Source organism: Mastacembelus armatus, chromosome 21, assembly GCF_900324485.2.
Source record: "Mastacembelus armatus chromosome 21, fMasArm1.2, whole genome shotgun sequence".
NCBI classification, from domain to species: Eukaryota; Metazoa; Chordata; class Actinopteri; order Synbranchiformes; family Mastacembelidae; genus Mastacembelus; species Mastacembelus armatus.
The window spans coordinates 26,727,597-26,799,685 of NC_046653.1; the positions used below are offsets into that span (position 1 = coordinate 26,727,597).

At 39.4% G+C, this 72,089-nt stretch overlaps 8 protein-coding genes across 8 annotated transcripts; all 8 read right to left on the reverse strand.

Annotated features, from left to right (window-relative positions):
* Window positions 1–9,727: 9,727 nt before the first annotated feature.
* On the reverse strand, window positions 9,728–10,627 carry LOC113123712 (olfactory receptor 6N2-like; the record flags this gene model as incomplete). Its single annotated transcript, XM_026295953.1, has 1 exon — window positions 9,728–10,627. A coding segment is annotated over exon 1 (900 nt), but the record flags the coding sequence as incomplete, so codon positions are not given.
* A 4,990-nt stretch (window positions 10,628–15,617) lies between these two features.
* On the reverse strand, window positions 15,618–16,544 carry LOC113123190 (olfactory receptor 6N2-like). Its single transcript, XM_026295010.1, has one exon. The coding sequence runs from the start codon at window positions 16,542–16,544 to the stop codon at window positions 15,618–15,620; it is 927 nt and encodes a 308-aa protein (XP_026150795.1).
* Window positions 16,545–22,023: 5,479 nt separating this feature from the next.
* LOC113123691 (olfactory receptor 11A1-like) lies at window positions 22,024–22,950 on the reverse strand. The gene has a single exon (XM_026295925.1). It carries the CDS (start codon window positions 22,948–22,950, stop codon window positions 22,024–22,026), a length of 927 nt encoding a protein of 308 aa, XP_026151710.1.
* Window positions 22,951–34,581: 11,631 nt separating this feature from the next.
* LOC113123191 (olfactory receptor 11A1-like) lies at window positions 34,582–35,508 on the reverse strand. Its single transcript, XM_026295011.1, has one exon. It carries the CDS (start codon window positions 35,506–35,508, stop codon window positions 34,582–34,584), a length of 927 nt encoding a protein of 308 aa, XP_026150796.1.
* A 5,190-nt stretch (window positions 35,509–40,698) lies between these two features.
* LOC113123192 (olfactory receptor 6N2-like) lies at window positions 40,699–41,625 on the reverse strand. Its single transcript, XM_026295012.1, has one exon. The coding sequence runs from the start codon at window positions 41,623–41,625 to the stop codon at window positions 40,699–40,701; it is 927 nt and encodes a 308-aa protein (XP_026150797.1).
* Window positions 41,626–50,044: 8,419 nt separating this feature from the next.
* Window positions 50,045–50,971, reverse strand: LOC113123193 (olfactory receptor 6N2-like). Its single transcript, XM_026295013.1, has one exon. It carries the CDS (start codon window positions 50,969–50,971, stop codon window positions 50,045–50,047), a length of 927 nt encoding a protein of 308 aa, XP_026150798.1.
* An 11,765-nt stretch (window positions 50,972–62,736) lies between these two features.
* Window positions 62,737–63,663, reverse strand: LOC113123194 (olfactory receptor 10J4-like). The gene has a single exon (XM_026295014.1). The coding sequence runs from the start codon at window positions 63,661–63,663 to the stop codon at window positions 62,737–62,739; it is 927 nt and encodes a 308-aa protein (XP_026150799.1).
* A 4,360-nt stretch (window positions 63,664–68,023) lies between these two features.
* Window positions 68,024–68,950, reverse strand: LOC113123195 (olfactory receptor 11A1-like). The gene has a single exon (XM_026295016.1). The coding sequence runs from the start codon at window positions 68,948–68,950 to the stop codon at window positions 68,024–68,026; it is 927 nt and encodes a 308-aa protein (XP_026150801.1).
* Window positions 68,951–72,089: the final 3,139 nt, after the last annotated feature.

The window sequence follows — 72,089 nt, forward strand, 5'->3', positions numbered from 1 at the left end:
TTCAAAATCCCTGGTAGCCCTTCGGGCAGACACTCTTCAGTTTTTGGTAGCCCAAAATAAATTTAAGTGGCCCGACTAAAAGAGAGATTATTTTTAATGTAATAATGTAATAATGTAAAGGAAACAAAACATCAATCAAAACTGTGTTAAAACACAAATTACAACAACTGTATAAATTAGTCAAATTACAATAATATACTTAAATATTTGTTTCTCAGTGAAAGTCCATGAAACCAAAAACCTGGCTTTCTTTTTGCCTCATAGTCTGATTTTTCAGAAGTTTTCCCACTTTGTGGTAGTCAGCTTTTCTTTGGCTGTCACTTCTTCACCCTGACCTGTCTTATTTGGCTCAGCAGAACTAAAATACTTGCGCAAATCCATGTGCAGCTTATTTTTACACAGGCACACACATAACGTTCATCGATTTTTGAAATTCTCTCCACTGCGCAATCAACCTCTATCACACGTTTAAGCTTGCGGCGGGAGTTTTCACTTGTCACTTGAGGATATTCTAATAACTGACAGGACGATGTCAGAGAAATTGGTGCGCAACTATTCCGTCACTGACCAATCAGTACTGCAGTTTGCGCGATCGCAAAGTGAAAGTAAAAGTTAAAAAAAACCAAAAAAAAACACAAGCGCGAATTCAAATGTAATTTCCATACTTCACATATTGACAGTGGCTCCCCGATACCCGAAAATTATATAATTACCCAACTATATTTAAGAAAGAATGCACAAGCATTGAAATATATTTTTCCTCCCCATGTGATAGCCCGACGGGCAGGGCTGAGAAAGATTTTGGTAGCCCGACTGGAAGACACAATAGCCTTGGGACGTCGGGCTAGCGATTTTGCGAGCCCTGTTATTACAAGTGTCATTGTTTTTCATAGAAAATCGACTATATGTTTTAATAAAATAGTCTCTTGCAACAAACCACAAAGTATTGCTATGTAAAATGACAATAAGTATTCTATAGTCTGGCCACACATGAAAGACTTTATGCCAATTTTTGGGCCTGATTTTCCCCCAAATAATCCTGCTGGTGTGGCTCGAATTGAGGCTTCTTGCAAATGATTATTTGTCTAAGTAGTGCTCAAGTGTGCAGTGTCAATATGATTACTACTGTAGAAACGTGGTGACTCAACATGGCTGCCTCCATGAAAGGAGACCCACTTCCTATGTAGAGTGAAACGGCTCATTCTAAGAATAAGAAAATGCAACGGTTCGTATTTTCTGGTGATTACACACTAATGACAACATCTTTATAAATACTAGGATACATAGGGTACAAGGGTTTTACAAATGAACAGAAACCAGTGTATCTGTCTGCGGGAGTGGAGTGAGAGCCAGTTCACCAGAGAATACAGGTTGCAGTGGTGAGTGTTAAATAGAGCTCCAGTCACAAAACAGATGGCAGAGTTGTAAACATTTTCTAGTTCGAGAAGGATGATTTTTGAAGCAGACCTATAGACTATGTCACCATAATCTAACATGGGAAGAACTGTTATTATGACCAGTAGATGGATACACACATACAGATGGATATGAGAACTTCTTACAGCATAACCAATATTATTAATATATATTTTAAACAGTGTAGGACCCAATATGGATTTCTGGGGAACACCCTTAAGTTTGTTTCGGCGTTATCAGGAGAATATGCCACAAAATGCGCCATCAACCCCTGAGGGTTAAACAGGGGTAGAGAATTTGACAAAAGACCATCTGCCCTCACTGACTGTGTACGACCAGTACAGTAACTTCTGAACCAAGCCAGACTACTCTCAGAAAGGCCTATGTCTCTTAACCTGTCCAGCAATATATGATTGTCGATGGCCTTTATGTCCTTTAGACATGCTTGAAGTCTGGCTAATTGGTTTGTGTTATCAGGTTTCATAGATACATACAGCTGAGTGTCATCTGCATAGCAGTGGTAATTAATAGAATGCTTCCTAATAACTTTGCCTAAGGGAAGCATTTATAAGGTGAAGAGAATCAGTCTTAGCACAGAACCTTGTGGTACTCCACAACTAACTTGTGTGCATGTAAGGTTCATCATGAACATGAACAAACTGGAATCATAAAGCCAGAAAGACACTCACTGTTCTTTTCCTCATGATAGTTGTATACTGCAGAGGTTTACATATAGATACATACCTGTCATAGGACATGGCTGCCAACAGTAAAAACTCTGAACCAGCTAAAGTATAAAACATATAAAACTGAACCAGACAGGCCTGATAAGATATGATCTGTTGTTCAGATAAAAAGTCAATCAGTAGCTATGGGTAGATATTAGTGCTGTAAAGAACAGAGTTCAGTAACAAAGCTGCAATGAAAATGTACATAGGCTCATGGAGGTCTCTGTTTCCAGATCAGGTACACAATAGTACCATTACTGCAGATTATTAGCATATAAACTATTAATGTCAGGATCCTGCCTTGGACTTCCTTTGTGGGACTTTTATTTTGAAGGACTGTGCAGGATCTAGTTTTTTTCTATTCGTTTTACCTTGTTTTGATTTTGATTTGCTTCACCTGTGTCTTGTTTTCCCTCTTAGTTTAAATACCCCTCCTTTTCCCTTTCTTCCTCGCCAGGTTGTTTGTCCTAGTCATTGTCTGTGTGGTTTTCTAGTCAGCATTTCCAGCCTTGTTCCAGCCCTGCCGTATTTTCCCCCCGTTTGGATTTTGTCTGTGGAGCCTTGTGTGTGAGTTTCCCTTCCATGTCTTGTGTGGTGCTCTGTCCGTATGTTTGGGTAGCCTGATGTGTCCCGTGAGTGAGTCTGTGTCCCCGTGAATGTGTGTGACCAGACCGTCTTCCAATTCTAACAGAAATATGTGAATTAAAACAAGGTTTCACCTTGAAGTTTGTAATAGACTCTTCTATCCTGCATTAGACTCTCTTACTCACTTCCAGTTACCTGAGCTTCAAACTCACTGAGTGCTCATGTCCAAAGCTCAGAGAGAGAATTGTTGGACCCTGTGACATATTTTTTTCAGACTGATTCATCCTCCATGGAGCTCATTAAACTTTCCACCCAGACTGACAAACATGTAAACTACTTTATCAAACTCTGGAGGCCTGAATTCAAGATTGTTGTTAGAGCTGTTTTAAAAACATAATGTTCATTTCCTAGAATATAACAAATGTTTTAATATATTTCCACTTGACTTCGTAATAAATCTGTTTTTTATCATTAAACCATTTTGTTTTTAAAAAAGTCACATCTTGTTTGTTGTGCCCAATATATCCTATGTCCTATTTTCCTAAAAGATTTCCCCCCTGTAAATAGTGAGTGGACTACTACTACTAGACTTCAATTTGGATTTGGGAACTAATCCCTTGGACTGTTTGTTTAGTTGTTAATGACATGTTTGTTTCCAACCTCTGCCTGAACATAGTCTTTGCCTCTTGTGTCTTCCTGACCTCTTACTTTACTGTTCAATTCAATTAAATTCAATTTTATTTGTATAACACCAAATCAGAATACAAATAATCTCAAGGCACTTTACAAAAACAAAATACCCAACCAAACTCTTATGAGCAAGCACATGGCGACAGTGGAGAGGAAAAACTCCCTTTAACGGGCTCAGTTTGGGCAGCCATCTGCCTCGACCAGTTGGGGTGAGTGGATAGAGCAGAGAGAAAAGAACAGCAACAATAAACAACAAATAGACACTGCAGGTTGGTGGGACCAGTAACTGCACATCAACAATATACAGCTCCAGGACCAGGGACACCTGCAGAAGGTACAGAGAGAACAGAGAGAGAGAGAGCACAAAGTTAGTGACATTCAATGGTGGAATATACATGTGATGGGGGAGGAGAGGAGGAGAGGGAAGGGAAGGGAGTGTTAGGGTTAGGGTAGGGGAGCTAAGTGCACTGATGGAGAGTCCTCGGGCAGTCTAGGCCTATAGCAGCATAACTAATGGAACAACAAATAGACACTGCTGTCATGGGTTGGTAACGGAGGAGACTTCAATCACCAAAAGACACAGAATTAGAAGTGAAGGGTTGTTTATTGACACAATTTGAAAAGATCTTTGATGACCAGCAGATGGGGCTGACGTTCCGAGTCAGTTGTCAATGCAGAGTGGTTACAGCCGGGCCTATACACGGTAAGGACAAAGGAGTACAAAAAACACATCAGACAACTCAAGAACTGTCAACAGGCACGGGAGAACCTCACTCCCCGGGAATGAGATCTCGAACAGTCTTGAACCAACCGCCTGGAACAAAGCTGAGTCCCGGCAGGACACTCCAAAGGAACTTCCACACAAGATTCCTCTTCAAAGAAAGTTCCTGACACACAAACTAATAGTTCAGAACAAAAAGTTCAGGCGACACTGAAAACCTATCTGTGACCTTGTTCCTGAAGTTCTAGGAGTCATAAAGTCCCACGTCAAGACGGCGGTGTAGCACAAAGTAGAGAACATGTTTGTATCCGCTGGTCTCAAGGTTGGCGGCACACAACCTGGCAAATGCCAATGGCACAACCAGGTGTATAAGAGGCCCCGTGGAGAAAACGAGGCGCAGGTGAAAGCAATCCTAAAATCAGGGGAACTGAAAACAACCCAACCGGTTCCTGTCATGATCCTCCAAAATAAAACAAACAGGAAGTCCAGACTGCGGATCATGACAACTGCAGGTTGGTGGGGCCAGTAACTGCACATCAGCGATATACAGCTCCAGGACCAGGGACACCTGCAGAAGGTACAGAGAGAGAGGGAGAGAGCGAGCACGCTTTGTCAAAATGAAGGTTTTATGTCTAACCTTAAAAGTCCAGAGAGTGTCTGCCTCCTGAACCCAGACTGGGAGCTGGTTCCACAGGAGAGGAGCTTGATAGCTAAAGGCTCTGCTTCCCATTCTGCTTTTGGAACCACAAGTAGACCTGCACTCTTTGAGCGAAGTGGTCTATTGGGATAATATGGTACTATGAGGTCCTTAAGGTATGAAGGAGCTTGATCATGAAGGGATTTATATGTGAGTAGAAGGATTTTAAATTCTATTCTGTATTTTACAGGGAGCCAATGAAGAGAAGCTAATATAGGAGCTAGCTCCGGATCTTGCTAGTTCCTGTCAGGACTCTGTCTGCAGCATTCTGGATTAACTGGAGGCTTTTTATGGAGATACTGGGACAGCCAGATAGTAATGAGTTACAGTAATCTAGCCTTGAGGTAACAAATGCATGGACTAGTTTTTCTGCATCATTTTGAGACAGGATGTTCCTAATTTTGGCAATGTTGCGCAGCTGAAAGAAGGCAGTTCTAGAGATTTGTTTTTTATATGAGTTAAAGGACATGTCCTGGTCAAAAATAACTCCAAGGTTTTTCACAGTAGTTCTGGAGGCCAGGGCTATGCCATCTAGAGTAGCTATAATTTTAGAAAAGTTATTTCTGAGGATGGATGATGGTGCGTTATGCAGGTGAAGAAGCGCTCCTTATATTCCACACAGAGACAAATAGTTTAGCTTGTCCTCAGAGTAAAAACACTGATTTTAACTCAAATGACAAACGTTTGGCTCCTCATTGTGTTGTATTGTGCTGCACTAATCCCCTCTCAGGCACATTGACTGAAAGGCTCATTATGCGTCTTTGTCTGGTCTTTGAGTGCGTCTTTTGTCTTCTCAGGTAAATCCCATGACTATTCATCCTGAGACACACCTTCTTGCATATGGCCTTTCTGGACAAAAAGTGTCTTAGAAAATTCAAATCAGTGTATTGTTTACTGTGAATGTGTGAACAAGATGACATTCACAGCACTCTGAAGTAAACACTTTAGCCTACAACATGCAGGTCTCCAAAGTCTTGTGAACCAATGTTCTGTTTGTGTTTTATGGTCTTATTTTAGTGACTTAAAAATTGTAGTTTTTCACTAACCATGCATAAACACTTTTTTCTCAAAAACACAATAATGTATAAACTTGCTGCTCACATATTATTGTAGCCAATTTTGTGCTGATTACAGTGTTATCAGACTTTAGACATTAATATGTTTAAAAGACACTGGAAAAAAGCACAAATGTCAGGACATGTCAAAATTTGTCCAGGGTCCCAAAACCCCGTCAGACCCCAGAGGATTAATGGACATGTCCTGGTCAAAAATAACTCCAGGGTTTTTCACAGTAGTGCTGGAGGAGCCGCTCTTCATGAGGAGGACGATGGTTTATGGATTTACTGTATAATAATATGTCTTTTTGACTAAAACATGGGTGCACTATGTTCTATGGATTCTAACGAACAAAATGGCATGCGACACTGCATGTGTATGTACATGTATGAAGTCAGATGGCAGAAAAGGTAAGAACCAGCTTACTTTACTGTATTTGTACTGTTAAATATTAAGAAACTGTAGTCGCTGTGATAATTCAATCCTAAATTGCTTTATACCATTCGAACCGTGAGACGTGAAGGTTTTATTCGGCATAACTTTTGTCAATCGTTATTCAAATTTATCCGACGATCTTTGGTGATATATCTGGACATAAAATTCTTCTCCTGCCCACTGTAGATGGAGGACTAACAGGTTAAAGGCCTGCGGTACATAGTAAATGTATCTCTAGTATCAGGCTAAGTCTAATAAAGATGAGTTCATTAATGGCAGGATGTCTTTAAGCAGTCTAGTCGGAATGGGGTCTAAGAGAGACGTTGATGATTTCGATTAAGCAACTACTGATGTAAATTCAGAGAGATCTATGGGAGAGAAGCAGTCTAAACATAACTGAGGTCTTACAGATGATTCAAGAGCTACTGTAGTAGAAGATTCATTTATTGCAGGTATAGGAAGCATCTGATGAATTTTATCTCTAATAGTTGTGATTTGTAAAGAAACTCATAAAGTCATCACTGCTGAGAGCTAAGGGAACACTGGGCTCAACAGAGCTGTGACTTTTTGTCAGCCTGGCTACAGTGCTGAAAAGAAACCTGGGATTGTTCTTATTTTCCTCTATTAGTGATGAATAGTGTGCAGTTCTGGCTTTACGGAGAGCTTTTTTATATGTTAGTAGACTGTTTTTCCATGCTAGATAAAATTCCTCTAAATATGTGGAACGTCACTTCCTTTCCAGCCTTCGTGATGCTGCTTTAAGGTACAAATATGTAAATTGTACCATGGGGCTAATCTCCTCTGATTCACTAACTTCTTTTTCAGAGGGGCCACAGTATCAAGCGTTTCACGCAGTGAGGCTACAGCACTGTCAACAATATGATCAATTTGGTAGGGAGTGGGATTGAAGCAGCTGCTCTCCACTGTGTTGGCACATGGCATAGATGTAAATAAAGATGGAATCATTTTCTTAAATTTATTAACAGCATAGCCAGATAAACATTTACTGTAGTGGAATTTTCTTCCAAACGCTGCATGATCCATCATCTTAAATTCAAAAGTTATTAAAGAATGATCTGACAAAACAGGATTTGGGGGAAAAACTATTAGATGTTCAATTTCGATGCCATAGGTCAGAACAAGATCAAGGGTGTGACTGAAACAGTGGGTGGGTTTATTAACATTTTGAATGAAACCAATTGAATCTAATATAGAATTAAATGCAATGCTGAGGCTGTTATTTTCAACAGCTACATGAATGTTAAAATCTCCCACTATAATGACTTTATCTGAACTGAGCACTAAATCTGACAGGAAGTCTAGAAATTCAGTTAAAAACTCTGAGTAAGGGACAGGTGGACGGTACACAATGACAAGTAGAACTGGTTTTTGTGTTTTCCAGTTTGGATGTGAGAGACTAAGAGTGAGGCTCTCAAATGAGTCATAACTGTTCTGAGGATGAAAGTTTAATAAGTTTGAGTGGAAGATTGTAGCTACTCCTCCACCTCGACCTGTGCTTCGAGGAACATGACAATTTTTATGACTGAGGGGGGTTGATTCATTCAGACTGACATATTCATCCTGCTGTAACCAGGTTTCAGTAAGTCAGAGTAAGTCAATTTGGTGATCAGTTATCAAGTCATTTACTAACAGAGATTTAGACCAAAGAGACCTAATATTTAATAATCTATATCTGACTGTTCTGTTTTTCTGTTCAATAAGAGGAGTTGTGTTAGATTTTCAGTTCCGGTTTATGGACTTTTATTTTGTCTGTTTCTGTTTTTCACCTATGTTGATCATAGGTAGTTTTGTGTCTCGTTTGTTCATCAGTTAAGATTAGCTTCACCTGTGTTAATTAGTTCTGTCCTGAGTCTATTTGTATCCCGTCTTCCTTTATTGAGTGTTGGACTATTAACATTTGTGTCTCTTATGTTCGAGGAGCGTTTCAGAGATTGTTACCTGCCTGCCCGCCGAGTTGCAGAGATATATGTGTTCTGCCTGAGCCTGGTCAGTCCGGGTCTAATAAAGAACTTGTCCAGCACTTGGGGTCCTCTCCTCTCCTCCTTCACCAACACACGGCGTAACAGAATGCTCCAACCAGCCAAGGACCCAGCGGACAATGACAGAAGAGAGCGAGAGGAGGAGTGTGTTCTGGGGTCCCTCCGCGCCTTTCGGCTCGTCCTCCGGATCTCCGAGGATTACCCGGTGGCTCTAGCTTCGTGCGCTCAGCAGGCGTGGGTGCTTCAGCACTCCGTCCGCAATGCACCGATGGAAGACGTGAGGGGACTGTTGAGCCTTTTTCCTTCCCTGCATGCCATGCTGGAGGTGTGTAGAGACCTGCTGGTCCCCTTCTCCAAGGCAAGACGGCTGTGTCTTGCCCAGCTCCAGTTGACAGAGCCCGAACCCACGGCGAGACTGCCAGAGCCCAAACCACGCAAATTTTGGATGTGGTCAATAAAATGCCTATAAATTCCTGTTTTTATTGATTAAACCCTAAATATTTGTGGTTTCCGTGAAATTGCAGGGGTTTCCACAAACAATTATTAGTTAGGTTCTCAGGAAAAATCTGCGAATAAGGGTCTTTGTTTACATATGTTAGAACACCTTCTGAATAGTCTTTTAACTGTACTTCAGCTGGTGGAGGAAGAACTGCAGTCAGAACACACTGTGTTGGAATAGATAGTGAACAGACCCTGGAGGCTGACTGTGTATCTGAAGGGCCTAGTTGCATTTACTACTTTTAATACTTATGTCTTTCCCTTGACTCATCCTATATTTGTTGGTGCATGACATGACAACATTGCCTGCATTTTTTATTCAACTGAATGCAAATGTTTTATTCATTTAGTTATTTATTTCACCATTTTGTTGTTTTGTATCACTGTGTAAATACAATTACAGTAATACACAGCCCTGATCTCAACATCAGTCTGGGATCACATGAAGAGACAGATGACACTAAGTCAGCCTGAACCCACAGAAGAACTGTGGCAGCTTCTCCAAGATCCTTAGAACAATCAACCTTATAATATTTTCTCTCCTCACTCTGCTGAGTGAAGCTCAGTGTTTCCTTGTGGGCAGCAACAGCATCAGAGTCTAGAAGCCAAACCTTAACACTGTACATATTCCACTTTAATGTGAAGGTCATGATAATGGGCTGCTGATTGACAGGTGAAAAAAGAAATATGGGACTCAGAACAGGAAAGATGGAATTTGGCAGAAACCGATCAGTCATCACATTATTGAAGCTGACAATGCTCTTTACTGTGTATAAGGAAACTAAACACATCCTGACATTAAATTATTTCCAGTGATCAGACAAATCACATCTCTGCAATATTCTTTCACAATAAGGTATTAGTGTTGATGAAATTAGTTTGTTTTACCCTGACAGAACAACTTCTTGACGTGTTTATAAATTTCTTTCATTTTTAGTCCATATATAATTGGATTAAATAGAGGATTATACAAAACTAACTGTAAAGTCATTACTAAACGTGCTGTTTTAGGGAAATCAGTTTCCAGTCGAACAGTAATAACATCATATGTTATCAAAAAGAAATAGTTGAATAAAACCATCAGGTGAGGTAAACAGGTCTGTGCAGCTTTTCTCCTGACTTCTCCAGAGCTGTGATAACATATTATAAGTATCCTGGTGTATGTGAAAAGTATGAAGAGCACAGGAAGAACCACAACATTTACGAAAACAAAGACACCATATACAGTTACAGCTCTGGAACTCACACAAAAAAGTTTGTATATTGAGTTATTGCAATAAATGACTTTCAGAGTAAAACTACAGAGTTTTTGATCAGCAGTCAGTGTTGCTAGACCCACAAACTCACATGCAGGCACAAGCCAAGATAAAGCCAGAAAGACACTGACTCTTCTTATTGTCATGATAGTTGGATACTGCAGAGGTTTACATATAGACACATACCTGTCATAGGACATGGCTGCCAACAGTAAAAACTCAGAACCACCTAAATTATAAAACATATAAAACTGAACCACACAGGCCTGATAAGATATGATCTGTTGTTCAGATAAAAAGTCAATCAGTAGCTTTGGGTAGATATTAGTGCTGAAAAGAACAGAGTTCAGTAACAAAGCTGCAATGAAAATGTACATAGGCTCATGGAGGTCTCTGTGTTTCCAGATCAGGTACACAATAGTAGAATTACTGCAGATTATTAGAATATAAACTATTAAAACAACCATAAAATAAAGGTATCTGTATTTGTGAACCTCCACATGCCCACCAAATGTTATATATGTTACATTTAAATCTTCCTCCATTGGGAAAGTCAATCACAAAATACTGATTTATGAGAATATGTAATTAAAAAGTGAGGTGTTAAACATCTGAAGATTGTACAAATGTGTCTCCTGCATTAGACTCTCTTAGTCACTCACAGTTACCTGATCTTCAAACTCACTGAGTGCTCATGTCCAAAGCTCAGAGAGAGGACTGCTAGACCCTGTGAAATATTTTTATTAGACTGATTTATTCTCAATGGATCTCATTAAACTTTCCGCCCAGACTGACTAACATGTAAACAACTTCATCAAACTCTGGTCCCTGAAACCAAGATTAGATTAGATCTGTTTTAGTGACGCTTGGGACCTGAAGCCGATTCACTTGTGGTCACTGCGCCACAGTGCAGTGGTATTACTCGCGCATTGCCCATGCATGAGGTGCACAGCCTCGGTTGCCTGCTCTGCCAGTGCTGGGGTCAGGGTATTTGGCTTGTGGACGGGCTGCTCCCTGGAGCCTACTTCTCCTCTCAACCCACAGCTCGCTTTAGATGGTACTGGGCTCCACTGGACCTATCTGTGTCTTCTGTAAGAATATTAATCTCAGTGCACAGTATCCTACTGCAGTGGTGGGTGAAACTCAATAGAAATGGATTGATATCGTTTGATTTTGTACAGACTGCTGGTATTTATTCTTTTATTTATTGGAAACATTGAACTGGGCCAGACTCAAACACTTTTATGTCACTTTTTGTAATTTTTTAAAGTTATTATAAGACTGTATTGATAAAATTGGTAGTGGTGTTGCTGTCTATGTTGATTATATATTCCAAACCTATATTCCAAACAGTAATACAAATACCTATCTCTCTCAACTCTAGTCTAATTAAAGCAGTCAGGACAAAAGAGCTAGTTGTCGTTGGTAATTTTAATTTGGACTTGAACGACAACTCATCCAAATCACTGAAAGCACTGGCAACAAAGCTCGGTCTTAGTTAATCAAAGATCCCACTGGAACTGTAAAAACAGACAGTTCAGTTATTGACCTAATTTTTATAAATCACTGTTCTAAATTTGCACTCTCTGGAGTAATAAATGCTGCAATCTCTGATCACTCTGTTATTTACACCATTAGAAAAAAATGCAAATTTGCTAGACACCATGCATGTCTTCAGACTATTACAAAAATATCAAATTCAAAGCTATTCCAGTTCAATGCTGAAATTAGTAACATTGACTGGAGTAATGAATTGTCCTTAGTGAATCCTGAACAACTTTTAGTACATTTTCGTACAAAAGTAGGTACAGTCTGTAAAAAATTCAGTTCCGTCCAAAAAACAAGAGGACGGCACAGCAAACTACCTTGGATCAAGAGAATACTGCCTCCCTTACATTGTACAGAATCTCAAAGATCCAGGAGAGAATATCACAGTTTATGCGGATTAGAATGTTCCTGTCACAGGAGCTGTATTCACTGACTTTCAGAAAACATTTGATACAGTGAACCATCAGATCTTGTTAAAGAAATGTATCATTTCATTTTTCCTCATCTGTCATACAACTGCTCTTGTCATATCTGTCTAATAGGTCACAGGTTGTTAAAGTTGGTCACACTAAATCTCAGCCCTTAGACTGCAAAATGGGTGTGCCACAAGGCAGTATTCTAGGCCCGCTACTTTTTCTCCTCAGTATTAACGATCCTCCTCTGGTGTATAATTATTCTGTTTACCATATGCACATGACACTATAACATATTATTCTGATTCAAATCCCAATATTATAAACCCCAAACTGTCATCTACAGAACTGGTTGAGGGATAATTATTTTACAATCAATGTAAAGAAGACAGAATGTATGTATTTTCACTCACCCAGGAAACTTTTATCTATGTCTAGCTCAGTAGTTTTTGCCACTCTCAACTATAACTTATAAATATCTTGGTTTGTTCCTGGACTCACATGTGTCCTACAGAGAGTACACTCAAAATTTAACTAAAAACTACAACAAAACTGTATGTCTGTAACTAAATTAGACCTTATCTGTCTCTCGCTTGACCTGTCCAGGATGTACCCCTGCCTTCCACCTGAGAGAGAGCTGGGATAGGCTCCAGCAGATCCCCGTGACTCTGATTCAGGAAAAAGCAGGTACAGAAAATGGATGGATGGATGTCTCTCTCTATTTGAAACATATTTACATGCAATAATTCTCTCGACCATGACTGACTGGTCCCTCATCACAAAATGACATCATAGAACCGGTTGCTAGACTCTACAACAGAGCCCATAAGATCCATTGTAGACTCCCTGCATGGGTCCACCATTGTACAGCACTGTCTCAGGCAAATGCTCTAACTTTTCAGAATTATGTTAAAAGTCATGCCACTAATATTTATTTTCAGATAAAAAGCAAACTTCTGTTACCAGCTGTAACTGCTCTTATTCTGACAGTAAATACAGGACATGACCGGGCCACAGGAACTACTTCCTGTCCCTGCTTTCAAAAACAGTTATTGCCAAAAGTCTGTTTTCTCACATACACTAAAGGCAAGGCAAGGCAAGTTTATTTATATAGCACAATTCATACACAGAGTAATTCAAAGTGCTTTACAGAAATAAAAGACAAGTTAAAAGTACATAGGCAAGAATCAAAATAAGATACACTGAAGTCTGGAATACTATTCCTCATCACATTAGGACAATGACTTCCTCTCCCACAGTTCAAAAAAGCACATAGGCAGTTTCTGCTTGAAAGCTCCAGCTGTGATCACTGACTGTCTTGGTCCTGAACAGTCCTGTTTGTATGCATGTGTTTTAAGAATGTGTTTTTGCTTGGGTTTCCTGTGTCTCTGTTTGTGTTTGTGATTTTTTCCTTTCTGTGCCGCAGAACAGGAACCTGCTGTAAACCAGTTTTTACCACAGTAAAGGACCAGAGACAGGCCCAATTAATTGTAACACTGCTGCTTTTATTTTTTCCTGTTTCATAAATGAAATGACTACTTGTTAGTGACACTAATAGAATATCAGGCTTCAGGTTGCCAGGGAAAATAAAGATTAGGTTTGGAGAAAGAAAAGTCATGTTGTGATCGTCTGGCCTTTTTCAGTTCAGGGGTTGCCAGCCAGGCCTCTATCCTGGCATATACGATATTTGGGCGTTTCTGAACCAGTACAAAAGATGCACACTATGTACACCCCCATTTAATCCTTAAACCAACCCAACACGAAATCACCACCAACCTGTGTTCTCTTTTTATATATCTATTTATACACCCACAATGACCAAAAGAAAAATTCATCAAACAAATACTCCACGCAAAACCCAATACAAATGTATATAATATATACACAGGTTTTACCTCTGCAGCATCCCACATGGCAGGGGTGTCCAAACTTTTTTCAAAGAGGGCCAGATTTGATAATGTGAAAATCTGGAAGGGCTGGCAGTCCTTTCTGGTATTTTCAGAACCATAAGTTACACATAAATACACTGTTCTGTAAGAATTTTATTTTCGATGACAATGTAACTAAACGGAAACCACTCAGGTGTAAACATGACAATGAGACATGAGCATATGAACAGAGAATAGTAATGGACTGAGAATAGACCCTTGGGGTACACCCTACATTATATTAGAGAAGGAAGACAAAAAATCATTTAAGGAAACAAAATTTCTGTTTGATAGGTATGAAGAAAGTCATTTTAGAGCCACTCCTGATATGTCGGCCCAATGTGTCAGTCGATCTACAAGAATTCCAAAATCTATTGTGTCAAAGGCTGTACTCAAATCCAGCAGCATCAGAATTGAACAAAGGCCAGAGTCTGCTGTCAATAAGACGTCATTGCAGACACTCAGGAGGACTGTCTCTGTGCTGTGAGAAGGACAAAACCAAGATTGAAACTTTTCAAAGGCAGAGTTAAGCCTGATACATACTCCACGAGAAGCGAGAAATTTGTTCATTTTCTCGTGACATTTCATACTCCACGAGAAACTCAACTGCCAAACTCCTGGGAGGTCCCTGATACTACAGCTTACATCATGCGTGCTAAGCATTGTGGGAATCTGACAGAAACTACAACACAACAGATATCGGATATCGCCATGTTTTATGACAGACACGCTCCGCTGTACACAACGTATCCTCTATCCACAAATTATTAGCCAATTGTGTCTTTATATGCCTTACAAGATGTGTTATAAAGATTTTCACACTTCTTCACCACCTTTGGCAGCTGTTCCTCAAAACTATCCATTGCTATGACAACCGCAAGCAGAAAAAGTGAAAAGACAACATTTCCCCATTAACCACGCCCACTTCATATTTCTGAGAAAAAAGTTCTGACCAGATGATGTGTCGAGAACAAGCTGCGAGAACTCCCAAGCCAGGGCTGAGAGAAAACTTAGGAGCGAGAACAGATTTCTTGCTTCTCACGGAGTATGTAGAGCCCTTTACGTTCCAGGGCATCAAGCAATTGCTTTCAAACGGTCTTCTCCAAGACCTTGGAAATAAAAGGGAGCTTGGAGATTGGGCGATAGTTATCCAAGATAGAACCATCAGGCCCTGGTTTCTGAAGAATTGGTTGAACGCAGGCAGTTTTGAAATAGTCAGGCACACAACCATTTAACAATGAACTGTTAAAAACCTACAGTAGGAGGGGACCAACACAGTCCTATAACTCAATCAAAAATCTTGTGGGGATAAAATCAAGAGGACTGGACACTACTGGCATGAGTATGAGTACTCACTACAGGTGAGTATAATGTTCTTCAGAACAATTTGCATAATCCACTTTAATGTGAAGGTCATAATAATGGGCTGCTGATTGACAGGTGAACACAAAAAAGAAATGTGGGACTCACAACAGGAAAGATGGAATTTGGCAGAAACTGATCAGTCATCACATTATTGAAGCTGACAATGCTCTTTACTGTGTGTAAGGAAACTAAACACATCCTGACATTAAATTATTTCCAGTGATCAGACAAATCACATCTCTGCAATATTCTTTCACAATAAGGTATTAGTGTTGATGAAATTAGTTTGTTTTACCCTGACAGAACAACTTCTTGAGGTGTTTATAAATTTCTTTCATTTTTAGTCCATATATAATTGGATTAAATAGAGGATTATACACAACTAACTGTAAAGTCATTACTAAACGTGCAGTTTTAGGGAAATCAGTTTCCAGTCGAACAGTAATAACATCATATATTACTAAAAAGAAGTAGTTGAATAAAACCAGCAGGTGAGGTAAACAGGTCTGTGCAGCTTTTCTCCTGACTTCTCCAGAGCTGTGATAACATATTATAAGTATCCTGGTGTATGTGAAAAGTATGAAGAGCACAGGAAGAACCACAACATTTAGGACAACAAAGACACCATATACAGTTACAGCTCTGGAACTCACACAAAAAAGTTTGTATATTGAGTTATTGCAAAAAATGACTTTCACAGTAAAACTACAGAGTTTTTGATTAGCGCTCAGTGTTGTTAATCCCACCATCTCACATGCAGGCACAAGCCAAGATAAAGCCAGAAAGACACTCACTGTTCTTTTCCTCATGATAGTTGTATACTGCAGAGGTTTACATATAGACACATACCTGTCATAGGACATGGCTGCCAACAGTAAAAACTCTGAATCAGTTAAAGTATAAAACATATAAAACTGAACCAGACAGGTCTGATAAGATATGATCTGTTGTTCAGATAAAAAGTCAATCAGTAGCTTTGGGTAGATATTAGTGCTGTGAAAAACAGAGTTCAGTAACAAAGCTGCAATGAAAATGTACATAGGCTCATGGAGGTCTCTGTGTTTCCAGATCAGGTACACAATAGTAGAATTACTGCAGATTATTAGAATATAAACTATTAAAACAACCATAAAATAAAGGTATCTGTATTTGTGAACCTCCACATGCCCACCAAATGTTATATATGTTACATTTAAATCTTCCTCCATTGGGAAAAAGAAATATAAAATATCAATGAGTAGATAGGCAGATTATATAACAGAAATATGTGAATAAAAAGTTCACCTTGAAGACCGTAAACTGTCTCCTGTATTAAAGTCTTTCACTCATTCACAGTTACCTGATCTTCAAACTCACTGTGTGCTCATGACCAAACCTCAGAGAGAGAACTGTTTGACCCTGTGAAATATTTTTATCAGACTGATTCATCCTCCATGGATCTCATTAAACTTTCCACCCAGACTGACTAACATGTAAACAACTTCATCAAACTCGGAGGCCTGAATCCAAGTTTGTTGTTACTCCTGTTTTACTGAGAATTAGGACATGCTGGGTCTGTGTTTCCAAAGGGCCAAATTATGGACCTGCATCTATCAAACAAGACAACTGAGAACAATGTTGAAATGACTGTTACAGGGTTAAAACACATTGTTGTTGGGATAATGGAGTACCTGTTAGTAAGGCTAATCAAATAATAGGCTTCAGTTTGCCAGGGAAAAAAAAGATTAGGCTTTGGGAAAAGGACAAAAACAGTCATGTGGTCTCATGAGTCCATTTTTTCCCTGACCCCACAGTGATGGAGGAATCTGGTTAAGAAAGGATGCCCATGAAGTGACACACCCATCGTGCCTGGTGTCCACTGTAGCAGCCTCTGGATCCTCTGAGGTTGCAGAAACATTCTCAACGCATTGGGTCGGATTTGGTGAAATTAGCAAACTAGTCACCATATTATGATGAGAATTTATGATGAGCACAGTTTCTGGAGTCACACTGTTTTACAGTGTCACCTCCGTTCTCTCTGACGTTGTTACAATTGAATGTGGATAATCCGCTAACTTTATTTCATGGTATTTTCATATCATCAACAGTGAGTCCCGCCCCATTGGGTTCTGCATTCAGAGTTTCCGGGTAAGTGAATCACTTCCTATTGCAAACGTGTCATGTTGTGTGTGTTGTATAGTTCATCTACAGATTAGCAACAGACTAGCTTTAGTCTAACACACCTAAAAACTAACAAAACTCTCTAAACAATTCATTAACCGCTACACTCTGGTACTAGTCAAGTACCTTTCTATTTTGACAGGTATTTATTGCTATTTCCTGGCTTAGTGCTCGTTACCCTTAGCTTAGCTAGCTAGTAACATGGCTGCTCCCTGTCGCTCTCTTTTCTGCTCGGTGTGCCACATGTTTAGTTATTCCTCTGCCTCCTTTAGTGATAATGATACCTGTAATAAGTGTAAGGTTCTGGTAGCTTTGGAGGCGAGGATTACTGATTGGGAAGCGCGGCTCTGCACCTTTGAACAAAAGCCAGCTAGCCTAGCCCCGTGTGAGGGGTCAAAGATAAAAGATTGAATTATTGTAATCACTGGTGTAGAGACCATGTATGGGAAGTGAAATATTACTGAGCATATACTGATGTAAAGGCCATATGGGAACGAGCTGAGCAGCAAGACTTTCAGTTGAGAAGGGCGTAATCAGACTATATAAACACGTGTGTTTCCTTGTTTTCAGTTCTGTGGCTGCATGCATTAGAAATAGTGCCACAGAACTCCAGATATATCTGACTGTATTTGCTCATGTAATCTGTTTTGCTGTGGAAACAATAAAAGTATAGAATCTTCAATAGGCTACTAACTGATCTCTTCAAATAAACCAACTCGGGGGGACACAGGTGTAATTCATGTCCCAACACCCAATAGCAAGTGTGGAGCCACTGAGCTCAGGCTCAGGGTCTGATGGCTTATTGAACAGAAAAACAGAACTGTCAAATGTGGATTATTAAATATCAGGTCTCTTTCATCTAAATCTCTGTTAGTAAATGATTTGATAACTGATCACCAAATTGACCTACTTTATCTTACTGAAACCTGGTTACAGCAGGATGAATATGTCAGTGTGACTGAATCAACCCCCCTCAGTCATAAAAACTGTCATGTTCGTTGAAGCACAGGTCGAGGTGGAGGAGTAGCTGCAATCTTCCACTCAAACTTATTATTAAACTTTCATCCTCAGAACAGTTATAACTCATTTGAGAGCCTCACTCTTAGTCTCTCACATCCAAACTGGAAAACACAAAAACCAGTTCTACTTGTCATTTTGTATCGTCCACCTGTCCCTTACTCAGAGTTTTTAACTGAATTCCCTGACTTCCTGTCTGATTTAGTGCTTAGATCAGATAAAGTCATTATAGTGGGAGATTTTAACATTCATGTAGATGTTGAAAATAACAGCCTCAACATTGCATTTAATTCTATATTAGATTCAATTGGTTTCACTCAAAATGGTAATAAACCCACCCACTGTTTCAGTCACACCCTTGATCTTGTTCTGACCGATGGCATCGAAATTGAACATCTAATAGTTTTTCCCCCAAATCCTATTTTGTCAGATCATTCTTTAATAACTTTTAAATTTAAAATGATGGATCATGCAGCGTTTGGAAGAAAATTCCACTACAGTAAATGTTTATCTGACAACGCTGTTAATAAATTTAAGAAAATGATTCCATCTTTATTTACATCTATGCCAAGTATAAACATAGTGGAGGGCAGCTGCTTCAATCCCACTCCCTACCAAATTGATCATGTTGTTGACAGCGCTGTAACCTCACTGCGTGAAACGCTTGATACTGTGGCCCCTCTGAAAAAGAAGTTAGTGAATCAGAGAAGACTAGCCCCATGGTATAATTTATATATTCGTACCTTAAAGCAGGCATCACGAAGGCTGGAAAGGAAGTGGCGTTCCACAAACTTAGAGGAAATTTTTCAAGCCTGGAAAAACAATCTACTAACATATAAAAAAGCTCTCCGTAAAGCCAGAACTGCATACTATTCATCACTACCAGAGGAAATTAAGAACAATCCCAGGTTTCTTTTCAGCACTGTAGCCAGGCTGACAAAAAGTCACAGCTCTGTTGAGCCCAGTGTTCCCTTAGCTCTCAGCAGTGATGAATTTATGAGTTTCTTTACAAATCACAACTATTAGAGATAAAATTCATCAGATGCTTCTTATACCTGCAATAAATGAATCTTCTACTACAGTAGCTCTTGAATCATCTGTAGGACCTCAGTTATGTTTAGACTGCTTCTCTCCCATAGATCTCTCTGAATTTACATCAGTAGTTGCTTCAGCGAAATCATCAACGTCTCTCTTAGACCCCATCCCGACTAGACTGCTTAAAGACACCCTGCCATTAATGAACTCATCTTTATTGGACTTGGTAAATTTATCTCTAGTATCAGGCTACGTACCACAGGCCTTTAAGACTGCAGTAATCAAACCTTTACTCAAAAAGCCTAGTCTTGATCCAGGAGTCTTGGCTAATTATAGACCAATATCCAACCTGCCATTTATTTCTAAAATCCTAGAAAAAGCTGTTGCTAAGCAGCTATCAGACCACTTACACAGGAATGAACTATTTGAAGATTTTCAATCAGGATTTAGAGCACATCATAGTACAGAAACAGCACTGTTAAAAGTTACCAACGATCTTCTCTTACCCTCAGATAATGGACTTGTTTCTATACTTGTACTCCTAGACCTTAGTGCTGCATTCGACACCATTGACCACAACATCTTATTACAGAGACTGGAGCATGTGACTGGTATCAGAGGAACAGCATTAAAATGGTTCCAATCCTATTTATCGGACAGATTCCAGTTTGTTCATGTCCATGATGAAACTTCCACACGAACAAAAGCTAATTATGGAGTTCCACAAGGTTCTGTGCTAGGACCGATTCTGTTCATCCTGTACATCCTTCCTTTAGGATATGTCATTAGGAAGCACTCTATTAATTACGACTGCTATGCAGATGACACCCAGCTGTATCTATCTATTAAACCTGTTAACACAAACCAGTTAACCAGACTTCAAGCCTGTCCAACTGACATAAAGGCCTGGATGACCAGTAACTTTTTACTTTTAAACTCATTATATTTGGGCCAAAAAATCTCAGAAATAACTTTTCTAAAATTATAGCTACTCTAGATGGCATAGCCCTGGCCTCCAGCACTACTGTAAAAAACCTTGGAGTTATTTTTATTCGGGCATCGGCAGTAGTAATGCGGTCGTTGTATTTGTCTGTTGTGGTGTCGATTTACTGGTCAATCTATGTTCCTACTCTCACCTATGGTCATGAGCTTTGGGTCATGACCGAAAGGACAAGGTCTCAGATGCAAGCAGCTGAAATGAGTTTCCTTCACAGGGTGGCCGGGCGCTCCTTTAGAGATAGGGTGAGGAGCTCGGAGTAGAGCCGTTGCTCCTCCACATCGAGAGGAGCCAGCTGAGGTGGCTCGGGCATCTGTTCCGGATGCCTCCTGGGCGCCTCCATGGGGAGGTGTTCTGGGCATGTCCCACCGGGAGGAGGCCCCGTGGAAGATCCAGGACACGCTGGAGGACTATGTCTTTCGGCTGGCCTTGGAACGCCTCGGTCTCCCCCCGGAAGAGCTGGAGGAAGTGTCCAGGGAAAAGGAAGTCTGGGTCTCCCTGCATAGGGTACTGCCCCTGCAACCCAGCATCAAATAAGCAGAAGAAGATGGATGGATGGATGGATGAACTGTATTCACTGTCCATGGACAGAAAAACAGAGGCAGAGATGTATCTTCTTTCAGTAAAATACTTCTCTGCATATTTTTGGTTTTTTTGGTATTTACATGTTTTAAAACTTTATTTCAGAATTAATATTATTGATGCTTTTCCATTAGTATTTTCTTATATACATTTTTAGTCTTCTATTATGTGTTTCTATATGTAGTACCTTTTTATCTTCCATAATTTAGTATATTATGTACAGTAAATGTTGTGCATATACAAAGAGTACACCAGAGCTAGGAAATGCGTGATATAATTTGGCTAAATTTGACTTAACTTGCTTTGCTCACCTTGACCAAAAATGGCAACACTTACTGTTGCATAAGGTTGTCAGGCTAATGCCACAGTGAAAATGCACTGTAATTAAACCAGAATATTAAAGTGTTAGACATTTTTGTGTGCTTAACAGATAGTGTGGCCCCCACACAGCCCTGAACACAGCATTATGAACTCAGTCTGGGATCACAGCCTGAACCCACAGAAGAACTGTGGCAGCTTCTCCAAGATCCTTAGAAAAATCAACCTTATAATATTTTCTCTCCTCACTCTGCTGAGTGAAGCTCAGTGTTTCCTTGTGGGCAGCAACAGCATCAGAGTCTAGAAGCCAAACATTAACACTGCACATATTCCACTTTAATGTGAAGGTCATGATAATGGGTTGCTGATTGACAGGTGAACACAAAAAAGAAATGTGGGACTCACAACAGGAAAGATGGAATTTGGCAGAAACTGATCAGTCATCACATTATTGAAGCTGACAATGCTCTTTACTGTGTGTAAGGAAACTAAACACATCCTGACAAACTATTTCCAGTGATCAGACAAATCACATTTCTGCAATATTCTTTCACAATAAGGTATTAGTGTTGATGAAATTAGTTTGTTTTACCCGGACAGAACAACTTCTTGAGGTGTTTATAAATTTCTTTCATTTTTAGTCCATATATAATTGGATTAAATAGAGGATTATACACAACTAACTGTAAAGTCATTACTAAATGTGCAGTTTTAGGGAAATCAGTTTCCAGTCGAACAGTAATAACATCATATGTTATTAAAAAGAAGTAGTTGAATAAAACCATCAGGTGAGGTAAACAGGTCTGTGCAGCTTTTCTCCTGACTTCTCCAGAGCTGTGATAACATATTATAAGTATCCTGGTGTATGTGAAAAGTATGAAGAGCACAGGGAGAACCACAACATTTAGGACAACAAAGACACCATATACAGTTACAGCTCTGGAACTCACACAAAAAAGTTTGTAAATTGAGTTATTGCAAAAAATGACTTTCACAGTAAAACTACAGAGTTTTTGATTAGTAATCAGTGTTGTTAATCCCATTATCTCACATGCAGGCACAAGCCAAGATAAAGCCAGAAAGACATTGATTGTTCTTTTCCTCATGATAGTTGGATACTGCAGAGGTTTACATATAGACACATACCTGTCATAGGCCATGGCTGCCAACAGTAAAAACTCAGAACTTGTTAAAGTGTAAAACATATAAAACTGAACCAGACAGGTCTGATAAGATATGATCTGTTGTTCAGATAAGAAGTCGATCAGTAGCTTTGGGTAGATATTAGTGCTGTAAAGAACAGAGTTCAGTAACAAAGCTGCAATGAAAATGTACATAGGCTCATGGAGGTCTCTGTGTTTCCAGATCAGGTACACAATAGTAGAATTACTGCATATTATTAGAATATAAACTGTAAAAACAACCATAAAATAAAGGTATCTGTATTTGTGAACTTCTATATGCCCACCAAAAACTACATATGTCACATTCAAATCTTCTTCCATTGGGAAAGTGAAATATAAGACACTGATTTATGAGACAGATATTTCATATAACAAGAATATGTGACTAAAAACTGAGGTATTTGACTTCTGAAGATTGTAAAAGTTTTGGATTCTCTTGTTCATTCACAGTTACCTGATCTTCAAACTCACTGAGTGCTCATGTCCAAACCTCAGAGAGAGAACTGTTGGACCCTGTGAAATATTTTTTATCAGACTGATTCATCCTCCATGGATCTCATTAAACTTTCCACCTAGACTGACTAACATGTAAACAACTTCATCAAACTCTGGAGGCTTGAATCCAAGGTTGTTGTTTGACCTGTTTAATGAGGATTGGGACCTGCTGGGTTTTTCAGTGCACTGCATGTGGAAATGATGTTACTGTGTTTGCAAAGGGCCAAATTATTGATCTGCATCCATCAAACAAGATGAGAACAATGTTGAAATTACTATTACTGGGTTATAAAATGTCCAACACATTATTGTCGGGAGAGGGAAAGTGGTACCATCTGGCGAGGAAAAATCAGCCATACATTCGATGATGAGCCAAACAGACTTTACAGACTCGACTCTACAGGCATATGCAGGTCTGTTAGCCTCACTATTTCTTTCTCATAGGTCATGTCTTTACAAAGTGTTGCCCACACATCTAAGCCATCACACTAGCAACCAGATATATGTGTATGGGAACAACAAGCAAGCAAATTTAGTGTTGCAACAACCTGCCCTATTACCAAAGGCCAAACCTTTTCATCAGTATCTGTTAACCATAAGGGGTCGACGAATGCGTGAAATAATCCTGATAACGCTGAGGAAAACTTCAATTACTCTGTCAGTTTTGATCGTACAGATAAAGACAAAAGGCAAATTTATTAGTATAGCACCATTCATACACTACATAATTCAAAGTGCTTTACAAGGCAAATAATTACATTAAAAGTACGGAAAAGAGCATCTAAAAACAAAGACATTTACATGAAATACATTTAAATCAAATAAAATAAATTAAAATAAGATGTAAAAGCACATTAAGAAAACAAGGATGAACAATTATTTGAAGGCAGCAGTAAACAACAGTGTTTTCAGTCCTGATTTGAATGAGCTGACAGTTTGAGCAGACCTCAGGGGTTCAGAAAGTTTGTTCCACAAGTGAGGAGGACAGTAACTGAATGCTGCTTCACTTTGTTTGGTTCTGGTTGTGGGAACACACAGTAGACCTGTCCCAGATGACCTGAGTGGTCTGGCAACCTCATAGGGAACTAATACATCTTGAATATGTTTTGGTCCACAACCATTTAGTGCTTTATAAACTAGCAATAAGATTTTAAAATCTATCCTTTGACTAACGGGAAGCCAGTGTAGTGCTCTGAGAACTGGTGTGATATGGTCCAGTTTCTTGGTGTTTGTAAGGACTCTAGCAGCAGCATTCTGGATTAGCTGCAGCTGCCTGATTGACTTTTTGCTAAGATCTCTAAACAAGCCATTACAATAATCTAACCTACTGAAGATAAATGCATGAACAGGTTTTTCTGTATCTTGTTTAGACAGAGAACCTTTTATTCTAGCAATGTTTTTCAGGTGGTAATAGGAAGATTTAGTGATGGATTTTATGTGGTTGTTAAAATTCAGATCTGAGTCAATGATTACAGCAAGGTTTCTGGCTTGATTTGTAGCTTTCAATGACATGGAGTCAAGGTGAGCAATGACCTTTGACCTTTCATTTTTGGGGCCAAAAACAATCACTTCTGTCTTGTCTGTATTGAGCTGGAGAAAATTCTGGCGCATCCATTCTTTGACTTGATTAATACACTCACATAATGAAATTAGAGGACTATAATCATGAGATGATACTGATATATAAAGTTGGGTGTCATCTGCATAGGTATGGTAGTCAATGTTGTAGTATTCCATAATCTGAGCAAGGGGCAGCATGTAGATATTGAATAAGAGAGGACCAAGAATAGACCCTTGAGGAACCCCACATTTCATTTTTGTTCGCTCAGACTTACCGCTTACCAAGTGAGACAAAATAGTCTCTGTCTTGTAAGTAAGATTTTATCCAATTTAACACTATGCTAGTAACTCCCACCCACGTTTCTAGTCTATCAAGCAGCACATCATGATCAACTGTCAAATGCAGCACTGAGATCCAGTAGTACTAAAACAGAGGTTTTGGATTCATCATTATTCCAATATAAATCATTTAAAATTTTAATAAGTGCAGTCTCAGTGCTGTGGTGTGTGCGAAATCCAGACTGAAGTGCATTAAAAAGATGTTTTGCACCATAAAACTGTGAATTTGTTGAAAAACTACTTTTTCAATAATTTTTCCCAAAAATGGAAGATTTGATATTGGCCTGTAGTTACTTACTGCTGAAGCATCTAGATTAGGCTTTTTAAGAAGAGGTTTTATAACAGCAGTTTTTAAGGCCTGGGGAAACTGCCCTGACTGAAGAGAACTATTGACAATCTGCAATACATCTGGAGCTAAGCTGTTAAAAACATTTTTTTTTTTAAATGTTTGGTAAAATATCAAGGCAGCATGATGTAGATTTTAATTGTAGAAGCGTGTGTTAAGGGTCTAGTTTTATTTGTATACATTTATAATAAGAACAAAACTCTGTGCTTTTGTTCAATAAAGAAATCAGACAGGGTGTGCTCACTGTCTTCTCTGTCATCTCTCTTCACAGACATATAAATAAAACTACCTGAATCTCAGTGAATACTTGCCTCAAAGACATGACAAATATATGTATAGAGAGCTTAAAATGTTTACTTTTAAATAAAACAATTCAAGTCGAAAACAATCTCTTTTTATGTATGAAAACAAGATTGAAAGTAAGTATGTATGAAAGTAAGCAGTGTTACGGTTTCTCCTGTCTAACCTCATTATAGATAATGTGATCCCGCCTCACACTGAGCGCACTGTAAATATGCAAATGATCTGAGGGGAGACAGGTAATTATGTACACGCCCCTGAGAAATGGCATAAAACATCAAGCTTCATCATAGAGTTTATTTACCTTTTCTGCATGTTTGGATGATGGCACGCTACGTGGGTGAAGAGGCATTTTGGATGGTTCTACACAGCGACAAATAGTTTACTTTCTCATCAGAGGACAAACATTTGCATTTTGAAGAGCAATTGGACCCAGCGGAGGATATAATTCTCTCTCAGCCACATTCCTAACTGAAAGGCTCATTATGCAGCTCATTATGTGGGTCTTTGTCTTCTCAGGTGAATCACATGATTATTCATGATCAGGCACACCTTCTTGCACACGCCCTTTCTACAAAAAAAGGGCCTTAGAAAAGTCTAATCAGTGTATTGTTTTCTGTGTATGAGCGAACAAAATGATTTTCACATCATTTTGAGGCAAACACTTTTGGCTACAAGATCCAGTTTTTAAAAGTCTTGTGAACTAATGGTCTGTATGTGTTTTATGGTCTTATTTCAGTGACTTAAAAATTGTAGTTTTGCACGAACCATGCATAAGCGCTGTTTTCTCAAAACACAAACATGTATAAACTTGCTGCTCACATATTATTGTATCCCAGTTTGTGCTGATTACAGTGTTATCAGACTTTATCCATTAATATGTTTAAAAGCAACTGAAGAAAGCACAAATGTCAGGGCATGTCAAAATTTGTCCAGGGCCCCAAAACCCCCTTGAACCCCAGAAGGTTAAACACCTTTTATTTACGTGGCACGGTGGCCTTGTTTGTTCCATCGCTAATCTGGGGGTCCGGTGTGTCGAGTTCTGAAGTTCTTGCTGCTGGTTGTCTCCCAGGATTTATATCAGGACAGCTGACATGCCCCTGGCATGTAGGCATGAACCCCATTCCCCTGCGATCGCTACACCCCTGTGCAGCGGCGTAACTCGCTCACTGCCCACACGTGGGGTGTGCAGCCTCAGTCGCCTGCTCTGCCAGTGCTGGGGTTGGGGATTTCGGCTGGTTGACAGACTACTCCCTGGAGCATGGAGGCCTTGGCAGAGGCATGCATTCTAAGGTGCATGGACAACATTCACCATGGAGTTTTATCCCAGTCCAACTACAACTTCTCTTTTCTTTCAACTCACAGCTCCCTTCAGATGGAAGATGATGTACTGGGATCCACTGGACCTATCTGCATCTTCTGTAAGAATATTAATCTCAGTGCAAACTATCCTACTCCAGTGGTGGAAGACGAACATTAAACAAAAGGTCAGTGTTCCTGGACTCACATCTGTCCTACAGAGTACACTCAAAATTTTACTAAAAAACTACAACAAAACTGTATGTCTATAACTAAATTAGACCTTATCTGTCTCTCTCTGCCTGAAACATATTTACATGCAATAATTCTCTCGACCATGTCTGACTGGTCCCTCACCACAAATGACATCATAGAACCGGTGAGAGATCCGTTGTAGACTCCCTGGATGGGTCCACCATTGTACAGCACTGTGTCAGGCAAATGCTCTAACTTTTCAGAATTATGTTAAAAGTCATGCCAGTCCTGACATTAAATTATTTCCAGTGATCAGACAAATCACATCTCTACAATATTCTTTCACAATAAGGAATCAGTGTTGATGAAATTAGTTTGTTTTACCCTGAGAGAACAACTTCTTGAGGTGTTTATAAATTTCTTTCATTTTTAGTCCATATATAATTGGATTAAATAGAGGATTATACACAACTAACTGTAAAGTCATTACTAAACGTGCAGTTTTAGGGAAATCAGTTTCGAGTCGAACATTAATACCATCATATGTTATCAAAAAAACATAGTTGAATAAAACCATCAAGTGAGGTAAACAGGTCTGTGCAGCGTTTCTCCTGACTTCTCTACAGCTGTAATAACATATTATGTTATATGTTATATTATAAGTATCCTGGTGTATGTAAAAAGTATGAAGAGCACAGGGAGAACAACAACATTTAGGAAAACTAGGACACCATCTACAGTTGTAACTTTGGAACTCACAAAAAAGTTGAGTTATTGCAAAAAATGACTTTCAGAGTAAAACTACAGAGAGAGCATCTCTTTTTGTCAATAACATGCAAAAGGTACTTGACACACATATGAGCCCTGGAAATGAGAATACCCTGGGTAGTGTGGGAATGCAGACACACTCTGTGACTAGTATTGCAGTATAGTTTAATCCTATATGTTTAGACACGTGACAGGGTCACCGCGCTTCACTGTCTTTACTATGAGGGAAGGTAAAGGGAATAACAACTCCATATATGGTAATGGTCCGAATTCCTTTTGTGGAAAAGTACTGCCATGTAGGGCGGTGACCAAGTTACAAGGTATATACATTCTATAGATTTCGCCTAGAGCTCAGATCTCTCCGTGTGTCCCATGAGGGTTGACCTCCAGAGCGCTCTGTATAGTTTGAATAAAACCTATAATCAGCTGAACCACCCCAGCCGCCTCTGTGTACTTCCTCATCAACGGACCTGTGTAAAACGTGAGTATTCAACAGTAGACACATGGTGGTAATGGGATCATTACTTTGCAAGACACATCCCAAGCACTTTGATGCATACTTATTCTAGCACAGATTGTTTGATAAACTGTCCTCCTGGTTTGGTGTTTAAGACAACATTAACTGATCTGACCACAGTCTCAAGCAATGTGAAATTCTTTTAGTAGGTCTCAGGTTTTGGAGGGACCAAATTCCCTTCACAATCCTGCGTGATTTCAAGTGATGATCTCAACTTTTAGAAGTAAACAGTATATTAATTTTTTCCTTTTGTCTTCACCAACGTGATGGGCTGTAGTCAAAGTCATAAACCAGCTGCCTGTGAAGATTCTCAGTTATCCAGGTGAAATTATCTAGAAGCTGAGTCATGGCAAGTGGACTTGTTGAGCAGAAACGTTTCACCACTCATCCAAGAGGCTTCTTCCATCTGAGAGAAGTTGGTTAGAAATCTAAAAAATTATCCTCGTGGTTGGTTTCAATTCACATGTAGTCTGAATAAGCTGGATGATCACTCAGCTTCTAGATCAGAAACCAGCAGTTTAACTTTTTCAAAGTGGGATTAATTATCAGTGTTAATATGTAAATATGAGGAAAATAATCAGCTATACTGCATACCAATTACCATGGTGCAAACAAATGTGTTGTGAAACCAGTGTTGAACCAAGTGAAAATCAATTCAATTCAATTCAATTCAATTTTATTTGTATAGCGCAAAATCACAATACAAATCATCTCAAGGCACTTTACAAAAACTAAAACTAAAAACCCAACAATTCCTCGGAGTGCAAAGAATGAATTTGTAAGATGACGATATATAATTGACAGTGTCATCAGCATAGAATTGAGGAGAACAATTTAAACAAATAGACAGATAATAAATGATCTGTCTAGAATGAACCTCTTGCCCAGTGTCAACTAGGATTAGTTCTGTGACTCAGGATAGCAGGATAAGTGGTAGATAATAGGTGGATGGTTGGTCATTAATAAAGATACAAACCATGTGGTGGTCTCAAATTGTAACCATGTGGAACACTCCTATCAATAATTAAAGAGAATAGAGCTAATCAAAATCCTGGGAAAGACTGATAAATATTTAATCTGTGAGCTTCCCTTTATCCAAGGGAGGGAATACATCTTTACTGATTGATCATGATAAACATCAAAAAATTCACAAAAGGAAAAGGACTGATTGAAGCCATTTCAATGGTCGACAGTGTTGTACAAATAGCCATGACTGAACCTCTAGATAACTTCACCTGGATGACGGAGAATCTCCACAGACAGTGTTGTCCAAGTTACTTCCAAAATGTAATACATGTTATATTACTAATTATTGTCATTTGAAAGTAATTAGTCAGATTACCACTGTCTGCGTGTTACTGTCTCTGATTTGAAATGCATGTCACTGCCTTTACATTACTTTTACATTACTTTTACCAAAATAACCACAGAAGTATGAATAGAAATTGTAATGTAATTTATTCCTCCATTTTCTAACCAATAGCTCTGGCTATTTCTCGATGTAGAGCGGTCCATTGGTGTCATACACGACTGAACTTAACAATTAGGTTCTTGTCCTTTCCTCTAACACACTGAAAATATTGGAACCATGTCCATCCAGGTGTGGAATGGGGCTGAAAACAGCCCTGGAAAATGACCCAGCCCGGGTCGACCCGACTCAGACTATCGGGTGCTAATTATGGACTATGAACCAAACACATTTGCATTGTCGCAGCAGGAAATAGACATGGTATTTTACCTGCAGAATGTTTTCTTTGGTGCTGGAATGTGTTTTATACTCTTAAGAGAAACTAGCACCACTTAATTTTGTGTTAAAATGTGTTTTTGTTTTGAATTGCTTTACTCCCAACACTGATAGTGGAGTCAATCCAGTAGTCAAAGCTGTGTTTTCTCAGATAATTCTTTCTTTGATGAGGTGCTGAAAGTTCTCATCTGGGTATTAACAGTTCTCTTCTGGAAGAAAGTCTGCCAAGGACATCTACCTGCACTTGGCCTTTTGAATCAGTGTGAGGACAGACATGTGCACCATATGCCTGAGTAGAAGAGTCACTGTCAAGTTTCCTGATGTTTGTGGAAACACTGAAATTATGCCTGTAGGCTAGAACTCCAAAATAGCTGATGGAGCTGCCGTCCCAGTATAGCCTCCAGGGGCCGCTGAGAAGAATCACTTAAGATGTAAAGATGTAAAGTTCAAATCAAAACTTGTGCAGCACATTGAAAAGCAATGCATTTAAGTTTTTGGGTCTAGTTCCCATTTCAGTGTTTGCTTGTATGTACTAAGGTGTATTAGGGATTCACTGCCACATTAGTCCAAAAACAAATTCTACTTACTTGAATGTGACTCATTAATTAAATCACTATGTAAATTATGCCTTTCCCAGGTGTTGCTTTGTACATCAAAGATAGGACAATAACCAATTCTGACCTGCCATGGGGTAAAGATGACTTTGCCACAGAGGGAGTGGAGCTGATCTATATTTCAGCAGGAATAGTCTTCAAGCTTTCTGATTTCTTAATATCCTTTTTGAGTGTGTAACAAATTAACAAAGAAATACAAATTATCATTTAATTATCAGTTTACTAAACATTAAAACATAAAAAAAGAAAAAACAGGAACGATGAAATTTAAAGTTATACCAAAAAAAAAAAAAAAACAACTGATCAGTCATCACATTATTGAAGCTGAAAATGCTCTTTAGTGTGTGTAAGGAAACTAAACAAATCCTGACATTAAATTATTTCCAGTAATCAGACAAATCACATCTCTGCAATATTCTTTCACAATAAGGTATTAGTGTTGATGAAATTAGTTTGTTTTACCCTGACAGAACAACTTCTTGAGGTGTTTATAAATTTCTTTCATTTTTAGTCCATATACAATTGGATTAAATAGAGGATTATACACAACTAACTGTAAAGTCATTACTACATGTGCAGCTTTTGGAATATCCGTTTCAAGACGAGCTGTGATAAAATCAAATGATATTAAATAAAAATAGTTGATTAAAACAATCAAGTGAGGTAAACAGGTCTGTGCAGCTTTTGTCCTGACTTCTCTAGAGCTGTGATAACATATTATAAGTATCCTGGTGTATGTAAAAACTATGAAGAGCACAGGGAGAACCACAACACTGAGGACAACAAAGACACCATATAAAATTACAGCTCTGGAACTGACACAAAAAAGTTTGTAAATTGAGTTATTGCAAAAAATGACTTTCAGAGTAAAACTACAGAGTTTTTGATTAGTGCACAGTGTTGCTGATCCCAAAACCTCACATGCAGGCACAAGCCAAGATAAAGCCAGAATGACACTGACTGTTCTTTTCCTCATGATAGTTGGATACTGCAGAGGTTTACATATAGACACATACCTGTCATAGGCCATGGCTGCCAGCAGGACAAACTCTGAATCACTTAAAGTATAAAACATATAAAACTGAACCAGACAGGCCTGATAAGATATGATCTGTTGTTCAGATAAAAAGTCGATCAGTAGCTTTGGGTAGATATTAGTGCTGTGAAAAACAGAGTTCAGTAACAAAGCTGCAATGAAAATGTACATAGGCTCATGGAGGTCTCTGTGTTTCCAGATCAGGTACACAATAGTAGAATTACTGCAGATTATTAGAATATAAACTATTAAAACAACCATAAAATAAAGGTATCTGTATTTGTGAACCTCCACATGCCCACCAAATGTTATATATGTTACATTTAAATCTTCCTCCATTGGGAAAGTCAAACACAAAATACTGATTTATGAGACAGTCAATATAACAAGAATATGTAATTAAAAAGTGTGGTGTTAAACTTCTTAAGATTGTACAAGTGTGTCTCCTATATTAGACTCTTACTCACTCACAGTTACCTGATCTTCAAACTCACTGAGTGCTCATGTCCAAAGCTCAGAGAGAGAACTGTTGGACCCTGTGAAATATTTTTATCAGACTGATTCATCCTCCATGGATCTCATTAAACTTTCCACCCAGACTGACTAACATGTAAACAACTTCATCAAACTCTGGAGGCCTGAATCCAAGATTGTTGTTAGATCTGTTTTATTGACTCTTGGGACCTGAAGCCGATTCACATGTGATCACTGCACCACAGTGCAGCGGTGTTACTTGCGCACTGCCGACGCATGGGGTGCACATCCTTGGTTGCCTGCTCTGCCAGTGCCGTGGTCGGGGATTTCAGCTGGTTGACGGGCTGCTCCCCGGAGCCAACTTCTCCTCTCAACCCACAGCTCGCTTTAGACGGTATTGGATCCACTGAACTTATCTGTATCTTCTGTAAGAATGTTAATCTCAGTGCACTCCAGTGGTGGGTGAAACTCAATAGAAATGGATTGATATCGTTTGACTATGTACAGACTGCTGGTATTTATTCTTTTATTTATTGGAAACGTTAAACTGGGCCAGACTCAAACACTTTTATGTCTCTTTTTGCACTTTTTTAGGTTTTTATAAGACTGTATTGATAAAACCGGCGGTGTTGTTGCTGTGTATCTTGATCAAAAATATGCTCATGCAATAACAAAAACATTACAATTAGTCATGAATTTCACACATCAGCATTCAGTTACTATTATTATAACATAAAAACCTCCAAACATAAATAAAAATACCTATCTGTCTCAACTCTCTGGTCTAATAAAAGCAGTCAAGACAAAAAACATAGTTGTCTAATTTTAATTTGGACTGGAACGACAACTCATCCAAATCACTGAAAGCACTGGCAACAAAGCTCGGTCTTAGTTAATCAAAGATCTGAGAAGAACTGTAAAAACACACAGTTCAGTTATTGACCTAATTTTTATGCATGTATGTCTTCAGACTATTATAAAGATACCAAATTCAAAGCTATCCCAGTTCAATGCTGAAATTAGTAACATTGACTGGAGTAATGAATTGTCCTTAGTGAATCCTGAAGAACTTTTAGTACATTTTCATACAAAAGTAGGTACAGTCTGTAAAAAAATCAGTTCTGGCCAAAAAAACAAGAGGACGGCGCAGCAAACTACCTTGGATCAACTCTGAAATATTAGAACTGCTTAAAGGGAATACTGCCTCCCTTACATTGTACAGAATCTCAAAGATCCAGGAGAGAAAGTCACAATTTTGCAGATTAGAAAGTTCCTGTCACAGGAGCTGTATTCACTGACAGTGAACATCAGATCCTGTTAAAGAAACTTGTATCATTTCATTTTTCCTCATCTGTCATACAGCTGCTCTTGTCATATCTGTCTAATATGTCACAGGTTGTTAATGTTGGTCACACTAAATCTCAGACTGCAAAATGGGTGTGCCACAAGGCAGTATTCTAGGCCCGCTACTTTTTCTCCTCAATATTACCAATCCTCCTCTGGTGCCTTGCTTTAGAGTCTCACCTCGATCACTGAGGGTGGGCATTGCCACTGACAATTCCTGAGCCTTGAACCTGCAATTTTCAGGTTACAAGTTCAACTCCCTATCCATTAGGCCACGACTGGAACGACATGACTAAATTGACAAAGCTAATCAGAGAGCAGAATAGAAAACAGATGCATATAGATATATCTTCTTTCAAAAGAAAAATAAAATACTTTTCTGGATATTTTTGGTGAAGTTTATGATGTTTGGTTAAAAATTTTATTTCTGAATTAATATTACTGATGCTTTGTTATGAGTATTTTCTTACATCATTCTTTATTGTCTTCTCTTATTATACAGTACATGTTAATATTTTTCTTATGTTTTATATATGCAGTACCATTTTTGGTAACTTGATTTGCTTCAATGTTCAGTTCCAGGCTCAGCTACGTTATGTCTTAATAAAATTAAGTCAGCTGGATACCCGAATGTACTGAACAACCATTTTTTTCATTCTATGGATTTTTTTGCCTGATAATGGACATATTCCACTATGACAGTGCCAAAAATCATTAGACTCAACTTGTGAAGGATTCAGAGAAAACAGGAAATAATTTGGAATTATGGGAAAACTGACCAGTCATCACATTATTGAAGCTTACAATGCTTTTAATTCTCTGTAATGAATCTAAACAAGTTCTGACATTAAATTATTTGAAGTGATCAGACAAATCAGATATCTCCATCATTTTCACAATAAGGAATCAGTGTTGATGAAATTAGTTTGTTTTACCCTGACAGAACAACTTCTTGAGGTGTTTATAAATTTCTTTCATTTTTAGTCCATATATAATTGGATTAAATAGAGGATTATACAAAACTAACTGTAAAGTCATTACTAAACGTGCAGTTTTAGGGAAATCAGTTTCCAGTCGAACAGTAATAACTTCATATGTTATCAAAAAGAAGTAGTTGAATAAAACCATCAGGTGAGGTAAACAGGTCTGTGCAGCTTTTCTCCTGACTTCTCCACTGCTGTGATAACATATTATAAGTATCCTGGTGTATGTGAAAAGTATGAAGAGCACAGGGAGAACAACAATATTTGACAAAATGAACAGCCCATATACAGTTACAGCTCTGGAACTCACACAAAAAAGTTTGTAAATTTGGTTATTGCAAAAAATGACTTTCAGAGTAAAACTACAGAGTTTTTGATTAGCACTCATTATTGTTAATCCCATATGGTGGCATGCAGAGACAAGCCAAGATAAAGCCAGAAAAACACTGACTGTTCTTTTTGTCATGATAGTTGGATACTGCAGAGGTTTACATATAGACACATACCTGTCATAGGCCATGGCTGCCAACAGTAAAAACTCTGAATCAGTTAAAGTATAAAGCATATTAAACTGAAGAAGACAGGCCTGATAAGATATGATCTGTTGTTCAGATAAGAAGTCGATCAGTAGCTTTGGGTAGATATTAGTGCTGTAAAGAACAGAGTTCAGTAACAAAGCTGCAATGAAAATGTACATAGGCTCATGGAGGTCTCTGTGTTTCCAGATCAGGTACACAATAGTAGAATTACTGCATATTATTAGAATATAAACTGTAAAAACAACTATAAAATAAAGGTATCTGTATTTGTGAACCTCCACATGCCCACCAAATGTTATATATGTTACATTTAAATCTTCCTCCATCAAGACAAATAAGAATGCAATTATTAACAGAAATATGTGAATTTAAATTAGGACGTTTCACTTTGACGTCTGTGAAAGACTCTTCTATCCTGTATTAGACTCTCTTACTCATTCACAGTTACCTGATCTTCAAACTCACTGAGTGCTCATGTCCAAAGAGAGAACTGTTGGAACCTGTGATATATTTTTATCAGCCTGATTCATCCTCCATGGATCTCATTAAACTTTCCACCTAGACTGACTAACATATAAACAACTTCATCAAACTCTGGAGGCCTGATTGTTTTTAGACCTGATTTACTGGAGTTTATGAATTATCCACTGCTTAATACAAGTGTCATTGTTTTTCATAGAAATTTGACTATATGTTTTAATAAAATAGTCTCTTGCAATAAACCACAAAGTATTGCTATGTAAAATGACAATAAGTCTTCTATAGTCTGGCCACACATGAAGGACTTTATGCCAATTTGTGGGCCTGATTTTCCCCCAAACAATCCTGCTGGTGTAGCTCGAATTGAGGCTTCTTGCAAATGATTATTTGTCTAAGTAGTGCTGAAGTGTGCAGTGTCAATATGATTACTCAACATGGCAGCCTCCATGAAAGGAGACCCACTTCCTATGTAGAGTGAAACGGCTCATTCGAAGATTAAGAAAATGCAACGGTTCGTATTTTCTGGTGATTACACACTAATGACAACATCTTTATAAATACTAGGGTACATAGGGTACAAGGGTTTTATAAATGAACAGAAACCAGTGTATCTGTCTGCGGGAGTGGAGTGAGGGCCAGTTCACCAGAGAATACAGGTTGTAGTGGTGAGTGTTAAATAGAGCTGCAGTCACAAAACAGATGGCAGAGTTGTAAACATTTTCTAGTTCGAGAAGGATGATTTTTGAAGCAGACCTATAGACTATGTCACCATAATCTAACATGGGAAGAACTGTTATTATGACCAGTAGTTGTTTTGCGGGGGGCGTTAGTGGAGATGGTTTGCAGTGAAGACAAGGCAGTGTTCAGGGCAGGATCGATGTATAGATAATGGTATCATCAACATACATATGGATATGAGAACTTCTTACAGCATAACCAATATTATTAATATATATTTTTAAGTGTAGGACCCAATATGGATTTCTGGGGAACATCCTTAACCCTCTGGGGTAGAGAATTTGACAAAAGACCATCTGTCCTCAGTGACTGTGTACGACCAGTACAGTAACTTCTGTTATCAGGTTTCATAGAGAGATACAGCTGACTGTCAACTGCATAGCAGTGGTAATTTATAGAGTGCTTCCTAATAACTTTAAGGCAATCATTTATAAGGTGAAGAGAATCGGTTCTAGCACAGAACCCTGTGGAACTCCATAACTAACTTGTGTGCATGTAAGGTTCGTCATTAACATGATCAAACTGGAAACTGTCCGATAAATAAGATTGGAACCTCTTTAACGCTGTTCCTATAATTCCAATCACGTTCGGGTCTCTGTAATAAGATGCTGTGGTTGATAGCCTCAGATAATGGACTTATCTCTGTACTTGTCCTGCTAGACCTTAGTGCTGCATTTGACACTAAGAGAAGTAGTAATTCATCATGGTTGACCAAACAGTACAAGCATTTTAACTTTAGATGTAGAACTTTATAAAAACAAATCAGTAATGATTTTTATGGATTTATTTAAGCTGATTGTTATCAAAAGCATATTTAAATGAGTAATTTGCAGACACATTTTCCTCCCCACTGAATGTTTCCCAGCCTCCATGTTCGTGTCACCACCAGTGCACGCTGGAAACTCACCCTGATATCTTTTGAATAGACAAGAGCAGATGTCCCTCTGATGATCGGGGGAGAAAAAGGAGTGAAAAGGGATAACAGACGTATATGTTTGATTCATGACCTAAAAGCATTTATTTAAAATAATGATATCAAAATGTAAAGTGTCTGGATTACCATAAGTCCGGAAATAGCAAGGGGTACTGGACAAGACAAGACATTCTCGAGAGATAGTGAATGTGCTTAACCAGGAAACAGGTTACCACCTTCAGCACAAACCTTTGTCTTGGGTGAATGTATCCCAGTGTTTTCAGTTTATTCATTTCCCCACTGTGTGACACATCTGTGCTCACATGCTTAAGGTATTCTTTGTACATCAAGTGTCAGACGATAACACTTGTACCTTACATGGCAAACAGCAAAAACTTATGTAACACAGAGGGAGTGTTACTTTGGCTGCCACACTGCCCTCTGTTGCTCACTGTTGAATATTAATTTTTATTGTGCTTCTTTTTTTAAAATGCTATATAAATCAATTTTGAGTTGATTTGAGTTATATCAGGTAATACTTGGTTTATTTTTTGTTCAGTCGTCAGTAACTACTCACATTTTTGTGAGCCATATTATAAAATATTATAAAATGTCCTGCGGCAGATGGTATCAACTTCACCAATGCACTCTCATCCCACTGCATCACATGCACAAGGTGATTAGCTTTAAATGTGTTTAGGTTTTGTTATTTCAACATGATGGGTTGAAGAACAGCTACATGATTAGCCTTAGGAACACAACATACATGATAAAGTTTAGCCTTTAAAAACATGGTGTGGTGGAGGACTATATTTATTGAAATGTGACACAGAAAATAGTGTTAATAAATCAATATCCATGAATATATGAGAATATCCTGTCCTCTGAATATGTGCAGTTTCTATAAGGCTTTAAATTAAACATACTAAATAGGAAACTTGTGATTGAAAGAACAGAAATGATGGATTATGATGTAATGGCAGTAACAGCTTAGCCACAACACTTTTAAAGCTGACAATACTCTTTTCTGTATGTGAGGACTCTAAACAAATCCTACCAATAAATAATATCCAATGACTAGAAAGATCATATATTTGCGTTATTACCAAAGAATGAATATATCAGTTAATGTTACCCTGACAGAATAATTTCTTGAGGCGTTTAAAAATTTCTTTCATTTTTAGTCCATATATAATTGGATTAAATAGAGGATTACACACAACCACTTGTAAAGTCATTATTAAACGTGCTGTTTTTGGAAAGTCTGATTCCAGTCGAGCTATAATAACACCATATATTAGTAAATAAAAATAGTTGAATAAAACCATCAGGTGAGGTAAACAGGTCTGTGCAGCTTTTCTCCTGACTTCTCCACAGCTGTGATAACATATTATAAGTATCCTGGTGTATGTAAAAAGTATGAAGAACACAGGGAGAACCACAACATTTAGGAAAATGCAGAGCCCATATAAAGACACTGTTCTTGAACTCACACAGAAAAGGTTGAAAATTAAATTGTTGCAAAAAATTGCTTTCAGAGTAAAACTACAGAGTTTTTGATCAGAACTCATTTTAGTTAATCCCACATGATGACCAGCAGGCACAAGCCAAGCAAAAGCCAGCAAAACACTGACTGTTCTTTTCCTCATGATAGTTGGATACTGCAGAGGTTTACATATAGACACATACCTGTCATAGGCCATGGCTGCCAACAGTAAAAACTCTGAACCGACCAATGTATAAAACATATAAAACTGAACCAGACAGGCCTGATAAGATATGATCTGTTGTTCAGATAAAAAGTCAATCAGTAGCTTTGGGTAGATATTAGTGCTGTAAAGAACAGAGTTCAGTAACAAAGCTGCAATGAAAATGTACATAGGCTCATGGAGGTCTCTGTGTTTCCAGATCAGGTACACAATAGTAGAATTACTGCAGATTATAAGAATATAAACTATTAAAAAAACCATAAAATAAAGGTATCTGTATTTGTGAACCTCCACATGGCCACCAAATGTTATATATGTCACATTTATGTTTTCCTCCATTACAAAAGTCAAAAATGAATTAGTTACTATTAAAACAGACAGAAAATGTAACAGGAAAACTCATGTACAGGTGCATGACACTGAAACTAACTCACTGAGTGCTCATGTCCAAAGCTCAGACAGAGAACTGTTTGACCCTGTGAAATATTTTTATCAGACTGATTCATCCTCCATGGATCTCATTAAACTTTCCACCTAGACTGACTAGCATGTAAACAACTTGATCAAACTCTGGAGGCCTGATTGTTTTCAGACCTGATTTACTGGAGCTTGGACCTACTGGGTTTGTCACTGCCACATTAAAAGATATTATAATGATTTTTAAAGTATTTTTGGTTACTGTGAACCAGCCCACTGCAATATGTACTTGTTCTATTACAAACTAGTCTCACTATTAATAATGGCATCTGAAGAAGAGAAGCAGTAACTTGAATAGTTAGGTTCTTGAGCCAAGATAACTCCAGATTCCATGATCAATCACGTTACAGACTTTATTCACAGCAGGTAAAGTCAGTCCACAGTTTAATTGTGAGGTGATTTGGGGAAATCAAGGAATGGAATACATGATTTCCATGTCATGACATCAGTGACATCAATCTGAATCAGAGGAACAAAAACCATATGTCCTGTCTGGTAACAAACAACAGTGAAACTGCCAGATCACAGTGACACAAGGCCAGTACTTTATTATTTCCCATTGCAGGCTAATAACAATCAATGAATCTTTCATTAACTACTCAATTACAATAAATAAATAAATAACAGAGCATTCTTGTTTCTTTCCAGACTTGTCTCTTAGTAACCATTTGTTTTTGTCACTCATATTAAAATGATCAGCCAAAGAGTCCTGCTGCAGAGGGTGTGGCCCCCACACAGCCCTGATCTCAACATCATCCTGGGATCACATGAAGAGACAGATGACACTAAGTCAGCCTGAACCCACAGAAGAACTGTGGCAGCTTCTCCAAGATCCTTAGAAAAATCTACCTTATAATATTTTCTCTCCTCACTCTGCTGAGTGAAGCTCAGTGTTTCCTTGTGGGCAGTAACAGCATCAGAGTCTAGAAGCCAAACCTTAACACTGAACATATTCCACTTTAATGTGAAGGTCATGATAATGGGCTGCTGATTGACAGGTGAAAAAAGAAATGTGGGACTCAGAACAGGAAAGATGGAATTTGGCAGAAACCGATCAGTCATCACATTATTGAAGCTGACAATGCTCTTTACTGTGTATAAGGAAACTAAACACACCCTGACATTAAATTATTTCCAGTGATCAGACAAATCACATCTCTGCAATATTCTTTCACAATAAGGAATCAGTGTTGATGAAATTAGTTTGTTTTACCCTGACAGAACAACTTCTTGAGGTGTTTATAAATTTCTTTCATTTTTAGTCCATATATAATTGGATTAAATAGAGGATTATACACAACTAACTGTAAAGTCATTACTAAACGTGCTGTTTTAGGGAAATCAGTTTCCAGTCGAACAGTAATAACATCATATATTACTAAAAAGAAATAGTTGAATAAAACCATCAGGTGAGGTAAACAGGTCTGTGCAGCTTTTCTCCTGACTTCTCCACAGCTGTGATAACATATTATAAGTATCCTGGTGTATGTGAAAAGTATGAAGAGCACAGGGAGAACAACAACATGTAAGAAATTGAAAATACCAAAAACAGTTATGGATCTTGAAGTCACACAAAAAAGATTATAAATTGAGTTATTGCAAAAAATGACTTTCAGAGTAAAACTACAGAGTTTTTGATTAGCGCTCAGTGTTGTTAATCCCATCATCTCACATGCAGGCACAAGCCAAGATAAAGCCAGAAAGACACTGACTGTTCTTTTTGTCATGATAGTTGGATACTGCAGAGGTTTACATATAGACACATACCTGTCATAGGCCATGGCTGCCAACAGTAAAAACTCTGAAGCACCTACAGAATAAAACATATAAAACTGAACCAGACAGGCCTGATAAGATATGATCTGTTGTTCAGATAAAAAGTCAATCAGTAGCTTTGGATAGGTATTATTGCTGAGAAGAACAGAGTTCAGTAACAAAGCTGCAATGAAAATGTACATAGGCTCATGGAGGTCTCTGTGTTTCCAGATCAGGTACACAATAGTAGAATTACTGCAGATTATTAGAATATAAACTATTAAAACAACCATAAAATAAAGGTATCTGTATTTGTGAACCTCCACATGCCCACCAAATGTTATATATGTGACATTTAAATCTTCCGCCATTGGGAAAAAAAATATAACATATCAATGAGTAAGACAGGCAGATTATGTAACAAAAATAAGTGAATAAAAAGTTCACCTTGAAGACCGTAAACTGTATTAGACTCTCTTACTCACTCACAGTTACCTGATCTTCAAACACACTGAGTGCTCATGTCCAAAGCTCAGACAGAGAACTGTTTGACCCTGTGACATATTTTTATCAGACTGATTCATCCTCCATGGATCTCATTAAACTTTCCACCCAGACTGAATAACATGTAAACAACTTTATCAAACTCTGGAGGCCTGATTGTTTTCAGACCTGATTTACTGGAGCTTGGACCTACTGGGTTTGTCACTGCCACATTAAAAGATATTATAATGATTTTTAAAGTATTTTTGGTTACTGTGAACCAGCCCACTGCAATATGTACTTGTTCTATTACAAACTAGTCTCACTATTAATAATGGCATCTGAAGAAGAGAAGCAGTAACTTGAATAGTTAGGTTCTTGAGCCAAGATAACTCCAGATTCCATGATCAATCACGTTACAGACTTTATTCACAGCAGGTAAAGTCAGTCCACAGTTTAATTGTGAGGTGATTTGGGAAAATCAAGGAATGGAATACATGATTTCCATGTCACAGGGTGTCCGCGGATCCTTAAAAAGTCTTAAATTCCATATTATAAAACTAAGGCCTTAATTAGCGTTAAAATGTCTTAAATTCGCGTTTCAAAGGTCTTAAAATGAAATCTAACAGACCCATAAAGAAGATTTTATTTTCACCTTGAAATCAATTTGAAAGCCTTTCGTGTATTTGTTACGCAGAACGAAATAGGCGGAACCAACTAAAATACGCGTTTGAGTGGAGTTTATTTAACACATGCTTTCCGGCAGCTGCGTGAACTGCGGGAAAGTTTCTGCATTAGTCTTTTACCATGGGTAAATGTAAATTTAATGACAATTGGTTACAAAACCCTAATTTTGCGCCGTGGTTAAGTCCAGTTAGTGGCGACGTGTTCGAGGTCTGGTGCAAAAAAATGTAAAACTCGGAACAATGGGAATCAAAGCTTTGGAGACCCACATGCGGTGTGAATAAGACAAAGCGGCTGCGGAAACCTGTGGGAAAACACCTGGCATTTTATTTTTGTTTTATTCAATAAATCAAACGGTGTGTAAACAGTTTATATCAATAAACAGTGTGTGTTAGAATAAGGGCATTGTAAATTGCTGACTGTGTTATAAGAATTGTCATTTTGCAGCTTAAGGGATTTTGCAGACAGCTTTATGTAAAGGGGGCAACCAGGCATGCCCCAGTTGAGCAACCAAAATAACGGTGTAAATGTCACAGTTGGGGATGTTTCTGTTTTTCTGCTTATCTCACCAAGACATATACATATATGGATGTGAACTCTGTATGAACTCTGAAGATAGCCTATGTTTCAACTCTCACCTATTGTGTAAAGTGAGATAGTGCCTGGAAGTCATGTAACCACATCACTGTATAAATAAAGAGTGCTGGGTGAGACTCGGGGCTGCAGCCGGGGATAGCACTGAGTGTGCATCTCCTAAAAGTCACGAGCTCAACCTAGAACAAAAAGAAAAGAAAGTCTCTGTGTAAATGTTTGATTAGAACCAACATTTATTGGTGTTTCCGCGCTGTTGTGACTGATCGTTTGCTTGTGCCAAAGTTGCAACTATGGGAAAGGGAAACAGTAAACCCCAATTAATGGGGGATCCTAAATTTATGAACACTTATTCTCCTGGATCAGCGAGATATTTAGGAGAATGGAAGAAAAAGTATGAGTTTCCTGGAAAATTGGAAATCTGCGCATGCGATAAATTGGTAACTCAGTTAAAAGCAGAAATGGCCATAGCAGAACCTAGGAAAATTGATAAATTTAAATTGCAGCTCATTGAGGCAGTAAAATGGCAAGAGCAAGCTGAGAAGAGAAGGCAGAAGAGAAGAGATAAAAAGTCCCTCATAGCAGCCCTCCAAGAGGACCGATTTTGTAGGGCGCCCACAAGCATTAATCCAACAAGAAGAAGCAGCGGCTGCGGCTGCGGCTGCTGCTGCGGCTGCCGCACCTGTGACGGGGGCAGCGAAGGCAGCCGCGACCCCGCCTCCTACGGCTGGACCTGCCCTAACCAGTCCTAGCCACACTAGATCAGGAAATCTGTATGGTCTGTATGGTCCTTTAGTTTATGAGGTCCAAGGACTGGCAGAGGCTATGTCAAAATTAAGTCCGTTTAGGGACCTCCAGGGCGATGGGTCAAGGATGGGGCCCCGTCCCGCCCTGGCCACCATTGATCGACCCAGCCAGCATCTTTCCAGCCATAGAGGTGCCTAACCCCCATTTTGGAGTAGGGAATGATAACAGGCCCCTTCTCCTGGTAAGGAGACCGTGGTCTTGTAAGGAGCTGGAGGATGCAGTAAAAGGGCTAGGGGACCCCCTCGCTAATGTTCGTCAATGGATTGTAAATCTGCAACAACTTAGACAAACTTACAATTTGGACGGACAGGAAATTGACTCAGTGTGCAGGAAAGCTTTAGGACACAGATATGGAGGAGTGAGGGGAGGATATACAGGGCGGACTCCAGCGGGGGAGGTTTTGCCCCCTGGAGACCCAGCCTTAGACAACCAAGTTACATTGTTGACAGATAGAGTAAAAAATGCATTCATTAAACCCCCAGATTACCAAGTTATCGCTCAGTGTAAACAGAAAGAGGGTGAAGATGTACTGGAGTATAGAGGAAGGCTAGAGGAAGTGTTCAAGGCAAACAGTGGTTTGGACCCCTCTGACACTGTCGCTTCCCCCTATCAGCAACAACTGAAACAGGCCTTGCTGAGTGGGTTTCTTCCGTCCATCACCCACCACATCCGAAAGCTAAATATTAATACACCCACAGATGGCGTGACTCAAATAATGAATTATGCACAGCATGCCCAAGACTTACAGAAACATAAATCAGAACAACAATCAAAAGCTGCAGTGTTTGCACTACTGGATGTCATGGGTGACAGGGGGAGAGGAAGTCCTTCACAGTACAGCAGGAGAGGATTCAGAGGAAGAGGCAGAGGTAGAGAGAGCTCAGGAAGAGGCTTTGGAAATAGGAAATGGAAGGATGATGTATGCTATAATTGCGGTAGACCAGGACACTTTGCCCGTGATTGTGATGAGCAGAACCAGAGCTCAGGGAGAGATGAAGGCAGACGACCAGAAGAGTATAGGAGACCGGGACCCTTTAACCCCCAAGCATGACTAGGCCCCACTGTAGACGAAATGTTGGACCTTGAAGAAATAGTAGAAACTTATTATAATGCAGAAGGGAATAAGGTAATGCCCATTAGAATGTTAAAAATTAACGGAGTGAAAATAGAGTTTTTGTGTGACACAGGAGCAGACAGAACAGTCTTGAGGGATAGAATTCCTGGAGTGACAAGAGGTGATAAAAATATTTTTGTAAAATCAGCAAATGGACAGGTCACCCCTTGCAGTTTCTCCCAAAGTTTTGTGATTGAGGATGAGGCATCTGGCTTTCAGGAAAAGGCAATGGCAGTTTTGTGTTCTAACTGTCCTGTGAACTTATTGGGCAGAGGTTTGTTGAGTAAGTTAAAAATATCCCTAGTACCTACTACTAACGGGATGGCAGCCATAGGGAGGAGATCCCCTCTTATGTAGTGCTGAAACAAGGGGCACCACATTACTGGTGGTCCCTAGATCTGCCCATGCCTGACCCTGGGCGCACAGGAGAGCAGCTCCTGCGCCTGCTGCCTGATCCTCAACCACCACACTCAGAAAGTCTCTCCCCAGAGCAGATGCATGTCACCCTTTATTATAAATACACCCCAGGTCCAGATTTTGATTATGTACGGAAGTTCGAGAAGTTAGGGCCGCAGAGAATAACGCTTAAGACCCTTTATACTGATAGGAAAGGAAAGGCAGTGTGCTCTGTTAGTCTTCCTCCAGAAGCTAAGCGCCTCTTGAAGGGATGGTCACCTAATCCTCATTTGTCAGTGTCTAAGACGAATGACATGCACTGGGAGGAGTTGAAGCAGTTTTTGAATAAAGCTGAGAGTATTTGTGATTGGCATGAAGAAGAAGGAGGCTGGTTTAGTAATAGTGTGGGAAGCTGTTTTTACAAAAACTTAAATTGGGTTGTAACGGCCACTCCCCGTGCTCACATGGGGGAGGATGACCGAGAATGAGTGTTACTTCTGGAGGAGTTAGATCCGTGTTTGGCTGAGGTGCCTGACAGTTTCTGGTCTCGAAGCAAAACTGATGTAGGCCTAATGACTACAGCTCCAGAAGTTATTATTAAGGCCAAATCTGATTATAGACCTAGGATAAAGCAGTATCCCCTTAAACCAGACGCCCTTCAGGGAATCAGGCCTGTGGTACAAGAGATGCTTGATGCAGGGATCCTGGTGAGGGCACCAGAGGCTCAGTGTAACACCCCTATATTCCCAGTGAAAAAAGCTGATGGGAGGAGTTGGAGGATGATCCAAGACTTAAGGGAAGTAAATAAAGCAGTTGAAAGTAGGGCCCCGTGTGTCCCAGATCCTCACACTTTGTTGAACCATATAAAACCTGAAATGAAGTGGTTCACGGTTGTGGATCTCAGTAATGCTTTTTTCTCTATCCCAGTACATCCAGATTCACAGGGATGGTTTGGGTTCACCTTTGAGGGAAAGAAACTCACCTACACTAGGTTGCCACAGGGTTATGTTGATAGCCCCACTATATTTGCATCAGAATTGGAAAATTGCTTATCTACATTCCATGTGCCTGCACATAGCCAAATTTTGACCTATGTAGATGATATCTTAATTACATCAGACACTCAGCAGCACAACAAAGACACGGCGATAGCACTGTTCAAACATTTGGAAAAAACAGGCAACAAAGCATCTCCAGAAAAGTTACAGTGGGCTGCCTCTGAAGTTGTATTCCTGGGTAATAAACTAACACCAGAAGGCAGAGCCCTGACTGAATCCAGGAAAGCAGCTGTTCAACAAGCCTGTAAGCCTATCACTAAGCAACAGATGATGCAATTCTTAGGGCTGTGTAACTATTGTCGACAGTGGATTCCAGATTATGCTCAGGTAACACAACCGCTGTTAGACCTGATTTATGAAACACCGATGGCCATGAAGCAGGAAATAAAGTGGACTCCAGAAGGTGAGAAGGCTTTCTGTGAGTTAAAAGAGCAGTTAGTGACCACACCTGTCTTGAGTCTTCCAGATTATAGTAAACCCGTTGTCCAAACTGTAGATTGTAAAGGGAAGTTCATGACATCGGTGCTAACTCAGTTGTCAGGAGGAAAGCAGAAGCCAGTAGCCTATTATTCTAAGAGGCTGGATCCTGTGGCTTGTGCTTTGCCTGCCTGTGTCAGAGCTGTGTGTGCAGCTGCAATGGCAGTACAAGCCTCAGCAGAAGTAGTACTTTTTCATCCACTTACACTGCTGGCCCCACACTCAGTTGACTTACTTCTGACAGAAACTAAAATGTCATTTTTGTCACCAGCCAGACATCTGTCAGTTATGGCGCTCCTAATGTCCCAGCCACATTTGACTATAAAAAGATGCTCTACACTCAATCCATCTACATTATTGCCCACAGCTGAAGAAGGCACACCACACTGTTATATTACAAACACTGAGGAGACATGTAAACCCCGTAGTGATTTGGAGGATGTAGCCTTAGCTGAAGGGGAAGTGTGGTTTGTAGATGGTTCCTGTTTTAAAAATGACAAAGGAGAAAATATGTGTGGGTTCGCAGTAGTGTCACTACAGGATGTCTGTGCGGCAGGGCAACTTCCTTCACATTTCTCAGCACAGGCTGCAGAAATAGGAATGAAGACAGCTGGAGGACAGTCAGTCAGACATGCCACACTCTTGAAAGAGTTATTACAAGCTGTCATGTTACCAAACATGCTGTCTGTAAATGTGCCGCACATACGAAGGGAATAGATCCAGTGTCCAAAGGAAATAATAGGGCAGATGCTATAGCAAAAGCAGCAGCGCAGGGACAGTTTGGAAAATGTAACCTGTACCTCACGGAAGAAGTGAAACAGCCTATAGACCATGAAGTACTTTCGGACATGCAGAAAAGAGTTCCACCGGCTGAACAGCAACTTTGGCTCAAAGAAGGAGCCATAATAGAGCAAGACCTTTTTAAAATTAAAGACAAACTTTGCCTACCTAGAAGTCTCTATCATCCCCAAAGTGCAGGCCTGGTGGAAAGAACTAATGGCACTATAAAGATGAGACTGAGGAAAACTATGGAGCAAACGGGAAGGACATGGGTGGAATGCCTCCCCCTGGTAAAAATGTATATGAGGGTCACGCCAACAGACAGAGGCCTGACCCCGTTTGAAATCCTTTATGGAAGACCTTTTACACTTCCCATTTGTGAAAATGTGTGTGAAAAACCTCAAGGAGAAACCACGCTAGCTGAATGGATGAGCAAGATGTTACAAACCAGAGAAGTCATGAGTGCAAATAATCTGCCAAGAGATGTTTTGTCTCCACAGGTGCAGAGAGTCAAACCTGGTGACCAAGTCCTGATAAAGGTCATCAAGAGGAAGACCTGGTCCACTCCCAAGTGGGAGGGGCCCTATACAGTGATCCTGACCACTCCCACTGCAGTAAAGATTCAGGAGAGACCCACGTGGATTCACCAGAGCCACTGCAAGATACTACAGCCGCTAGGGGCCGAGTAAGGTGGAAGTCGGCCGGTATCAAAACCCTTGGCTGCTGAAGAGACCATCTGATCCTTACTCCCAGCTATGGCTCTCCATTGGCTGATTCTGTGTCTAGGGACACTAAGTATTGTCTGTTATGCAAGCACAGAGGTGACTGTAAATACTGATTATGTGTAACTGATTGTGCTCTGACAGGGGACCAGAGGTGGTCGCCCAGGAGCCTGGGGGCCGGTTGGGAATTTTTCCTTTACAGAAGGTTTTCGCCCAACCCCTCACAGAGCCTTGCTTCTCTAAAACTTGTTTAGTCATGATGACGAGTTTCCAGAAAATCCTGAAAGGAAGATGGAAAACTCCGACGCTATGGTGAAAATGACAAACAGGAGGGAAATGTTAGAATAAGGGCATTGTAAATTGCTGACTGTGTTATAAGAATTGTCATTTTGCAGCTTAAGGGATTTTGCAGACAGCTTTATGTAAAGGGGGCAACCAGGCATGCCCCAGTTGAGCAACTAAAATAACGGTGTAAATGTCACAGTTGGGGATGTTTCCTGTTTTTCTGCTTATCTCACCAAGACATATACATATATGGTTGTGAACTCTGTATGAACTCTGAAGATAGCCTATGTTTCAACTCTCACCTATTGTGTAAAGTGAGACAGTGCCTGGAAGTCATGTAACCACATCACTGTATAAATAAAGAGTGCTGGGTGAGACCTGGTGGCTGCAGCCGGGGATAGCATTGAGTGTGCATCTCCTAAAAGTCACGAGCTCAACCTAGAACAAAAAGAAAAGAAAGTCTCTGTGTAAATGTTTGATTAGAACCAACAGTGTGTTATGGGAATTGGTTGTATTGTGGGATGTTTTATTTTATTTCTACAAAATTGGTCTTAAATTTCATTCTGCGTGGTATTAAAAAGGTCTTAAAAAGTCTTAAATCTAGCTCTTAGAAACCTGCAGATACCCTGTGTCATGACATCAGTGACATCAATCTGAATCAGAGGAACAAAAACCATATGTCCTGTCTGGTAACAAACAACAGTGAAACTGCCAGATCACAGTGACACAAGGCCAGTACTTTATTTTTTCCCATTGCAGGCTAATAACAATCAATGAATCTTTCATTAACTACTCAATTACAATAAATAAATAAATAACAGAGCATTCTTGTTTCTTTCCAGACTTGTCTCTTAGTAACCATTTGTTTTTGTCACTCATATTAAAATGATCAGCCAAAGAGTCCTGCTGCAGAGGGTGTGGCCCCCACACAGCCCTGATCTCAACATCATCCTGGGATCACATGAAGAGACAGATGACACTAAGTCAGCCTGAACCCACAGAAGAACTGTGGCAGCTTCTCCAAGATCCTTAGAAAAATCTACCTTATAATATTTTCTCTCCTCACTCTGCTGAGTGAAGCTCAGTGTTTCCTTGTGGGCAGCAACAGCATCAGAGTCTAGAAGCCAAACCTTAACACTGAACATATTCCACTTTAATGTGAAGGTCATGATAATGGGCTGCTGATTGACAGGTGAAAAAAGAAATGTGGGACTCAGAACAGGAAAGATGGAATTTGGCAGAAACCGATCAGTCATCACATTATTGAAGCTGACAATGCTCTTTACTGTGTATAAGGAAACTAAACACACCCTGACATTAAATTATTTCCAGTGATCAGACAAATCACATCTCTGCAATATTCTTTCACAATAAGGAATCAGTGTTGATGAAATTAGTTTGTTTTACCCTGACAGAACAACTTCTTGACGTGTTTATAAATTTCTTTCATTTTTAGTCCATATATAATTGGATTAAATAGAGGATTATACAAAACTAACTGTAAAGTCATTACTAAACGTGCTGTTTTAGGGAAATCAGTTTCCAGTCGAACAGTAATAACATCATATATTACTAAAAAGAAATAGTTGAATAAAACCATCAGGTGAGGTAAACAGGTCTGTGCAGCTTTTCTCCTGACTTCTCCAGAGCTGTGATAACATATTATAAGTATCCTGGTGTATGTAAAAAGTATGAAGAGCACAGGAAGAACCACAACATTTAGGAAAACAAAGACACCATATACAGTTACAGCTCTGGAACTCACACAAAAAAGTTTGTAAATTGAGTTATTGCAAAAAATGACTTTCAGAGTAAAACTACAGAGTTTTTGATTAGCGCTCAGTGTTGCTAATCCCACATTATAACAAGCAGGAACAAGCCAAGATAAAGCCAGAAAGACACTGATTGTTGTTTTCCTCATGATAGTTGGATACTGCAGAGGTTTACATATAGACACATACCTGTCATAGGCCATGGCTGCCAACACAAAAAACTCTGAACCTGTTAAAGTATAAAACATATAAAACTGAACCAGACAGGCCTGATAAGATATGATCTGTTGTTCAGATAAAAAGTCGATCAGTAGCTTTAGGTAGATATTAGTGCTGTAAAGAACAGAGTTCAGTAACAAAGCTGCAATGAAAATGTACATAGGCTCATGGAGGTCTCTGTGTTTCCAGATCAGGTACACAATAGTAGAATTACTGCAGATTATTAGAATATAAACTATTAAAACAACCATAAAATAAAGGTATCTGTATTTGTGAACCTCCACATGCCCACCAAATGTTATATATGTTACATTTAAATATTCCTCCATTAAGTCAATTCTAAACTATTGATTTATCAGACAGATATTTCATATAACAAGAATACGTGATTTAAAAACTGAGTTGTTTGACCACTGAAGATTTTAAAAATGTTGGATTCTCTTGTTCCTTCACAGTTACCTGATCTTCAAACTCACTGAGTGCTCATGTCCAAAGCTCAGACAGAGAACTGTTTGACCCTGTGACATATTTTTATCAGACTGATTCATCCTCCATGGATCTCATTAAACTTTCCACCCAGACTGAATAACATGTAAACAACTTCATCAAACTCTGGAGGCCTGAATCCAAGGTTGTTGTTTGACATGTTTAATGAGGATTGGGACCTGCTGGGTTTTTCAGTGCACTGCATGTGGAAATGATGTTACTGTGTTTGCAAAGGGCCAAATTATTGATCTGCATCCATCAAACAAGATGAGAACAATGTTGAAATTAATTCCACCCAGACTGACCAACATGTAAACAACTTCATCAAACTCTGGAGGCCTGAATCTCAGTTTGTTGTTCCACCTGTTTTACTGAGGATTAGGACCTGCTGTTATTTTCAATGCAATGTTACGTAATTATATAATATTCTGTTCATTTCTATAAAAATAATATATATACAGTGCTCAGCATAAATGAATACACCCCACTACATTTGTCAGAAAACCTTTAGTTTCCTTTCAGAATCAACATTTTCTATGAGATACTATACTACAAAATACTCCCACAAATGTGGGCCATTGATTGCAAACAAGATTTGTTAATTTGCACACAGAAAAAAGTGATTTTCCTAACAAATTCATTCTAGCTCATGTTGCAAAAATGAGTACACCCCAATTATAGTCTTAGGAGAAAAGCCACACTTAAGACTACAAAATTCTAATTAACAGGCATTCAACCACAGGTGAGTCTAATGATTCATTTAAGAGGTGTCCAGCAGACTATACTTAACAAAGAAAAGCCCTTCCCATTTCATACTGTCAGCAATGGCTCCCCATGGAAGAGAAATGTCACAAAATCTGAGAAAGGAAATAATTTCTTTACACAAAAAAGGTGAGGACTACAAGAAGATCAGCAAAACTTTACATACATGCCTTACAACCATCTTACAGACATGTCCAGGCCGTCCACGGAAGTTAACATCTTGACAGGAGCGTCTTCTGATGAGAAGGGTTGAAGAAAATCGCCATGCAAGTTCACTGCAGTTAGCTAAAGCAGTCGAAAGCCAAACTGGAGTGACCGTTTCCTGTGACACCATACGGCGCACACTGCAGAGGAATGGCATGCATGGGTATCGTCCACGAAGGAAGCCTTTCCTAAAGCCCATGCACAAAAAAGCACGCCTAGAATTTGCTAGGGCCCATGCTGAAAAAGGTGAAGACTACTGGGACTCTATACTCTAGTGATGAGACAAAGATCACTGTTTTTGGAACTAATGGTTTTAAAACTGTATGGCGTCGTAAAGGTGAGGATTTCAAAGAAAAATGCATGGTGCCTACAGTGAAACATGGTGGTGGAAGTGTCCTTATGTGGGGCTGCATGAGTGCTGCTGGTGCTGGGGAGCTGCATTTCATTGATGGTATCATGAACTCAACAATGTACTGCTCTGTACTGAAGGAGAAGATGCTGCCATCACTCCATGCACTTGGTCATCGTGCACTTTTCCAACACAACAATGATCCAAAACAAACATCTAAAGCTACTGTTGCATTTCTGAAGAAGAATAGGGTGAAGGTGATTGAATGGCCAAGTATGTCTCCTGATCTGAACCCAATCGAACACGTGTGGGGAATTCTGAAGCGACAAGTTGAGCATCACTCTCCATGCAGCATCCACGCTCTAAAAGTGGTTATTCTTGAAGAATGTAAAAAGAGAGATGTTGCAATATGTTGCCAACTTGTTCATTCCATGCCTAGAATACTTGGTGCTGTCCTTAAAAATCACGGTGCTCATACAAAATACTAGATGTAGTAGTTTTTGTTGCGGGATGTATTCATTTTTGCTTCAACCAATTTGAGTAAAACTGAAGATTTTGTGATCTAAGTTAGATTATTAACCTTAATTTCATGTTATGGAGTTAAATAAGTGTTCAATAACTCAGCCTTGTGAAAAGTTTGGAAATTGTTCTTTTGTTCATTGAGCTACTGATTAAATTAGTACTTTTTAAAGGGGGTGTACTCATTTATGCTGAGCACTGTAAATTTCCTTCTCACCCCTATGGGTGGTGTGTGTTTCTTCCTCAATCTCGGGTCCTCTACCAGAGGCCTGGGAGTTTGAGGGTTCTTCGCAGTATCTTAGCTGTTCCTAGCACTGCTCTCCCAGTTTGGGGGTCACAGCCCCGAGGGTGCCGATTACCACGGGGACCACTGTTGCCTTCACCTTCCACATCTTTTCTAGCTCTTCTTTAAGCCCTTGGTATTTCTCCAGCTTCTCATGTTCCTTCTTTCTGATGTTGCTGTCACTTGGGATTGCTACGTCTACCACTACGGCTTTCTTCTGCTGTTTGTCCACCACTATTATGTCCGGTTGGTTAACCATCACCAGTTTGTCGGTCTGTATCTGGAAGTCCCACAGGATCTTAGCTCGGTCATTCTCCCTCACCTTTGGGGGTGTGTCCCATTTTGACCTTGGGACCTCCAGCCCATACTTGGCACAGATGTTCCTGTACACTATGCCGGCCACTTGGTTATGGCGTTCCATGTACGCTCTGCCTGCTAGCATCTTACAACCTGCTGTTATGTGCTGGATTTTCTCAGGGGCATCTTTGCACAGCCTGCACCTGGGGTCCTGCCTGGAGTGGTAGACCCCGGCCTCTATCGATCTTGTGCTCAGGGCCTGTTCTTGTCCTGCTATGATTAGTACCTCTGTGCTGTCTTTCAGTCCAGCTTTTTCCAGCAACCGGTAGAACTTTTCGATATCAGCCACTTCTTGTATCTGTCGGTGGTACATGCCGTGCAGGGGTTTGTCCTGCCATGATGGTTCTTGCTCTTCTTCCTCTGCATCGGGCTTCTGTTGCCTGAGATATTCACTAAGTATTCCATCGCTTGGGGCCATCTTCCTGATGTACTCATGGATCTTTGCTGTTTCATCTTGGATGGTGGCTCTGACGCTCACCAGTCCTCGGCCTCCTTCATTCCTCTTAGTGTACAGTCTCAGGATGCTGGATTTGGGGTGAAGTCCTCCATGTTTTGTGAAGAGCTTCCTTGTCTTGATATCAGTGGCTTCTATGTCCTCTCTTGGCCAGCTTATTATGCCAGCGGGGTATCTGACGACCGGCAGGGCGTAGGTGTTGATGGCTTGGACCTTGTTCTTCCCATTTAGCTGACTTCTTAGGACTTGCGGCTTCTTGGTTCCCATTTGCCTGTGGGAATCCAAGGTACTTGTAGCTTCCCTCAACATCCACTATGCTGCCTTCTGGGAGTTCAACTCCTTCAGTCCTGACAAGCTTCCCTCTCTTTGTTATCATTTGACCACACTTGTCCAGTCTGAATGACATTCCAATGTCGTTGCTGTATATCCTGGTGGTATGGATCAGTGAGTCGATGTCTCACTCATTCCTGGCATACAGCTTGATGTCATCCATGTACAGGAGGTGGCTGATGGTTGCCCCATTTCGTAGTCGGTATCCGAAGCAAGTCTTAGTGATGATCTGGCTGAGGGCGTTCAGGCCTATGCAGAACATCAGCAGGGACAGAGCATCTCCTTGGTAGATGCCGCACTTGATGGAGACTTGTGCTATCGGCTTGAGGTTGGCTACTTGGGTTGTTTTCCACAGTCCCATTGAGTTCCTTATGAAGGTTCTTAGGGTCCTATTGATGTTGTACAGCTCCAGGCATTCCAGGATCCATGTGTGAGGCATTGAGTTGTAGGCTTTCTTGTAGTCAATCCAGGTGGTGCACAGGTTGGTCTGCCTGGTCTTACAGTCTCGGGTGACTGCTTTATCCACCAGTAGTTGATGTTTTGCTCCCCTGGTGTCCTTACCCATTCCTTTCTGGGCCCCGCTCATGTATTGAGCCATGTGCCTACTCATCTTAGCCGCTATGATGCCCGACAGGGGCTTCCAAGTTGTGCAGAGGCAGGTTATCGGACGGTAGTTGGATGGGACTGCTCCCTTTTGGGGGTCGTTCAGGATCAGGACTGTCCTGCCTTCAGTTAGCCACTCTGGGTGAGTCCCATCCATTAGCAGCTGGTTCATTTGAGCTGCCAGGCGCTCATGGAGGGCAGTTAGCATCTTTAGCCAGCAGGTGTGGATCATGTCAGGCCCCGGTGCTGTCCAGTTCTTCATGTTTGAGACCCTTTCTTGGATATCTGCTGTTGTGATGGTTACTGGTTCCTGTTCAGGGAGGTTGCTGTGGTCTGTTCTCAGGTCTGCCAGCCACTGGGCATTGGTGTTATGTGATGCCTCCCTCTCCCATATGTTTTTCCAGTATTGTTCAGTCTCCTGCCTTGGTGGGTCTGTTCTCGTGTTACTGCCCTCCCACTGAGAGTACACTTTGGATGGTTCAGTGGAGAACATCCTGTTTATTCTCTGTGCTTCTATTTCTCTGGTGTACCTCTTCAGGCGTGTGGCCAGGGGTGTGAGTCATTGTTTGGCAGTCTCCAGGGCTTCTGGTATGGACAGCCTGCTGTATTTCTTACCCAACTTCATCCCCCTTCTCTGCAGTTCTGATAGTTGGCTAACTTCTCTCCATGGTGCCCTTATTTCTGCCTCTAACCTCCTTCTCCATGCAGGGTACTGCTCCTTGGTGGTGGAATGTATTTTGTGGCCAAGCATCTCAAGGATCACTGTTGCCGTGGTGTATATCAGCTTGTTGGTCTCGGTGATGGTCACAGTGGGGATTGTTCGTAATGCTGCATTCACATCTTCTAGTAGACTTTCAGAGAGTACTTCACTTAGTCTTGGTAACTGGCTGCAGTGTCCATCTTGCTCACGATCTTCATTCTCAGGTCAGCTGCTCTTGTGTTGAGCGTGTAGTGGCTTGTCATTGGGGCTTGATACCCAATCTCAGGTGGGGATGGTGTTGTTTCCCCCCTGACCTGGCGTCCTGGCTCCCCCTTGCCGTAGCATTTGTGTTGTATTTCTTCAATCCCTAGTTGTGATAGCAGCTGCCGTTTGCTGATGTTGGACCACTGAGCTACGAGATGTTTTGGCCCTAGTACAGATGGTGGGTTTCGAAGTTTCCATAGGTCCCACATCCTCTTCATGTAACCCCTATCGCTGGGGTTACTCATGTAGTAGCACTCCAACAGTTCTCTGTTATCAGCCCTCGTCCACGAGTGTCTTGTTCCAGTAGCCCATTTCTCATCAGGTTGCCCTGGTCCCCTAGCACATGACACGGACCTTGTTGACCAGGGCAACGTCTGAGCCGGTATGACTCCATTATTTCTATCGCTCATTGGTAATGAGGTAGGCTCACTCAAAGTGTATCACCTGTTAGCATTTCATGTTATAAAAACATTAGTTCTTGTGACAAATGTATTACGCTGTAGAAGGTCAATAATTTGTCCTAATGCGAAATATGTGGCTCCAGTTTAGGAAGACATGACAGAGGTTTGTCTGTAACACTTTACAATCATGTTCAAATCATACACCTAATTGACTTTGACTCATGCATGACTCATGATTTACTGCTTGAATTACTTTGAGATGTATGATGACTTCCTGTTTCTTACCATTCACAAATGGTCAGATCACTATGACTTTCTGTGATTAGTTCATAGTTCATAGATCATCAATTAAAGAATGATAATTCACAGTTTGGTTCTTGTTTGGACCAGTGGGTTGTGATAAGTTTGCTACATGCTTACAATTATCACTCTAAACGCACTGGATATAACACATTTATTGAATTCTCTTACAAACAAATCTTAATCATATGAGTGGAGCACTGAATGGACTCTTTTGAGCCATACTGCAATCCATATTTTTCATCACTATTTAGGAATGTAGTGCATACACTGCCTGGCCAAATAAGTGTCACCATTTGGATTTACAGTGCATTCAGAAAATATTCAGACCCCCTTCGCTTTTGTTCATTTTGTTATGGTGCAGCCTGATACTACAATAATTTTATTTCCTCTTGATTTTATGTTTTTAACAGAAACATGGTTAGATAGCAGGACAGGAAATGCTGTTCTTATTGAATCCACCCCACCTAATTTTACATTTTTATCAGAAACATGAGAAAACAAAAAGGGTGGTGGCGTCTGTGCCTTTTTTAGGGATAATATGGTTACCCACAGGCTGTCATTTGGGGAGTTCTTATCATTTGAGTATGTATCTTTTAAAATGGAGCAGAAATTATCTCCCTCTGTAATTTTTATTATCATTTACAAACCTCCCCAGTGCTGTCAAAATTTTATTGAAGATACTTTCAGTTGTCTTCACAGAGTTTGACTGTTTAGTTATTACAGGTGATTTTAATGTTCACATGGATAAGGCCTGTGACAGATATGCCAAAGAACTTTCTGCCATCCTTGAAACCTATGGCCTTAGCCAGCATGTTAGGGAGCCGACCCATACCAGAGGTCACACTCTGGACCTTGTCATTACTAAGGGTGTTAACGCTTCTAATGTCACTGTGATTGATGTTGCTTTGTCTGATCATTTCTGTCTTTTTTGTTTTGATAATTCCCAAAGATGCAACTGGACCTACACTTGTTCAGAAAAGACACATAAATGATAACACCAGGAAACTGTTTATGGAGATGATTAGGTTTGAAAATACCACTTTCTCTCATGTTGAAGATTTGTTGAATTCATATACTTCAAGTGTCATAGATGTGATTGCTCCTGTTAAAGATAAATTAATCAGGAACAGGCAAAAGCCACCATGGAGAAATGATGGCTCGGTCAGGGCACAGAAAAAGGAGAGCCGGAAGGCCGAGCGAAAATGGCCTAAATCAAAGCTCCAGGTTCATTATGACATTTATAAGCAGATGTGTGTGTTCAATGAAACTCTATGTAGAAAGAGAGAAATGTATTTTTCTGAAATCATCAACAACAGTAGTAACAACTCATGTGTCCTGTTTGCTACAGTCAGTAGGTTAACAAACCCTCCATCTCCATTGCCACTGGAACTAATTTCAACATCTAAATGTAATGAATTTGCTTGATTTTTTAATGACAAGATTCAGGGTATTAAACAAACAATAAATTTCACAAGGCAGATACCAACTCTGCAGCCATCCAGGAAACACTTGGTAGAACTGACACACTTTACACCTCTAAATGACATAACAGTTGAAAAGATCATCTCCAGTCTGAAAATTGCTGTCATCAAGCCTCTCCTGAAGAAGAGCAGTCTTGATGTTATGGTACTGAACAACTACTGGCCCATATCAAACCTGCTGTTTTTAGGCAAAATCCTTGAAAAAATTGTTTACCATCAACTTACTGACTCTCTCATGCTAAACAACTGCTTTGATGATTTTCAGTCAGGTTTTAGGCCCCATCACAGCACTGAGACTGCCCTCATCAAGGTGACAAATGACATTCGTCTGAACACCGACGCTGGCAGAGTCTCTTTCTTAGTACTGCTGGATATAAGTGCTGCTTTTGACACAGTGGACCATGTGATCCTCTTACAAAGGTTAGAGGACTGGATAGGCATCTCTGGTACTGCCCTTAAATGGTTTAAGTCCTATCTTGAAGACAGGAAGTATTTCATTGAAGTTAGTAACTGTGTGTCAGACCAAATGGCATTGACATGTGGGGTCCCCCAGGGATCCACCTTGGGACCCCTTTTGTTCAATCTTTACATGTTTCCTTTAGGCCAGTTAATACGCAGCAATAATGTGTCCTACCATAACTATGCAGATGACACTCAGATTTACATTTCACTCACAGCTGGTGAATATGGACCAGTCGTGACCAGTGTCACTGTATTGAACAGATCACTGTGTGGATGCAAAACAACTCTCTCCACATAAAGTGACAAGACTGAAATAATCATCTCTGGGCCTCAGAAACAAAGAGAAAGTGTCAGCAGTCACCTCGAGTCTCTTTCTCTAAAATTTAAAAATCAAGTTAGAAATCTAGGGGTAATCATGGACTCAGACATGAATTTTAATTTTAATTTTTATTCTTGTGCTATACAAATAAACTTGCCTTGCCTTACAATTGTTAAAAATTCAGTTTTTTTCCCCCTCATGAATCTACACTCCATGCCACATGACAAAGAGAACACAGAATTTTAGGAATGTTTGTAAATTTATTAAAAACAAAAACTGCAATATCATTTACATTTGGCAGCATTTACAGCCTCAAGTCTTTTTGGGTATGACGCAATGAGCTTTGCGCACCTGGACTGGGGGATTTTCTGCAATTCATCTTTAAAAATCCTCTTAAGCTCGGTCAGGTTGGATGGGGGCCATTGGTGGACAGCCATTTTCAGGTCTCTCCAGAGATGTTGGACAGGGTTCTGGCTGGACCACTCTAGGACATTCACAGGGTTGTCTCAAAACCACTCCTGTGTTGTTTTGGATGTGGGTGTAGGGTCGTAGTCATGTTGGAAGATGAACCTTCCGCTCATTCTAAGGTCCTGAGCGCTGGGGAACAGATTTTCATTGAGGATATCTCTATACTTTGCACCACTCAGCTTTCCCTCAACCCTGACAAGTCTCCCAGTCCCTGCTGCTGAAAAACACACCCACAGCATGATGCTGCCTCCACCATGCTTCACTGTTGGGATGGTACTGGGCAGCTGATGAGAGGTTTCTGGTTTCCTCCAGACATAATGTTTAGAATTGAGGCCAAACAGTTCAGTCTTCATCAGACCAGACCAGAGAATCAGAATTTTTTTTTTTTTTTGCAATCTCTAAGCAGCTTTCATGTATTTGCACTAAGAGGCTTCTGTCTAGCCACTCTGCTATAAAGCCCAGATTGGTGGAGGGCTGCAGTGATGGTTGTCCTTCTGGAACTTTGTCCCATCTCCACACAATCCCTGGAGCTCAGTCAGAGTGACCATCGGTTCTTGGTCACCTCTTAGTAAGATGGCAAACTTCTTCATTTTGAGTACTGTGGAGACCCCTGTGCTCCTGGGAACCTTCAGTGCAGCAGAAATTTTTAGTATCCTTCCCCAGCTCTGTGCCTATCAACAATCCTGTCTCTGAGCTCTGCAGGCAGTTCCTTTGACCTCATGACTTTGTTTTTCCCCTGATATGCATTGCCAGATGTGAGCCTATTCAAATCATGTCCAATCAAATTAATTTACCACAGTTGGGCTCCAGTCAAGGTGTAGAAACATCTCAGCAATGATCAAGAGAATTGGGAGGCACCTGAGCTAATTTTCACGTTGTTGCAAAGGGTCTGAATACTTATGGAAATGTGATATTTCAGTTTTTTCTTTTGAAAAATGTACAAACTTTTCTAAAACACTGTTTTGTCGTTATGTGGCTCTGAGTAGGACTGATAAAAAATTATCATAAAGAACTGTAGTATCAGGCTGCAGCATTACAAAACTGAAAAAAGTGAAGGGGGTCTGAAGACTTTCACAGAAGAAATGTGTCCAAAAGAAGTTTGAAAGTTCATGATTGGAGATCACTGAAAGAGTTGGTCAAGTTGCATCATAGAATATTCACAGCAGAAATCACATTTACGTTTAAAAACCTGTTTTTGAATCTTGGATGAAATCTTATTTATATTCCTGAAACTTTCAAATCAGCATGACTTTTGGCGTTTTTATTATTTATATAGTTTTGCTTTACTATTTTGTATTTATTCATTGCTTTTACCGATTTTAATTATCTGCACATTTTATTGTAATATGTTGTTTCATAGAACAGTACTTTGGCTCGACCTCGTTGTTTTCAATGTGCTATATAAAAACAGTAGCAGTTAGAACCTGTAATGAGCACAGTTTCTGGAGACACAACAGGCAACTGTTTTTAGTGAAAAATCCCTAAAAAATGAACTATAATGTTTGTAAGGAAACTAAACAAATCCTGAAATTAAATTATTTCCAGTGATCAGACAAATCACATCTCTGCAATATTATTTCACAATAAGGAATCAGTGTTGATGAAATTAGTTTGTTTTACCCTGACAGAACAACTTCTTGAGGTGTTTAAAAATTTCTTTCATTTTTAGTCCATATATAATTGGATTAAATAGAGGATTATACACAACTAACTGTAAAGTCATTACTAAACGTGCAGTTTTAGGGAAATCAGTTTCCAGTTGAACAGTAATAAGATCAAACGATAAAAAAAACTAGTTGAATAAAACCATCAGGTGAGGTAAACAGGACTGTGCAGCTTTTCTCCTGACTTCTCCAGAGCTGTGATAACATATTATAAGTATCCTGGTGTATGTAAAAAGTATGAAGAGCACAGGGAGAACAACAACATTTAGGACAATGATGAGACCAAAAATAGTTATGACTTTTGAACTTGGACAAAAAAGTTTGCAAATTGAGTTATTGCAATAAATGACCTTTAGAGTAAAACTACAGAGTTTTTGATTAGCGCTCAGTGTTGTTAATCCCACATGGTGACATGGAGGCACAAGCCAAGATAAAGCCAGAAAGACACTGACTGTTCTTTTCCTCATGATAGTTGGATACTGCAGAGGTTTACATATAGACACATACCTGTCATAGGACATGGCTGCCAACAGTAAAAACTCTGAACCTCCCAAAGAATAAAACATATAAAACTGAACCAGACAGGCCTGATAAGATATGATCTGTTGTTCAGATAAAAAGTCGATCAGTAGCTTTGGGTAGATATTAGTGCTGAGAAGAACAGAGTTCAGTAACAAAGCTGCAATGAAAATGTACATAGGCTCATGGAGGTCTCTGTGTTTCCAGATCAGGTACACAATAGTAGAATTACTGCAGATTATTAGAATATAAACTATTAAAACAACCATAAAATAAAGGTATCTGTATTTGTGAACCTCCACATGCCCACCAAATGTTATATATGTGACATTTAAATCTTCCTCCATTAAGAAAGAGAAATAAGAATGCAATTCTAACAGAAATATATGAATTAAAACAAGCTTTCACCTTGAAGTCTGTAATAGACTCTTCTATCCTGTATTAGACTCTCTTACTCACTCACAGTTACCTGATCTTCAAACTCACCGAGTGCTCATGTCCAAAGCTCAGTGAGAGAACTGTTGGACCCTGTGAAATATTTTTATCAGACTGATTCATCCTCCATGGATCTCATTAAAATTTCCACCCAGACTAACAGCACTATTTGACCAAATGAACAGCCCATATAAAATTACAGCTCTGGAACTCACACAAAAAAATTTATAAATTGAGTTATTGCAAAAAATGACTTTCAAAGCAAAACTACAGTTTTTGATTAGCACTCATTGTTGCAGGTCCTATCTCCTGACATGCAGCCCTGCCGGAGTCCAGGAGTCTGTTCATTATTTTTATGGACAGAATTTTAAGACGCAGCCAGGGGCCAGTTTGGGGACCACAGGATTTCATCTCTGCTTTTTGCAGATGATGTTGTCCTGTTGGCGCCATTGAGCCAGGACCTTAAACGTGCAGTAGGGTGGTTTTCAAGTGTGAAGTGGCTTGGATGAGAATGGACTGCTGATTGACAGGTGAAAAAAGAAATGTGGGACTCAGAACAGGAAAAATGAAATTTGGCAGAAACTGACCAGTCATCACATTATTGAAGCTGACAATGCTCTTTACTGTGTGTAAGGAAACTAAACACATCCTGACATTAAATTATTTCCAGTGATCAGACAAATCACATCTCTGCAATATTCTTTCACAATAAGGAATCAGTGTTGATGAAATTAGTTTGTTTTACCCTGACAGAACAACTTCTTGAGGTGTTTATAAATTTCTTTCATTTTTAGTCCATATACAATTGGATTAAATAGAGGATTATACAAAACTAACTGTAAAATCATTACTAAACGTGCAGTTTTTGGAATATCAGTTTCAAGACGAGCTGTCATAAAATCAAATGATATTAAATAAAAATAGTTGAATAAAACCATCAGGTGAGGTAAACAGGTCTGTGCAGCTTTTCTCCTGACTTCTCCACAGCTGTGATAACATATTATAAGTATCTTGATGTATGAAAAAATTATGAATAACACAGGAAGAACAATAACATTTAGGACAACAAATACACCATACATAGTTGTAGCTCTTGAACTCACACAAAAAAGTTTGTAAATTTGGTTGTTGCAAAATATTACTTTGAGAGTAAAACTACAGAGTTTTTGATTAGCGCTCACTGTTGCTAATCCCACCACCTCACATGCAGGCACAAGCCAAGATAAAGCCAGAATGACACTGACTGTTCTTTTCCTCATGATAGTTGGATACTGCAGAGGTTTACATATAGACACATACCTGTCATAGGACATGGCTGCCAACAGGACAAACTCTGAATCAGTTAAAGTATAAAACATATAAAACTGAACAATACAGGCCTGATAAGATATGATCTGTTGTTCAGACAAAAAGTCAATCAGTAGCTTTGGGTAGATATTAGTGCTGTAAAGAACAGAGTTCAATAACAAAGCTGCAATGAAAATGTACATAGGCTCATGGAGGTCTCTGTGTTTCCAGATCAGGTACACAATAGTACCATTACTGCAGATTATTAGAATATAAACTATTAAAACAACCATAAAATAAAGGTATCTGTATTTGTGAACCTCCACATGCCCACCAAATGTTATATATGTTACATTTAAGTCCTCCTCCATTAAGAAAGACAAATATAAAATACTGATTTATAAGACAGTCAATATAAAAAGAATATGTGATTAAAAAGTGAGGTGTTAAACTTCTGAAGATACATATACAAATTATGTCTCTATGTGTCTCAGTTAACTGATCTTCAAACTCACTGAGTAAATGTCCAAACCTCAGAGAGAGAACTGTTGGACCCTGTGAAATATTTTTATCAGCCTGATTCATCCTCCATGGATCTCATTAAACTTTCCACCCAGACTGACTAACATGTAAACAACTTCATCAAACTCTGGAGGCTTGAATCCAAGGTTGTTGTTTGACCTGTTTAATGAGGATTGGGACCTGCTGGGTTTTTCAATGCACTGCATGTGGAAATGATGTTACTGTGTTTCCAAAGGGCCAAATTATTGATCTTCATCTATCAAACAAGATGAGAACAATGTTGAAATTACTATTATTGGGTTATAAAATGTGGTACCATTTGGCGAGGAAAAATCTTCCAAACAGACTTAACAGACTCAACTCTACAGGCATATGCAGGTCTGTTAACCTCACTATTTCTTTCTCATTGGTCATGTCTTTACAAAGTGTTGCCCACACATCTAAGCCATCACACTAGCAACTATATATATGTGTATGGGAACAACAAGCAAGCAAATTTAACATTGCAACAACCTGCCCTATTACCAAAGGCCAAACCTTTTCATCAGTATCTGTTAACCATCAGGGGTCGACGAATGCGTGAAATAATCCTGATAACGCTGTGAAGAACTTCAATTACTCCGTCAGTTTTGATCGTACAGATAAGAGCAATATACCGCTCAAATGTGTTAAGGGTCTAGTTTTATTTGTATACACTTATAATAAGAACAAAACGCTGTGATTTTGTTCAATAAAGAAATCAGACGGTGCGCTCACTGTCTTCTGTCACCCCTCTTCACAGACATATAAATAAAACTACCTGAATCTCAGTGAATAATTGCCTCAAAGACATGACAAATATATTTATAGAAAGCTTGAAATGTTTACTTTTAAATAAAACAATTCAAATCGAAAACAAATAATCTCTTTTTATGTATGAAAACAAGATTGAAAGTAAGTACGTATGAAAGTAAGCAGCGGTACGGTTTCTCCTGTCTAACCTCATTATAGATAATGTGATCCCGCCTCACACTGAGCACACTGTAAATATGGAAATGATCTGAGGGGAGCCAGGTAATTATGTACACGCCCCTGAGAAATGGCATAAAACATCAAGCTTCATCATAGAGTTTATTTACCTTTTCTGCATGTTTGGATGATGGCATGCTACGTGGGTGAAGAGGCATTTTGGATGGTTCTACACAGCGACAAATAGTTTACTTTCTCATCAGAGGACAAACATTTGCATTTTGAAGAGTAATTGGACCCAGCGGAGGATATAATTCCTGACAAGTAATTCTCTCTCAGCCACATTCCTAACTGAAAGGCTCATTATGCAGCTCATTATGTGGGTCTTTGTCTTCTCAGGTGAATCACATGATTATTCATGATCAGCCACACCTTCTTGCACACGCCCTTTCTACAAAAAAAGGGCCTTAGAAAAGTCTAATCAGTGTATTGTTTTCTGTGTATGAGCGAACAAAATGATTTTCACATCATTTTGAGGCAAACACTTTTGGCTACAAGATCCAGTTTTTAAAAGTCTTGTGAACCAATGGTCTGTATGTGTTTTATGGTCTTATTTCAGTGACTTAAAATTGTAGTTTTTCACTAACGATGCATAAACGCTGTTGTCTGAAAATCACAATCATGTATAAACTTGCTGCTCACATATTATTGTATCCCAGTTTGTGCTGATTACAGTGTTATCAGACTTTATCCATTAATATGTTTAAAAGCAACTGAAGAAAGCACAAATGTCAGGGCATGTCAAAATTTGTCCAGGGCCCCAAAACACCCTTGAATCACAGAAGGTTAAACACCTTTTACTTACGTGGCACAGTGGCCTTGTTTGTTCCATCGCTATTCTGGGGTTCCTGTGTGTTGTTGTTCGAGTTGTTGCTGCTGGTTGCCTCCCTGGATTTACCTCAGGATAGCTGACATGCCCCCGGCATGTAGGCATGAACCCCATTCCCCTGCGATCGCTACACCCCTGTGCGGTGGTGTAACTCACTCACTGCCCACACGTGGGGTGTGCAGCCACAGTCGCCTGCTCTGCCAGTGCTGGGGTTGGGGATTTTGGCTAGTTGACAGGCTACTCCCTGGAGCATAGAGGCCTTGGCAGAGGCATGCATTCTAAGGTGCATGGACAACATTCACCACAGAGTTTCAACTACAACTTCTCTTTTCTTTCAAACCTGCTCTCTACTCCCTTCAAATGGAAGCTGATGTACTGGGATCCACTGGACCTATGTGCATCTTCTGTAAGAATATTAATCTCAGTGCAAACGATCCCATTCCAGTGGTCAGTGACAAACATTAAACAAAAGGGAAAATGCTCAGATGTTGTTTGACTATGTACAGACTGCTGGTATTTATTCTTTTATTTATTGGAAACGATGAACTGCGCCTGACTCAAACACTTTTATGTCTCTTTTTATACTTTTTCAGGTATTATAAGACTGTATTGATAAAACTGGTGGTGGTGTTACTGTGTATGTTGACCAAAAATATACTCCTGCAATTATCAAAAATTGAAACAGATGCTGAGACATTATAATTAGTTGTGAATTTCACACATCAGCATTTAATTACTATTATTATAACATATAAACCTCCAAACAGTAATACAAATAGCTATCTGTCTCAACTCTTGTCTAATAAAAGCAGTCAGGACAAAAGAGCTAGTTGTCATTGGTAATTTTAATTTCGACTGGAATGACAGGTCATCCAAATCACTGAAAGCACTGGCAACAAAGCTGGGTCTTTGTTAATCAAAGATCCCACTAAAACTGTAGAAACACGCAGTTCAGTTATTGATCTAATTTTTATAAATCACTTCTAAATTTGCACTCTCTGGAGTAATAAATGCTGTGACCTCTGATCACTCTGTTATTTACACCGTTAGAAAAAAATGCAAATTTGCTAGACACCATGCATGTCTTCAGACTATTATAAAGATATCAAATTCAAAGCTATTCCAGTTCAATGCTGAAATTAGTAACATTGACTGGAGTAATGAATTGTCCTTAGTGAATCCTGAACAACTTTTAGTACATTTTCATACAAAAGTAGGTACAGTCTAAAAATTCAGTTCCGTCCAAAAAACAAGAGGACGGCACAGCAAACTACCTTGGATCAACTCTGAAATATTAGAACTCCTTAAAGAGAATACTGCCTCCCTTACATTGTACAGAATCTCAAAGATCCAGGAGAGAAAGTCACAATTTTGCAGATTAGAAAGTTCCTGTCACAGGAGCTGTATTCACTGACTTTCAGAAAACATTTGATACAGTGAACCATCAGATCCGGTTAAAGAAACTTGTATCATTTCATTTTTCCTCATCTGTCATACAGCTGCTCTCTTCATATCTGTATAATATGTCACATTTTGTTAAAGTTGGTCACACTAAATCTCAGCCCTTAAACTGAAAAATAGAAACCGGTGGCTAGATTCTGCAGTGGAGCCCATAAGATCCACTGTAGACTCCCTGGATGGGTCCACCATTGTACAGCACTGTCTCAGGCAAATGCTCTAACTTTTCAGAATTATGTCAAAAGTAATATTTATTTTCAGACCCTCAGGAGGGCTGTCACCGAAGGACGGAACCCAGATTGAAACTTGTCAAAGGCCGAGTTAAGTTCCAGGGCGGCAAGCAATTGCTTTAAACGTTCTTCTCCTAGACCTTGGAAATAAAAGGGAGCCTGGAGATTGGGTTTTCAGTTGTCCAAGATAGAAGCACCAGCCCCTGGTTTCCTGGTTTCTGAAGAATTGGTTGACCACAGGCAGTTTTGAATGTCAAGGTCACAACCATTTAACAATGAACTGTTTAAAACCTACAATAGGAGGGGACCAACAAAGTCCAACATCTCAATCAAAAGCCTTGTGGGGATAAAATCAAGAGGACTGGACACTACTGGCATGAGTATGAGTACTCACTACAGGTGAGTATAATGTTCTTCAGAACAATGCGCATAATCCACTTTAATGTGAAGGTCATGATAATGGGCTGCTGATTGACAGGTGAACACAAAAAAGAAATGTGGGACTCAGAACAGGAAAGATGGAATTTGGCAGAAACCGATCAGTCATCACATTATTGAAGCTGACAATGCTCTTTACTGTGTGTAAGGAAACTAAACACATCCTGACATTAAATTATTTCCAGTGATCAGACAAATCACATCTCTGCAATATTCTTTCACAATAAGGTATCAGTGTTGATGAAATTAGTTTGTTTTACCCTGACAGAACAACTTCTTGACGTGTTTATAAATTTCTTTCATTTTTAGTCCATATATAATTGGATTAAATAGAGGATTATACACAACTAACTGTAAAGTCATTACTAAACGTGCAGTTTTAGGGAAATCAGTTTCGAGACGAACAGTAATAAGATCATATGATATCAAAAAGAAATAGTTGAACAAAACCATCAGGTGAGGTAAACAGGTCTGTGCAGCTTTTCTCCTGACTTCTCCACAGCTGTGATAACATATTATAAGTATCCTGGTGTATGTAAAAATTATGAAGAGCACAGGGAGAACAACAACATGTAGGAAATTGAAAATACCAAAAACAGTTATGGCTTTTGAAGTCACACAAAACAGTTTGTAAATTGAGTTATTGCAAAAAATTACTTTTAGAGTAAAACTACAGAGTTTTTGATTAGCAATCAGTGTTACTAATCCTATCTCCTGACATGCAGGCACAAGCCAAGATAAAGCCAGAAAGACACTGACTGTTCTTTTCCTCATGATAGTTGGATACTGCAGAGGTTTACATATAGACACATACCTGTCATAGGCCATGGCTGCCAACAGTAAAAACTCTGAACTTGTTAAAGCGTAAAACATATAAAACTGAACCAGACAGGCTGAATATGATATGATCTGTTGTTCAGATAAAAAGTCAATCAGTAGCTTTGGGTAGATATTAGTGCTGTAAAGAACAGAGTTCAGTAACAAAGCTGCAATGAAAATGTACATAGGCTCATGGAGGTCTCTGTGTTTCCAGATCAGGTACACAATAGTAGAATTACTGCAGATTATTAGAATATAAACTGCACAAAACACTATAAAATAAAGGTATCTGTATTTGTGAACCTCCACATGCCCACCAAATGTCAAATATGTTACATTAAATTCTTCGTCCATTAAGAAAGTTATATATAAAACACTAATTTACACAAGCAGACAATACAACAACCATATATGAATGAACATTAAAACAAAAAGAAGTTTCACCTTGAACACTGTAAAACTGTCTCCTGTGTTAAAATGTTTTAATTTTTTAAAAATCTTCGTATGCAATTATTAACAGAAATATGTGAATTAAAACTAGGAGATTTCACCTTCTAGTTTGTGAAAGACTCTTCTATCCTGTATTAGACTCTCTTTCTCATTCACAGTTACCTGATCTTCAAACTCACTGAGTGCTCATGTCCAAAGCTCAGCGAGAGAACTGTTGGACCCTGTGAAATATTTTTATCAGACTGATTCATCCTCCATGGATCTCATTAAAGTCTCCACCCAGACTGACTAACATGTAAACAACTTGATCAAACTCTGGAAGCCTGATTGTTGTTCGACCTGGTTTACTGGGCATGTGACCTGATCTGGAAACACAGAGACGCCTCCATGAGCCTATGTACATTTTCATTGCAGCTTTGTTACTGAACTCTGTTCTTTACAGCACTAATATCTACCCGAAGCTACTGATCGACTTTTTATCTGAACAACAGATCATATCTTATCAGGCCTGTCTGGTTCAGTATTTTATGTTTTATGCTTTAGCTGCTTCAGAGCTTTTACTGTTGGCAGCCATGACAGGTATAAAACTGAAATCTTAATCATATGAGTGGAGCACTGAATGGACTCTTTTGAGCCATACTACAATCCATATTTTTCATAGCTATTTAGGAGTGTAGTGCATACACTGCCTGGCCAAATAAATGTCACTATTTGGATTTACAGTGCATTCAGAAAATATTCAGACCCTCTTCGCTTTTGTTCATTTTGTTATGGTGCAGCCTGATACTACAATAATTTTATTTCTTATAATCTTGATTTTATGTTTTTAACAGAAACATGGTTAGATGCAGTTCTTATTGAATCCACTCCACCTAATTTTACATTTCTATAAGAAATATTAAACTGCACAACACAGATACCAACTCTGCAGCCATCCAGGAGACACTTGGTAGAACTGACACACTTTACACCTGTAAATGACATAACAGTTGAAAACTCCAGTCTGAGCTCATCCACCAGCTGCCTTGATGTTTTACCCACTAGATTTCTGAAATCAGTACTCAGCAGTTTGTTACCACAACTCACTCAATTAGTTAATAACTCATTACAGTCTGGAACATTTCCAAGGGCCCTGAAATTTGCTGTCATCAAGCCTCTCCTGAAGAAGAGAAGTCTTGATGCTATGGTACTGAACAACTACCAGCCCAAATCAAACCTGCCGTTTTTAGGCAAAATCCTAAAAAAGTTGTTTACCAACAACTTACTGACTCTCTCATGCTAAACAACTGCTTTGATGATTTTCAGTCAGGTTTTAGGTTTTAGGCCCCATCACAGCACTGAGACTGCGCTCATCAAAGTGACAAATGACATTTGTCTGAACACTGACGCTGGCAGTCTCTCTGTCTTAGTACTGCTGGATCTAAGTGCTGCTTTTGACACAGTGGACCATGTGATTCTGTTACAAAGGTTAGAGGACTGGATAGGCATCTCTGGTACTGCCCTTAAATGGTTTAAGTCCTATCTTGAAGACAGGAAGTATTTCATTGAAGTTGGTAACTGTGTGTCAGACCAAATGGCATTGACATGTGGGGTCCCCCAAGGGTCCACCTTGGGACCCCTTTTGTTCAATCTTTACATGTTTCCTTTAGTCCAGTTAATACGCAGCAATAATGTGTCCTACCATAACTATGCAGATGACACTCAGATTTACATTTCACTCACAGCTGGTGAATATGGACCAGTCGATTCACTGTGTCACTGTATTGAACAGATCACTGTGTGGATGCAAAACTACTCTCTCCATATAAACAGTGACAAGACTGAAATAATCATCTTTGGGCGACAGAAACAAAGAGAAAGTGTCAGCAGTCACCTCGAGTCTCTTTCTCTAAAATTTAATAATCAAGTCAGAAATCTAAGGGTAATCATGGACTCAGACATGAATTTTAACAGCCACATTAAATCAATAACATCATCAGCTTTTTACCATCTCAAAAACGATTTGGAAAGACTCATCCATGCTTTTATCTCTAGCAGGTTAGATTACTGTAACGGCCTGTTCATGGGGCTCTCAAAAAGAGCTGTGATGGAAGCTGCAGTACATTCAGAACGCTGCTGCTTGGGTCCTGACTAGAACTAGGAAGTACAACCACATTACTCCTCTTCTCAGGTCTCTGCACTGGCTTCCTGTCTCTCAGAGAATAGACTTTAAAACAGCACTGCTTGTGTATAAGTCTCTTCATGGCCCAGCACCACATTACATCTCTGACATGTTGATGCCATATGAACCATCTCAAACTCTGGGAACATCAGGGACAGGCCTTCCCGATGATGTTAGACAAGCCTCATCTCTGGCAATGTTTAAGTCCAAGCTAAAAACCTTTCTTTTTACTGTGGCATAAAACATATGACCTGACTAGACCTGACAGTGTTTTATCCAAAATTATTTATCCTATTTATGTTTCCTTTAATATTAATTCCACTATTACTATTTGCTGTTTCCTATTTTGATTCTTGCTTATGCATTTTTAACTTGTCTTTTATTTCTGTAAAACACTTTGAATTACTCTGCATAAGAATTGTGCTATATAAATAAACTTGCCTTGCCTATTTGGGCCTAAAAACCTCAGAAATAGCTTTTCTAACATATAGCTATTTTAGATGGCATAGCCTCCAGCATTACAGTGATAAACCTTGGAGTTAATTTTGACCAGGATATATTCTTTAATTCACAATACTGCATCAGATGGTCTTTCACTTGGTGCAACTGGAAGCCTGAATTTTTCATTTCACCTTGATCTCATGAGGTCAATGTCACCTGTGTTTGTGTGACGCCTCTATCAAAGTTCTAACAACCATCACATTTGGCTTTTCTGCTTTCTCCTTCTCCAGCAACCTTCCTGTGTGTTTGCAGTAGTTTAATCCAGAGCGCCCACTACAGTGTAGGAGAGTAATGGTAACTCAGGCACATATGGACATATTAATTGTTGCAGTGTCCATAAGTGCCTGTAGTGGAGGTCACAGTCCACAGACCATGCTGAAG

What these genes read in the sequence shown, in the direction of transcription:
- LOC113123195 (XM_026295016.1), bottom strand. Translation starts at nt 68,950, where the DNA reads ATGGACGAAGAATTTAATGTAACATATTTGACATTTGGTGGGCATGTG.
- LOC113123191 (XM_026295011.1), bottom strand. Translation starts at nt 35,508, where the DNA reads ATGGAGGAAGATTTAAATGTAACATATATAACATTTGGTGGGCATGTG.
- LOC113123691 (XM_026295925.1), bottom strand. Translation starts at nt 22,950, where the DNA reads ATGGAAGAAGATTTGAATGTGACATATGTAGTTTTTGGTGGGCATATA.
- LOC113123192 (XM_026295012.1), bottom strand. Translation starts at nt 41,625, where the DNA reads ATGGCGGAAGATTTAAATGTCACATATATAACATTTGGTGGGCATGTG.
- LOC113123194 (XM_026295014.1), bottom strand. Translation starts at nt 63,663, where the DNA reads ATGGAGGAGGACTTAAATGTAACATATATAACATTTGGTGGGCATGTG.
- LOC113123190 (XM_026295010.1), bottom strand. Translation starts at nt 16,544, where the DNA reads ATGGAGGAAGATTTAAATGTAACATATATAACATTTGGTGGGCATGTG.
- LOC113123193 (XM_026295013.1), bottom strand. Translation starts at nt 50,971, where the DNA reads ATGGAGGAATATTTAAATGTAACATATATAACATTTGGTGGGCATGTG.